At 42.3% G+C, this 72,089-nt stretch overlaps 1 protein-coding gene across 1 annotated transcript; it reads left to right on the top strand.

Annotated features, from left to right (window-relative positions):
• Positions 1-41,761: 41,761 nt before the first annotated feature.
• Positions 41,762-49,302, top strand: LOC129182670 (arrestin domain-containing protein 3-like). The gene is made up of 6 exons (XM_054779074.1): positions 41,762-42,020; positions 42,179-42,239; positions 44,305-44,476; positions 44,555-44,642; positions 44,968-45,224; positions 49,183-49,302. The coding sequence occupies exons 1-6, from the start codon at positions 41,762-41,764 to the stop codon at positions 49,300-49,302; spliced, it is 957 nt and encodes a 318-aa protein (XP_054635049.1).
• Positions 49,303-72,089: the final 22,787 nt, after the last annotated feature.

Raw genomic sequence — 72,089 nt, 5'->3', positions numbered from 1 at the left:
CCTCCATTGCTGTCATATCCCAGAGCTGCAACCTACCTGGACAGGCCTGAAGTACAAGGCGCTCAGTACTCAGAGGCATGACCAAGGTAAGGTAAAGGAATACCTAAGGTAAGGACGAAACCCCTTACTACTGAAAAAGACTGGGCCAAGAAGTATTTGAAGATTTTCAAAGGTTTTATGGAGTGATGAGATGAGGGTGACTGCTGATGGAACAGATGGACGTGCATGTGGCTGGGTCAGTATCGGGTACATAGCTCCACTTGGAATCAGACCTCGACAAGGGGGGTGCTTGCAGTGCCGGGCAGTCCATTTGGTACCTGGGCCTTCAGTGGATCGACCAGAATTTTTTTGGCCAAACACCGTGAGAGCCTGTATCAGAAAGAAAAGCAATAACGACAATGATCTGCCAAACCAGGTGTTGACAGGTAACTAAGATTGCCAAGATACCAACACCAATCATAATGATATAAGTCCCCTTATCTTCGGATACAGTCACCAATATGCCAGACTTACATGACTGCTCGGAACTTTGAGTTAGTGACTAATTTCCATCTGTGATTGGCGGCACACCGGCGCTTGTGAAGTTGGCGCTCAGCCAAATGTGAGTGTATAAATAGAACGGCTCGGTGATTAAAGGTTCAGACAGCTCCAAACGTCATCTGAAGCAGTTCACAATCAATATTTATATAATAACATGACAAAACGATAAAACCTTTTCAGTAAAGTACATCTACTCACCAGAGATGTCAGCTTCCTTCACCTGAGTCAGCCATTGATAAACTCCGTTATGTGGGAGAAACTCGGAGTAACGGTGCTGCAGCCAGATGAAGTGGCTTGGGCATCTGGTGAGGATGCCTCCTGGATGCGTCCCCGGTGAAGTGTTCAGGGCACGTCCAACCGACAGGAGGCCTTGAGGAAGACCCAGAACACGTTGGAGAGACTATGTCTCTCAACTGGATTGGAACGCCTCAGGATCCTCCGGGAGGAGCTGGATGAAGTAGCCGGGGAGAGGGAAGTCTGGGCTTCCCTGGATGGATGGATTACACAATACACATAACAACCAAAGAGTGGCTATTGGCCATTTTTGCAGATGCACTATGTTTAATTCTATGTTTTATCATTTCTTGTAATCTAGACAATAACAGCTACTCTAAACCCTGCTATCATGTTGCTGCTATTTGCAGCCAAACAAATCCAAGTACATTAGAATCCCTCTTTAGACCTTTCTTTGCATCAGTCCTGGGAAAATAAATTGAAATAGATTTGTAACCTTGATGCGTGCAAATGTTGAATAAATCAGATTGGATCTGCCAAAGAAACACTCAAATGGAAAACATTGCACCAATGGGAAATGGAAAAAATAAACCTCGCATCAAACTCATATCGCATTATGGAACTCCCGAAATAGCAGGGTATAATATACAGTATGCACACACACACACACACACACACACAGACACACTATTGGTGTTGTCCACTGCTAACGACCTCCGCTCTGAGATATGCTGGTTAAGAATTAATTCAAATATAAAAAGAAAGTCACGTAAGAGCTGACCTTTTTACTAAGGTGCTCAAATAATTTGAATCTGTGATAGATAAATGCAGGATTTTTAGAGGTCTTTTTCCTGGTAGTGGTTGGTATTACTGACTCTTGTGAAACACAAATAAAACAGCATAAATATTTCTCATTAGGATTTTTAAAATATGAAGTATTTATGAAAAATGCAAACACGATATATGTCATCGAAACACTTATTGTTAGGGTGGACTCCGCCAGGTCTGCCCTTTTTCACCCTTTCTGTTCATTACTTTTGTGGACAGAATTTCTAGGCACAGCCAGGGTGTCGAGGGGTTCCAAATTGGTGGATCTCTGCTTTTTGCAGATGAGGTCGTCCTGCTGGCTTCATCGAGCCATGACCTTCAACTCTCACTGGATCGGTTCGCAGCTGAGTGTGAAGCGGCCGGGGTGAGAATCAGCACCTGCAAGTCAGACTCCGTGGTTCGGTGATGAGATCTTCCCCCAAGTTTCGGACTTTACGTACCTCGGAATCATGTTCACGAGTGAGAGAGAGATGGAACGCACGATTGGCAGGCAGATTGGTGCAGCGCCTGCAGTGATGCAGACTCTGCATCGGTCCGTTGTGGTGAAGAGGGAGCTGAGCGAAAAGGCAAAGCCCTCAATTTACCAGTGGATCTGCTTCTTACCCTCACCTATGGTCATGAGCTTTGGGTAGTGACCGAAAGGACAAGATTGCGGGTACAAGCGGCTGAAATGAATGTTCTCCGTAGGGTGGCTGGGCTCTCCCTTCGAGATAAGGTGAGAATCACTGTCATCCGGGAGAAACTCGGTGTAGAACTGCTGCTCCTCCACATTGAGAGGAGCCAGGTAGCCGACCGGAAGGAGGCCTTGGGGAAGACCCAGGACACGTGAGAGAGACTATGTCTCTCAACTGGTCTGAGAATGCCTCAGGAAAAGCTGGACAAAATAGCCAAGGAGAGGGAAGTCTGGGCTTCCCTGCTTCCCCGCGGATAAGTGGAAGAAGATGGATGGATGGATGGATGGATGGAAACACCTATTCTCAAGAAGAGTGTGTGTGAGAGAGAGAGAGGAAGAGAGTTCAGTGGATAACAATTCTAAAGGGAGACTGTGTGATTTCCTTTGCAGTAAAGGTGAGACTGCCTAATAGCATCAAAATCATCTGCATCACTCAATATTGATCTCGGTGGTTGAGTGTGAGATATGATCTGTTGTCCCTCTAGCGTTGAGGAGTCTCTCCTCTTTTAGCAAGATAAGCTTGGACCAGCGTGTCTTGCAGAGAACATACTGCATATTTCATCCAAATCTTGGTCCAAGACATTAGTATTTAAAATGCTTCATTGGAACTCCATCATGAATAGAAACCAAAGGTGAAAGTGAAATCTAAAATGTCAACCTTGGCCAAAAATTATGCTGGTATAAATATTGCAATTATGAATAATACCAGACCTCACACCATTATGCTGAGGCGCCAGGGGGTGCCATCTTTGGAGAGTGAATCATTTCTAATCCATCCATCCATCCATCCATCCATCCATCCATCCATCCATCCATCCATCCATCCATCCATCCATCCATCCAGGCGGAGACGTACCAGCATCTCTGCAACACGCCTCAATTTCCATCTTTTTTTTTAATCCTTTCTGCAGCAGGATTGGAACTGTTCACACGTAGAAAGAAACAAGACATGGAGGTGAAACTGCCAGCATTAATCACAACTGATTGTGTGCTAAGTATTAAGTATTCACTTAATAAAACCTTCTGTCATTCTGCTGTCGTCTGCCAGTAAAAAACTATAAAATACCTTGTGACGATCAAACGGCCATTATTCCCAAAAGTATTATTTTCACTTCGTAGCGTGTGTCTTGGCTGCACTGCTTCCAGTAGCGTATGTGTATGCCAGATTTTTCTGTCCAATCAGATTTCAGCTGCTAGGTGTTGCCATGCCAGTCTAATCTGCCTTGGGCCTTCAAAATCAGTCGTGCTGGCCCATGTCACTTTGGTCTGTTTCTGTAACTAATCAGATTTCAGATTTGCCTCACTAATAACGTCATCATTTTCTGATTGAGAGCGCAACAAAGCAGAATAGTCTGTAGCAATTTGCACACAATAACGCCCACAATGGTTGATGGGGAAAAAGCAGACAAACTCGACATCGTAAGGAGAGGTTGGCCAACCCCGAAGTTAGCTAGCTTGTCTCAGTTGGGGAAAGGGCTTGTTCGGGACTTCCAGACTAGTGCTTACGAGCACTCTGACAAGAACAGCTCCAGATGATGTTGTAGTGTAGAGGTTTGGAATTGTCTGTTGCTTGTTCCAGTTGGCAGAGCGCCGACTATACTGGCAGCTACCGCTGGTGATCGGCGGAATGAAACTCAGGCGTGTCAGTGACGATGTATTTGATGAAGGGTTGACTGGATTGATGTTGACCAACATCGGATCAGTTTTGGAAGCCAGAGCTGCCTTCGTTTTGACAAAGCAATTCATTGCGCATCAGATATAAAACAATCGGCCACAACAGGTATGACTGACACTGACAGATCTATGCAGAGACTGCAAGATACAAGACGAGTGAGCAACCGTCCCTGTTTAGCTAGCCTTGAAATCAGCAACGGAAACAAATATTATTCTAAGATTCGTAGAATTATATCTGGTAGAAAAAATGTGAATTTAATTAATGCCATCTTGGCATGCTTTTCCACGGTCGAAAGTCTACTGGGTGTTTTGACTTTTTGATTATTTCCAGCTATGTCAGTGCTTGTGTTTCCCCCAGTCTGGGTTGAGGAAAGTTGATGGTAGGCGCACCCTCCAGTAGTACACATGCAGTCCCAAACTTTTCTGTATCTGAGGCACAGCATCAAAACTCGAAATGTGCCAAACACTATACCGAAGATTCTGACGTGGCAAATGGCGTCTTTTGGAAATGTGACCAGGCTTATTGCGTCTATCTAGTGTTCGAGCAAAAACCTGGCACGCAACGAGCAGTTATAATATCAAAAACTACATAATCACAGAAAATCAACAAAAAATGCACCACAACAATATGTCAACAAAGTATTCCATGCATAATTCCAAAAGGGCGTGATCTCCAAGTGACGTCACGTCGTCCTTCTTCTCCAGCTCTCCACTGGGTTGTGTGTCAATGGTGAAACATGTAAAAAAGGGTCAATCAGTCAAGATTCAGGCACTCATCTAACACAGAAAAATATGCCTTTCAATGTGACTTCCCACTGCGAAAAATACATTAACATCAGCTTTGGTGTCGTGAACACTAACGGGACACAATTTGGGATTAAAACAGTAACGTATGAATATTTTTAGTTTATCCTCTGTAAAATATTCAGTTTCCCCACATTTCATATTAACATTAAATGATCTCACAGTATATTTTCCCATCTTGCCCGACTGAAGACAGGCAACCAAACACCAACAGAAGAGGCCTGACAAAGCATCTCTGGGGAAAAGGTTTGGGGATGTCCATGGGCATCAGATTTCTGGAAGTCTTTGACTGATACATTTTCATTCATTGCCAAAAGTCCAAATACTTTTGAGCCCCTGAAAACTGACACATTCCATGAAGTGGCTCTATTTCCTGAATGGTAAATGCTGTCATTTGTGAAACCTCCTAAACTTCTCACATTGGCTTTCCAGATAGTACGTGTCTCATTATAAGGAAATACAGTAGTGGAATGTTGAGTCAACTGTTTTCCAGTTAAAGGTGCAGACCTGTACAAAAACTGACCATAGATGTTTTATTGGAGGGTTTTTCTGTTGTTGTTGTTTTACCTTTCTGAAGTCAAGGTGATATACTGTAACATATGTTACTCGGGTGGGTCGAATTGAAATCTCCCAGACAAGCAGGGAGAACAGTGAAAGAACAGAGTAGAGTTATACCAAAATAATGGAAAGACAAAGCTCTCGGCTCCACGGAGGATTGGATGGAATAAAAGCAAAGGCCTTAACCTGCCTTTTGCAGGGTAGGCTCAGGAGTGTTGGAGGCAGATCAAAAATTCCAAAGAAACGCCGCACTTATCATGATAAGCTGTAGAGTCACAGGATGTAATTTTCCTCTTGATTGCTCACAGAGAGGATAGGACGTAGCAGCCCTAATATTTTAACTCTGCTCAGAGTGAACTGGATTAGCTGAACAATTAAATGTAAATTAAAACATTAAGGAATGGAGAAAAATAATTATCTCCTATGACCCAATGTGGATATTCTGGGTTGTTTGCGCAGCAAAATGTTGTTATAGCTTTAGATGGAATAATAAGAAAAATGCGATGAAGGGTTTGGTGGCTGCAGGATTGCGTCTCTGCTTTTTGCAGATGATGTGGTCCTGCTGGCTTCATCGTGCCGTGATCTTTCGCTCTCGCCGAATCGGTTCGCAGGCGAGTGTGAAGCGGCCAGGACGGAAATCAGCAACTCCAAGCCCGAGTCTGTGGTTTTCGCCCGGCAAAGGGTGGAGTGCCATCTTCGGGTCGTGGACGAGATCCAAGTGTGGAGGCTGGATCGAGAGGTTGATATTACATTACTTTAACACTGCATGAAGTCATGAAGTCAGCCATGGAACGTCCGACGTGAAAGTGAAAAAAAGTTCTCCTCCCATTCCTTGTCGAAGTGGTAAATTTTTGTCTTCTTAAGTTTCGAAGAAATACATTTGAGGCTAACTGGTTAGCATGCTACCTTGCTAGCTAGTGGCCGTCTCGAGTCCCTGTAATACAGGGGTCTCAAACCTGTGGCCCGTGGGCCATTTGCGGCCCGCTGAGTCACATTTTGCAGCCTATGCTCGAACTACGAAAATATTCCATTTATGAACATTGAATCCTGTACTGCGGAAATTCAGTTATCGCAGTCGAACCAACAAACCGCTATAAACGAGGGACGACTGTATATCAAGACTTTGAATCCGGTCCATTGGTCATTTCTACATTTTTGACAACCTTAACATGGAAGCTGTAGCTGGCAATAGGATTTGCAATGCTATTTTTAGTCTTCACTATAGAAATTATTGCAATGGTTTCTGATGGTAATCATAGGGACTACCTGTATGTCCAAGAAGAGCAGGCTTTCATACAAAGCAGAAGCACAGATCACCTGTGCGATGAAGAGGTTCAGCGAAGGCAAGCTTTGTACAAAGAAGTTCAGCAGAAAGAGGATATTTTATATTTTATGGCTGTTTTTTGTTTGTTTTTGTGTCGGCTGTGTTGCTGTGTTTCTGCTTGACAGCCCGGCTCCCCTGCAAAATTTTTTAACCCGATGTGGCAGCAGAGTCAAAAGTTTTCCTCTGCTTCATCTTAGACCCCAGCTGCGTAGTTACAATTTTGAAAATGGTTTGGTTAAGTCCACACAACACACCTCCAGTTACACAGCGAGAGGGGGCCACTGGAGGAAAAATAGGCAATCTGTGAACAGAAAGCTCAAGTGCCGAAGTCATTCAGGGGGTGGCCCCAAAGCAGATAGGACTCAGAAACAGACAAAGATGAAATATTAAGAAGAACAAAAGCAGAGAAAGTATGAAATGACGATAGAGCGAAGCAACAGAGAAAAAAAAATTCTACGCGAGAGAAAAAAGTTTTGCTTCTTCAGTCTTAAGTGTAGCGTTTCCCTATCTGTGTCCCTGGTGGGTGTGTCACAGTAGGGTCATTGCTGTGGTTGTTGCCGGGTGTGCCTGGTGAGTGACCAGCCTGCATAACAATAGGTCGTTAGCCGGGATGTGTGGCCGCAATTCCAGTGGAGAAGAAATGCCAGGACATTGTTGCAAGGGGATTTAATCATGTTGACCATGCAATGACATGCACAGCTGCACGACTAACAGTATTACGTGTCTGTTGTGTCCTGAAAAACAAGTCATTTTTGTGACAATCACAAAAACAAAAACTGAAGCAGAAATTTAAGTCACTCTCATTTTGGCAGCTTGGTGAGTGTTGGGTAAAAAATAGTTCTTCATACAGTCATCCCTCATTTATCGCGGTTAATTGGTTCCAGACGTGACCGTGAATTTTTGTGAAGTAGGATTCCTTATTTAAAAATAGAATATTTTTGTAGATAAAGCATAAGAAACCTGTTTATGACCTTCTCAATACAGGTTTTAACATTATTATAACATGAAATAACATCCCTATAGACACCTTTACACTCCTATTACCCAATATACAGTAGTAGACATAATAAGAGAAAATAAGACATAATATAGACTTACACGTATCAGCATTGGGAAAGTTCTTTCTTGTTGTTCCTTTTTTTAATTCCGGTTTCTGTGCAGTATTTATCCGAGCAGGTTTCTTCAGTTCATGCTCAAAGACTAGATAGGACAACTCCAGTCCTGTTGATCGCAACTGGACTGTTCAGGTTGTCTTAAGACATTTCACCTCCAATGCCCTGAGAACCTGTCAACAATGTCTTTGTCAATGTCTTCTAGTAATTGCATTACTGGTACAGCGGAACCTCGGTTAGTTTCTGCCCCAGTTAGAGGATTTTTTGGTTAACGTCAAAATGCCTCCATTTTTGTACATTTTCCAGTTAGCATATTTATAGTTTATAGCGGTTAATTGGTTCCAGACCCGACCACGTCAAATGAATTTCTGTGATATAGAATTCAATGTTAATACATGCAATATTTTTATTATTATTGCATTCATTCCGCGGTTTAAAGCCAGGCATCAAAAACCTGTTTATGACTTTTTAAAAACAGTTTTGAACATTATTAGAGCCCTGGAGACATGAAATAACCCCCCAATGGTCACCTTTACACTCCTATTGTTCATTGTTCAGACAGGATTTATTTTTTTTTACTGTGGCTGCCATTGCTGAGTCTGAAGAAATAACTTTATTTGCGTTTTGAATCCCTTGGAAAAGGTGATTAAAAACATAATCTGTATATTTTATTTCTTGTGATCTACCCTTGCAAAGGAAGCCTGCAAATGATGGTTGCAGCACAAGCCAGTTCAATCCGCAAAGCAGGGTAACGTCTGTGTGTGATTATGTGGTGTGGTCCCGCTAATAATTCTATAAATGTGTATTTCTTCTGACCGGTGGCAAGCTGCCATCTACCAAGCCCACCCCATGACAGCACTGTGCTGTTCCAAACGTTCCCAAAGCAAGTTGAAGGCCCGACAGATACAAAGCTTTCCGTTTTAAACCTTGCCTTCTGTATCCAGCTCGGACTGTCCCTGCTGGTACACAATTTTGTTCTCTAACAATCAGAAACCAAAAGCAGAGATGACATCGTTTTTCTTTCTAAACAAGCCCCATGCTTGCATGCCATTGAACTTTCTGTGACAGGGCCATGTGGGAACATCAGTTTATTCTTTTTCCCTTTTTTGCACCGTATTCCTATTGGAAAAAAAGCAAATTAATGGCCATCCTTTGACCTACCAAGACAGAATAAATCAATAAATACTGTAAAGTCCTTGACAGCAAAGCCAAGATTTCGAGCAATGACTATGCTTATTATTGCACAAATTCTGCAAATGAAAAGATGTTAAAATTGCTCATAACAGGTTGGTGGGAAGACCATGTGAAGATTTGCTGAAATGGAATGATGGTATAATGTCTTTTCCCCCCACTGTTTGACACGTCGCATATTATCGGCCAAGCAGAGGAGGAAAAGTTCTTGCATGCGCTTCTGGCTCGATGTGATGAAAGAGACCGTTTCGCAGAGTTGGTGGGAGACGAGGCTTCATGTTCAGGTAATGTAGGCTCATAATTTTAAATGGATGGGTGGTAAAAGGGCAAAGATACCCTAAGGAACAAACAAGAAGGCAGGAATGCAGAGTACAATCTCTATGTTATGACACAAAATGTCATGCGGACGGTGCAAGGCTCACCATGACATCATGACTAATCGAATAATCGACCTTTTACTGTATGTAAAGCAGCAGTAACAAATATACGTTGCTTTATTGTTGCAATACAAATCCAGTCAATGTTAACTGCAGAGACATTGTTAGGAGCGAAATGATCATTGTTGCTTTTTCTGCAGAGTTAATACATTTATAGCAGGCGTGTCCACACTTTGTCCAGCTGGGGACACATAGTGAAAATGAAAGGATGCGACTGTGCCACTTTGGTATTTTGTAAAGCAACACATGTAGCCATGCCAAGAAGTTATATAAGTGTAAAAGTAAAACAAACCCTGCGTATCAACTTTGTGATGCAGGTGAAAAAGTCTATTTATTCGTACCAACTTCAGTTTTTGGTTCCCCCCTCATTTTTTACTGTTGTTTTTTTTTCTAATTTTCAAAATATTTTAATATCCTTCTTGTAAATTTTCTTCTCGTAATTATGATGTTATTCTCGTAATGTTATCACTTTATAAAAAATGTGTACAATTAAAAAAAAAATACTGCTGTTTTTCCATTTTTGCTGTTTTTATTTTTTTTTCCAAATTTTTCAACATACTTTTCGAAAATCTTCTTGTAATATTATGACTTTATTTCCATAATATAACCTTTTCCCCTGCCGAATTAAAAAAAAAAAAAAAAACACTTTTCTTTGTTTGGTTTTTCATAGTACAACTCCAAAAAAAACTTGTTTTTCTTATTATGTCAGAATATTTCACCTTAATGCAACTAAAATGACGTTATTTTCCTCCAAATATGTTACTCTTGTAAAATTACGACTTTTTCTCATTAGTATAGAACTTTTTCCTCCTAATATTTTGACTTTATTCTCGTAAAAGTACTGCTTTTGTTCCATTCTGCTGGATTGAAAAAAAAAATCCAGCTATTTCATTTCATTTTTTTAATCATAATTATCACTTTATTTCATAATATTTTGACTTTAATCTCTTTTTTCCCCCAATCTAACTTTTGTCTTAATATTTTGACTTTATTCTTGTAAAATGATTTTAAAATTTTTGCTGTATTTTTGAACCAATTTTTTTTTCCTTTTTTTTTTATTACTTATATTTTTAAAATGTGCTGTGGACCAATAAAAAAACAGCCACAGGCCAGAAATGACCCCATGGCTGAGATCGAGTGGAGAAAAAGATTCTCCTCTCATTCCATGTGGAAGTGGTATGTTTTTGGCTTCTTTGTCCTTTAGAATTTGTAAATTGTGAAAATGCAAATTGGAGAGGCAAACTAGTGAGCTTGCTAGCGTTATGTCTCTGCAGTGATCCCGTAGTCTGGGCAATGTGATGTAAATAAAGACTAAAAGAAGTGTAAAGGTGACTGTATGGGTGTTATTTCATGTCTACAGGGATCTAATCATCTTCAAACCCCGTATTTAAAAAGTCATAATCAGCTTTTCTATGCTCTAACTACGAAAATATTCCTTTTATTAATATTGAATCCTATTTCACTTATCGCGGTCGGGTCTGGAACCCATTAACTGCGATAAAGGAGGGACGACTGTAGTGTAAATGAAAATGTGTGGAATGCTTTCTTTCCAGCACTCGCATTCTCAACTCAGCCTTTGCCTTCCTCTCTCTCGCTGCGACTCACCTGTCTGCTCCACCATCATTCTTGTCAAAGTAAGTGCATGGATCAGGGGGACAGCGGCTGTCGCGCGTAATTGAAAAGAGAGTTACACCTCTGCGGTGTGCGTTTGAAAGCACCATGAAACAAATCTCTGATTTTAACACCGGGCGCTCTGCGCTCCAGTCACGGCCGTCCTCTCTGAGCCTTAACTGATTTTCATTCCGCGGTTTAAAGCCAGGCTTGCTTCTTTCTCTTTTCATGTATTATTTCTATGTTTTTAACGCCCATCTGTCACATCCTTGTTTTGCCCTATTCCCAAACTTTAGCTTAATTTTAACATTCCTTCACTATGATCCCTCTAGTTCTTAAATTTCTTTCCTTGGAAATCCTCACGCATCCTTTTCCACCATCACTGAACCTGCCTTACTTTACACATCCTAGCTGCTGTGGTGTGATAACCCCCACTTTCTACCACCCTGTCATGGACTCCCAGTCTCAGTGTCATCTGGTATGACAGATAGCACCTTTAGCCTTGGGCTGGGGGCTTTCTGACAGATGGACTAAACTCACCAATCCCTGCTGTCAAAACACACAGGTTAGCATACACACATTCACACAAAGGTGATATGTCACAGTGTAGTAAATATCATTTCTGCGGTTCGTCCTATTCCCCCTCCTATCCTCTGTCAGCAGCCACAGTGCCCATTTGGTTTATTTAATTGCCGTAATGAGTGTCCAGATCAAGGTCAAAGACAATTTATCCTTCCCACTCATAGGGTTTTCCTTATGACAATTCTCAGGGCATTGGATCCATTGCTGCTGGACCGTTCAGGTTGTCTTAGAAAATGTTTCGCCTCTCATCTGAGCAGGCTGCATCAGTTATTTCTCGAAGACTAGATAGGACAGCTGTAGATTACCACTCTAGACTAAATGTAGAGTGAGTCATAAGTGACGTAAGGATGGAACATGAGATCGACAGGAGGATTGGTGCAGCGTCTTCAGTAGGAGTGTCACGAGATCTCGTGAGATTAAACCGTGGCAAGATTTCTCGTTTGGAGAGAAGCTCTCGCAAGAACAGGGCAGCCAGAAGCCAATCAGACTGTGAAGTATAGCATCACTGCTATGAATGATAATACAATATAATATGGAAGTGGCAGTGCACAAGGCATGATTAGAACCGCACATTAAGTGCTTTACACACACTATAAACCTTGCAATCCAACCTACCTCCGTGTTCGGCGAGTGATGTGTGGCTGTTTTTTTCCATCGGTGTTGAAGCAGAAGCCCTAGTCATGCCACATTTGATCAAAGTTACTTAAGATGTGTCAGATCAAAACAAGTAGATGTTTGGACATGTCTGCTCATTTTTACATTGTACTTTTCTTTTCTCTTGGACGCAATCACGTACAACGTCTCGTCTCGTGAGTTGGATGCCTCGGGACACCCCTGGTCAGTGATGCGGACTCTGCAACTCTCCTTTGTGGTGAAGAGGGAGCTTAGCCAAAAGGCAAAGCTCTAAATTTACCGGTAGATATACGTTCCTACCCTCACCTATGGTCATGAGCTTTGGGTAGTGACCGAAAGGACAAGATCACGGGTACAAGCGGACAAAATGGCTTTTCTCTGTAGGGTAACTGGGCTCTCCTTAAAGCCTTGGTCACAACCGGACGTACAATACTTCGCCGCACGATTTTTAGCGTTACCCAAATCGTTATGTTTTTTTTTTTGTTCGTGGAGAACATACTGTAGCTGTGGTGACCATGAAAGAGTAAGATCTTGACACCCACGGAGGACGTACGAAACATCTGAACGTGCGTTGGCCACACTAATTACATATGTGGGGTGCACGTGTGGCGCACGACACAAAAAAATTTGACATTTTGCCTAAACCTGACACCAGCAACACGTACGAAAGACACACGTTGATCGTACGGACAACGCAAGAAGACGTTCAAAGTGCATAAGTGCCCATAGAGGTTGTTTGACATGACAAAGAACCTCTGCGGCCGATCTACGGCTCGAAAATCAGCATGTCACACGCCCTCCGTGCGTTTCTTGCATTTTTTTGCACGTACACCGCCTGTAGAAGTCCGTACGACCAGTTTTGACCTTGGCTTTAGAGAGAAGCGCTGTCATCTGGAAGAAACCCGTAGTAGAGTTGCTGCTTCCCTGCATTGAGAGGAGCCAGATGAGGTGGCTGGAGCATCTGGTCAGGATGCCTCCCAGACGCCTCCCTGGGGAGGTGTTCAGGGCACATCCGACTGGCAGGGGGCCACGGGGAAGACCCAGGACACGTTGGCGAGACTACGCCCCTCAACTAGCCTGGGAACGTCTCAGGATCCACTTTGAGGAGCTGGACAGAACAGCTGAGTTAGAGAGAAGCCTGGGCTTCTCGTTTTAGGCTGCTGCCCTGGCGACCCGACCTGGGATAAGCTGAAGATGGATGGATAGATGGATGGATGGATGGATGGATGGATGGATGGATGGATGGATGGATGGATGGATGGACGAGGCTTACATTTGTATTTTCTCACTAGGCTCGCCTCTTTCGCTGCATTTTTTATGGCAGTCAAATGCCAAATCTGGCTCCTGCCTTGTCTGACAGGAAAAAGACTAAATGAGGGACGGGCCACAACACAAACAGGATTACACGTCCAAAATGAGGGATTTGCTCACAATTGAACTTTAAAGCCTAGATATTGACTTGCGCGGAGGCGGTTAGAACACGCTCACCTTATTTCTACATTTTTTGAGCGATACCGTCCTGTCTTCATTTGTCAATAAAAATAAGACAATGTTAATAACATATGGATTTTAATAGCATATCGCTGGCGAAGGAGATAAAAATACACGTTATATTTTCTGACTTTTCCAAAACAAAGTTGGTGCGGTTCAGCAGTGCAGAGAATAGAATCAGCTGTTACTAAGTCTTACTTAGTTATAGCTGTTGAAGAAATATGTTAGTAAGACATTCTCATGCTACCACTTAATGCACTTGATAGAATGAATCTATCATTTTTTTCCCACCATTTTTATGCATGCTAACTACTACAGTCGTCCCTCGTGTGATGTGGTTCCAGACCCGGCCGCGATAAATGACTTGTCCATGGGTGTGAATGGTTGTTTGTCCATATGTGCCCTGTGATCCACTGGCGACCAGTACCTCACCTCAGATTGGACAGGCTCCATCTCATCCATGACCCAAGTGAGGAAAAGCAGTATAGAAAAGGCTCAGGGTCATCTGAAGATGTTCCACTGTAATCACTCTTTTTGCGTCCTTACTCCATTGTTTGCCCTTAAGCACTCTCATTTTCTTTTTCCATCTCCTCTAAACTCCATCAGCATAAACTAAACGCATCCTTCCGCACACCTCAACTTCTCTTACATCTCCATCCTCAACACATAATCATTGTCGGTGTTCCTCCTAGGCAATATCCCAAAGACAAGTGGCTGTTACTCAGTGGGTAAAACTTGGGGATTAATCATAGCTTCTTATCATTCCTGCTGAGTGAGAGGAAGTGGGAGGGGAGAGGAAGATAGTGGGATGGGATGTGGATGGGTTAAAGAGGCAAAACATCTTTCAGCTTTTAATTCCGAGCTGTGCAGGATGCAGACATGTATATGCCTCTGAGCATGTTATGGTCCTGTGCGTGCGTGGACACACACGGTTGCGTCGGATCGGCCCAATCGCTGTTTAATATCAGCAGCCTGCTACGAATTTCACCTTGCCCCTCTTCTTCTCCTGCCCCTCTTCATTTCACATGGATTATTTGGCCTGTGTTCCGACAGCTGCAGGCCTCAATGAAATTAGACCGGGTGTGTGTAGTGGCGTGCACACCAGGGAGAACTATAATATTAAATCCAACACCACACACATATCCAAAGTCACCACACCCACAAATAGCGAAATAAAATACGCAAAAAATCGGTTCCGTCAATGTATATTAATATAAAGAAGGTGCAGGTGAAGGCTTTTTCAAATTGTTTTGCCCCAATTTCAAACCTGCCAACCTTGAAGACATCATATATATATATATATATATATATATATATATATCCACATAAATATGCCGTGTTTTTGTTTGTGTGATTTTATTTCTCCAGTTTCTGTGACGTACGTCTTTGTCTGCGATAATGTGCATAATCAAGGGTCAAAATGCGTGCTGAGTAGAAAAAATGTGTACGTGTTGGCAGGTCTGCAATTGTCCTCAAATTTAAATCAAAGGTTAAATTAAACTTAACAATCAGTGAAGGAAAATCGCTTCGCAGCCTTACAATGCACTTTGAGGCATTCGTAACTGCTGAGCTTAATATTAGAGTTGCCAAGAAGCCTTGGATTTATCTCAGAGGAGATGAATAGGAATGTTATGAAATGATGACATAGGGCTGGGGGGGTGACACACAGAAGGAAACACTGAACGTTCAAAGGGAACGTCCTGAAATGCTAGATGAGCGACAGGTGGAAGATGAGAAGCGGTAGAGGAGGATAAATTGAGCGGACGGTGATGCGAGCGGACAAACATGCAAGAGGACATTTCAGGTAGAGAGAGACGGTTGGGGAGGAAAGTGGAACGGAGAGGCATGGCTAAGATGGATAGAGGCTGCAGCGCTTAATGACACTCCGAGTCAGAGGTTGGCTTAAAGGTTAGAAAGGAAGACGGGAGTGAAAGCATAAAAGAGGGAGGTTGAAGACATGACACAAGGTGAGGAGAGGGTGGGCTCTGGGGGCAAAGTAAGGGAGAGAGGGAGTCGGAGAATGATGGATGGATGGAGTGTGATGAAATGAAGGAGTGGTCTTAGTGGAGATGGATGAAGCCACAGCCTACAGACCCTGTGCATCTCCACGGGCCCCTTTGGAGCCCATGGAGATGTGTGTGTGTGTGTGTGTGAGATCAATCCCCATTCATGTCGATGTCATGCAGTGTCTATGTTCACGAGACACGAGATTGGGTCTACGAGAATAAGACAAGATGAGGTTTTAACATTACTTTCATGAAAAGTACAATGACAAAAATATATGACAATATATTGTAATTGTCTACTTTTATTTCCTCACTCTTCTACACTCTGCTGCACTGTGTGTGTATGCTAGCGGCCCCGCCTCCACCCACCAAGACAAAAAGACTGTATGACTGACAAGAGGACTCACTCCGATCACGCCGTTGTTCTATGGAACAAAGGTGCCAAGGTGCTGAAACCAATGCACAGAGTGGAACCTCGTCCTGCCTGAAAACGGACACGCATGCACATGGCAATATATCGAGACCGGCAAAATGATCCACTTTAATTTCATTTATTGTGTGATTACTTATGAATTTTCTGAATGAGAAATCTTGTCATGTTTTAATCTTGTAAGACATCCCTATAAATAAGACATAATATAAACTCACACCGTAGCATTGGGACAGTTCCTTGTTTGTTCCTTTTTTGACTTTTGGTTTCTGTACAGTACTTCCTGCTCTGGTTATTGTCTCATCAATCATCATCATCACACTTTAAATTGTGTCATCAATGACGACTTCTCCTACAGCGGTGCGGTCCAAAGAACAGGGAAAAAAAGCTAAACAAGAAAAATGCCTTTTACAGGACAAAGTGCAAAATCTCAAAAATAAACTAATACCGGTAATGTGATTCACACAAATCACATTCCACTGTTCCGGGACGTGCTACACTACGGGGTCAGTGCAAAAGCGAGCAAGTGAAGACAAAGAGGGAGGACGGAAAGCAAGAGGACAAAGAAGAAGCAGAGAGAGAAGTCTGCCTCTGGTCTGGCTTACTGCAAGGAGATAGCTGATAGAGATTGATGGAGGTGTCTGGAGTTGGTGGGGGTGTGTGAGTGAGCGCTCCCGAATGGCGGTGCGTGAGCTGGATGCTTGGCTGATGGAAGGTGCGACTCGGGGCAGGGAACGATGACAGAAGGTGAGAGAGGGAGCAGTTAGGGGCACGAGGAAGAGCTGCAAAGTTCAGTGTTATGGGGTGTGGTCCGCAGCCAGCCAGGCGATGGTTGAGGGAGCTTGTCACAGATTGATAGCAGAGATGAGCTGCGAAGGTAAGACAAGTAAGAAAGGAGGCGGATCACCAAAAAAATGCAACACAGACATTTAAATATTCAGGCTGCACTTCACGCATCTGGCTTTACATTTGTATGCAGCCCTCACCGCTAATGCATGCATGCATGCATGCATGCATGCATGCTGGGATATGTACTGTATTTACTGCAGCAAGCATGTTCACCAAACCCACTTCGACCAAATTTACAATTCAAATCATTTTGATTGTGGTGAAAATTCCAATAAAGGAGACTGTGAGCTCTCACACACACACGCACACGCACACGCACACGCACACACTTAATATTACGCCCCACCACAGAGATAAGCCATAATGAGCTCCGCCGGCACCTTCTACACACCTCTCACAGTCCTGCAGCTCTTTTGCTCTTCATTGCCACATTCCGTCCATCATCTTATCACCTGGCCTGCCACCTCTATTACTCTTAACTCTTTCTTTTCTCACTTCTGCCTTACTTTCTCTTCACTCATTTTCACCTTCGCTGCAACTTTGAGCTTGTTTGTGACTTGTGCTCGTTTCCCTGCCATCGGCATTCAGCTCACTGCATCAGCTAAAGCAGTGGTGTCCAAACTGCAGCCCGGTGGCCATTTACAACCCGCGGCTGTTTTTTTATTGGCTCCTGGCACATTCTAAAAATAGAATTTAGCAAGAAAACTAAAAAAAAAAACAACTAACAACAGTAAAGATGGACAAGTCTGCAGTAATCTTACATGAATAAAGCCAAAAATATTAAGAGAAAATGTTCGAGAAAAAGTCGTACTTTTACAAAAATATTGTCGGGTATGAGGAAAAATAACATTCAGTAGCATAAAGTTGGAATCTAAAGAGACTATCTTTTGAAAGTCGTAATATTATGAAAAACAAGTTGTAATTTTTGGAAAATTAGTTTGCAGAAAAAGTTATAATATTACAAGAATAAAGTCTAAAGATTACAGGAATAAAGTGCTCAGTGGATCGACGGCTTCCTTCCTGACTCAGACCACCAGCATTGGTGGCCCCCTGGGGTGTGTCCTCTCCCCTCTGCTTTTGTTGTTATATACAAATGACGTACCTCAGGCGACCCAGCTGTGAAACTGCTGAAATTTGCAGGTGACGCCACTGCCATTGGCCGCATCAGTGACGGTGACAAATCTGCTTATAGATGCGAGGTGGATCAGCTGGTCTCCTGGTGTGGTGAAAACAACCTGGAACTGAATCCGCTTAAGACTGCGGCGATGACAGTGGACTTCAGGTGATCACCCCGCCCTCTTCCCCTCCTCACAATCCTCAACAGCACTGTGTCTACAGTGTACTCCAGACACGATTCAGAAAACGGCACAGCCCTAACCCTAACCCTAACCCTAACCCTCTCGAACCCTTTCAAACCCTAACCCTAGCCCTCTAGCCCTAACCCTAGCCCTGACTTGGCTCTGCTACCAAACTGGACAACAGCGGACGCCCCCTCTCCAAACTGTGTGTATGTACAGCATGTATGCATTGCACTAGATGCTGTCGTGGACGTAACACTGAATTTGTAACCTGTAACATTGTAAATACCACAATTCTAATCATCCTATAACATTCTATGTAAATATGTATAGTAGTATTTGTTCTCCTTCTTCTCCTTATATGTAAACACCTTTATTTTGTTGTACTTTGTAACAGAGAGTGATGTTAACCGGGGTCAAAGTCCTCGTGCGTTAATACACATGGCCAAAAAAGCTGATTCTGATTCTCATTCTAACAATTACAAGAAGAAATGTAATTATATTTATATATATATATATATATATATATATATATATATAGTGAGAGTAACATTTATCGCTCATTTTCTAATGAGAAACAATTTTACAAAAATAAACATGTCATGTCATTTTAGTAGCAAAAAGTTTAAATATTTAAGAAAAAATAGGCTCGTTTCTAAAAGTTGGAATATTGTGAAAACAAGTAGTGTTTTTTGGAAAATGAGGTTGCAGAAAAAGTGTTAATATTATGAGAATAAAGTCAAAGTATGGGAATAAAATAATGATTACAAGAAGAAAGCTGAAACCCAGCAGAATTGGAAAAAAAGCAGCAGTAATTTTACAAGAATAAAGTCAAAAAATATTCAGAGGAAAAACATGTTTCTCTCATTTTCTAATAAGAAAAAAAGTCACAATTCAACAAAAACTCATTGTCACGTCATGTCATAATTCTGAGTTAGAAAAAAAGTTAAGAAAAAAATGTTATTTTCTAAAAGTTGGAATGTTATGAGAAACAAACAAAGCAACATAACGTTGTATTTTTGGGGAAAAATGTTACAATATTATGGGAATAAAGTCAAAATATTCAGAGAAGAAAATCTACAAATATTATTTAAGAAAAAGTTGAAATATTCGGAAAACTAAAAACAAAAAACAGCACAAATGGGGGGAAAAAGAGCAAAGAAGTTCACACAACAACAACATTTGTTGAATTTATTGAGTGTATTTGCACACTAACTTACTTTCAATGCAGCATATAAATCATCCTACTGCAAGCAGCACAGCAGCAATGATGACATCATTAAACATATTACTATGAATTGCATCTTGGAGTAACAGTCAAAGTTTTGTTGTCTTTATTGAAATGCAGCCCCAGCATAGCTCTGCTTTTCATGATGCCAAGCAGATCCCTGTCGACCTCAAGTATGATATTAAAATAAACTTCCCGTCAATCATAAGTACATATTGTGACCTTGTCTTGGTCATGTCTATCTACCTTGCCTTTGGCATCATCCAACTTCCATAATTAGACGCTGTCTTTTCTTGGTTGACTGATCCCAGTAGGTGGTATTAGAACTGTTTTTTTTTGTTTTGTTTTTTTTTTCCATGTGGCGGAGTGAGTTTTATGCTGTCTTAATGAGTCTTCATGATATGTCTTCAAATAAAAGAAAAGAAAAGAAAGTAAAATCATTGTTGTTCTTTCTTTAGCCTTTTTTTCTGGTTCTTTGGACCGCATTGCTATCGGAGAAGTAGTCAGTAATGACACAATATAAAAGGTTTTCAAACTTGAATAAAAAATGAGAGAGAATATTGGTATATATTTGGTTACGGGGGATCGATGAAGAAGGTCAAGGAAAGAGCCCAAAATGAAAGTACACAGTCTATGTAACATTCGAGTGCATTTCTTCCTAGAAGAGACCGGTCGCACTCACTTGTCTATACTTTCAACCTTTAGTGAAGCAATTGTCCGGAAGATGTCACAAAGCTCAGCGCTGGGGCTTCAGTCCATCCACCGTAATTGTCTGAGGAAGAAGCCCCAAACTAGGAAGTAACTGCTCTATATCCTCCCCTCAGGTTCCACCCTTGCAGGGGTGGGACCGCTCGCCTAGGTGTATACGTGGTGTGGCTATGTGTCTGCTTTGAACTGGGTCCAACGCGTGTCAGTCTAGAGCAGTGCTTCTCAAATAGCATGGTGGGCCCCTAATTTGGTCTTGGTCTTTGGTTTTTAATCACCAACTTCATTATCGGTTTGTAAATTTCAAAATTGGCTGCTGTACTCTACGGTATTTCTTTCCATTTTCAGTTCCGTACAGCCTAAGTGTCCCAGTCATTTTTGTCACATAGTGGAGCTCGTCAGGTAATACGTAGTCAATGTCTAGTAATACGTCTCTGTGATACGGATCTACCGTTGTATTGCCAATGCATGCGAGCAGGGGTGTTGTTGTGAACATGCTGCAGAACAAAATATGTCCTCTAACACAAAGTAACACTCCTGTTTGTTTTCTGCTCTGTACCTTTAAGTTTTTTCGATCATTATTTTCCGTGTGCTCCTTCTACAAACTCCCCAACAATATCCCAAATCCCCACACTCTTTATTCTGTCATCAATCCAGTTTATACTGGGGATTTCTTTTTGCTTCAGCCTTTTCTCCATTCACCCATCCTCATTTCATTTCAATTACACCCCACCTTCTCTCTTTCATCAGGCCCTTCATTTCCCTATGCCCGTCTCCCTCTCCTCTCTGAGTATTTGTGTGTGTGGCAGCTGGACGCTTGTGGTTATTTTTCAGGCAGCAGCCCAGAAGATTGGACTGTCATAATCTATGGTCCTGAGTTATAAGTGTTTCTAAGCCAAACCTGGGGACAGGACCATTTTTCCCTTTTTCCTCTTCTCCATCACCACACCCGCTCTCGTTTTTCTTTCTTTCCCATCATCACTCACTCTTCTTCCCATTCTTTAACGTGATGTCTTGCCAGCCATTTTCCACAGTGTTCATAATTCAGACCTTTTGGATCCATGCCATCACTCATGCGGTAAATTAGAAGTTTACCATTGGCACGTTTTAGTGTTTCAATGCTCAATGCTCACATTGTTTTGTCCATATTTATGTTAATCCAACGAGGATGGCGTTGGAGGGAGTGTTAATCATTTTATTAAAGCTCTCATTGGAAGTTGTACACCAGCGTGATGCCATATAACATACTGGAGCTGTGCGGCCACTTTTTCAACTCACGTGAATGGGGGACAAATGTTGAAGGAACGCTGGGGAAGTACATCACCATTAAGCGTAAAGACAAGATTATCATCTGTTAACATTTTTCGGCTTTCTGGAAAGGATTCATTGGATTTCCAGCGGTGCCTTGGCTAACGTCATTAATCCCTTCCAGGTCTGACTCAAAACAAAACGGGCTCTAGCCAAAGCAAATTTTCCCATATTGTCAATCCGTGTAACTAAAGTTTATTGACAGAAAGTGTCTCACAAGGAGAAAAACACAAACAGTAAAGCACAACAGAAACAGCCACGGGAAAAATACTAAATAACACAAAAAGCTGCTCGACCCGGGGATAGCAGGGAAGGGGAAAAGACGGTGGTAACGAAAGTCGCTGCTGAAGAACTAAGCAGGTGAAAAATACTCAAGAAGCAAAGGCACTGCTGAAAACCAGACAGGCACGTGAGCTATAGCAAAAATTCAACCAAAAAGCTACACCGCTGCTGGAGAAGCCAAGCAGGGAACAAAGTACTTACAAACGACAAGAGAGGACCAGATTGCAACAACCGAGAGGTAATACGAAGCGGGAGTACACAGGAGACAGGCGAGAAGCAGGGAACAATCTGGCAACGTGTACATCAAACAGCACAGTTAAAGTAGTCCCAGGTAAATTGGGCTGCAGGTGTTGGCAGCTGGCTCCTCCCAGGCCGATCTGCAGTGCGCTGCAACAAGACACAGGCAGGCGGCAGCAACGCAGCACCACACATCACGGCAATAATTATAGTTTTACATGCAGAAAATGATGCAAAAATCATTACAAATGACAACTGAATGGACAATTGAACATTTAACATAATTTTTATCTAGGTTTGTCAGGGAAAAAAATCACAAAACCATAAATGAACAAAAATTACACAAAATAAACACATGAATCCATCATCCATTGCATATGCTGTCCACATCCGTAAAGATTCCTTGTCCAATTTCAACAGATTTTTCTAATCAGTGATTATTTTGTGTCTGCGCTCGTTTTGTAGTTTTCCATTGGGCATCAACACCTGATAATCCTCATCAAGGTTATTGTATGCATAAAAAGGCACTCCAAAACTCCACCAAGGGCCTTTCTTATCGCCACTGTAGCAAATTAAAAGGTCTATTACCTCTCTGTCAATACATAGATGACCTCAGGGGTTGTCTTTGCCAGGAGATATTGATGAAGGTATTCTTTAGACTCCAAGCAGGAGAGAAGAATATCAAACTTTTGAACGATTCAGAGGTTTGGGAAGCTTCTCAACGAGGAGGAAGATGGCCATGATGATAGAGCCATGCTTGGGGACACATTTTCCCCAGGAAAGCTGTGCCAAACAGGACAGAGATAACAGGAGAATCTGGCGTCTGGGATAGTATTTGCCGACACTGCGGACACGCACAGACTTCACAAAAACACAAACAAAGGTCATTCGGTTTGTCTTGTTGCCTCTTTCGGTCCATCATCTATCAAGCCCAAACAGACAGGGACGTGACGAGCATCATAACTCCACAGTGAAGTCCGACAATTAAAGCCTCAGCCCTGATTAAACCCTACGTTCCTTGTCACGGATGTCCGACCAGAACTGGGCTCACGGGACCAGTTGGCGGGGTAAGTCATTGTTCATGCACTACACTGCTGATGGGGATGTCAAAAAATCTCTTTAACAAATCTTTCTAAATATTTGTTATTACTGTCATTGCGCAGGTGTGCCCTAGACTGGCCACAGCAAAAGGCCACTCCAAAATGTACTGTTTTATCACGCAGCACATGTTTTGAGTGAGCGTTCAATGGGCATGCTGACTCCAGGAATGTCTACCAGAGCTGTTGCCCATGAGAAATACTCATTTTGTGTACATAGAACACATTTTAGATCAATCTGCTCATGAAAGATGGAAGGATGGGTGCAAAAACAAAATCTTGCAATGCATGACCATGCACGCAGACAATTAGGAAGAAATACAAGTATGCACAGTTCTTTTGGAACACAAGAACAGCATTTTTTTTAAAGGTCTTATGTGACTTTATAGTAAACCAGAGATGAAATGAGGTAATCTCAAACACTAATCCCCCCATCGTTGGAACTAAAGTCTATTGTGCTTGACAAAATCCTGCTCGACATAATGTATCCGGATACATAAGCAGAAGCACGGCTGTAAAATGAAGAGAGTGTTGCAAAGAATGAAAGGATAAGAGAAGAAAAAAAACAGATTTATGAAAGGTTAGAGAGGTTTATTACATTTGGGAGTCACATTTGTTGGGAGAGCGAATATGAATTGCTTTATCAGCGGCAAACAAGATTCTAGAATATTGTTATGAAATAAGGCATTGTTTTGCTTTGTTATTCGGATCTGTCCTCTCTCCCTTCCGTTCTGTGGTCTACACCGCGACTTGTAATGCTGTAGAACGTTGCCCGGTAACACTTGTACCTGGGAAACATATCTGTTTAAATCAGTGCTTCTCAAACAGTGGGGGGGCGTGGTGAGGTGTCAGGAAATTGTTGGACATTATTTGAAGGCTTTGCAGATGTTGTCTCAGCTCATTTTATTCGTCTATTTTGGTAATCAGGCCATTGTATGCAGAATGCCAATGCCAGCAACTCATACAGTGATTTGTACAGATAAACAGATAAATATGATCAAGTTCTTAAAAGTATTTCAATTCTGGGGATGTGCGAGAAAGAATTCCGTCCCCTGAGGGGGGCATGGCAGAAAGTAATTGAGAACCACAGATTTCAATGACTGCAGTCAGAGCTTGGTCCGCATTGCCAGCAATAAGTCAGATCGTTTCCAGTGAGCTGAAAGGCAACGTTTATCCCGTACCCCTCCCTGCGGAGGTGTTCAGGGCACGTCCGACCGGTAGGAGGCCTCGGGGAAGACCCAGGGGTTCAGACTTTAAGGCTTTATATAATGACAAATGAGCACAAAATAGCACGAAGGCGATGGCCACACTGTTTGGGTGGAGAGCTGCTTGGTAAATCAAGTAGTGTACAATTTAAACATCGTCAGTCACAAATCGTCACACCTGTTGCCAATCACTCATCATGCAACTCCCTCCCCTGCCTGACTCTGCACAGGTGTTCCTCATCACCCCTGATTACCTGCTCCCTACTTATACCCTTTTGCTTTTCCTGTTCATTGTACCATCACGTCCCATCCTAGCATTTCTCGTTTTTTTCACTACCCGACCTTTGACCTTTGACCTTGGACCTTATTGTTGAATCCCTTATTTCCCATGTATTCGTATCCGGCCAAAAGTTTATTTTTATAATTACCTATTTGCCGAGGGCCCTTGGAATTCTCTAACAGCACCCCTGGCCAATAGCAGTCATCATAAATAACCCCCACACACCTGGGCAACAACACACCTGTCAGTCCCATCTTCCAATACTTGCTCACATGAAAAATGGGTTGGTTTAAAAAAAAATAATAATAAAAAGGTGCTATCTTTTAAGTTGTGCATCGGATCCAAATGTAAATACCTGGAAATAAAAGCTGAAAAGTTGCTCTCGGGTCTCATATTCGTCTTTTCCCAAATGTTCTCAGTCTACATGAAAAATAAAGGAATTAAACTTACTTTCCCAATACGTTTCTCATCATCACGGAGAATACACGGGTTGTACAAGTAAAGAGGCACACGGCACATTCTCGCAAATGCAAGCGACATCTGTCTGTGTCCGTATCGGTCTGGCTCACGGAAAGTCTTGCTTGAGTCATCAAGTGATGTTGTTTTATCTGCCAGTCATCTTCAGAAATGTTGAGTCGGCTTGAACAAAAATGTACAATAAAACCCATATTACTGTCAATGGTAGCATAATATTGAAACTGGCAGGAAATGAAATGGGACAAGAATCAACATTCTCGTCTTTACTCTGTGTGTGTGTGTGTGTGTGTGTGTGTGTGTGTGTGTGTGCGTGTTCCGGCATGCATATGTGTAAATGTGCAGACACGGTGTTATTTCTGCAAGTGGAGTCACAGAAATAGAAAATGCTGACCTCTGTGCTCATCTCTGAGCTTTGTCTCCCACCAATAAGAGGGCCACACCGACGAGAAGTTCCCACACATTTCAACGTGATGCTACATCCACCTGCATAATATGCTGACAGACAGAAAACTGATGGAACTTTCTGATTAAAGATCAAATCCTATCCCCCAAAAATGTGAACAGCAGCATGTCAAGAGGCAGGAAATAATATCCACGCTGTACAAAAGTAATCCTACTCAAGCATATTTTTCTGTTCTCTGACAAAAGGCTTGCAAAAAGATGTCATACATGTTGAAGGCGAAGTACTTCTGCAAAGGAAGCTGGGTAAAACATGGAAGAGCGCACCCTTTCTTACTCAGGCAAAACATGTTTGATCATTGAAGCCTGTCAGCAATTGAGTTTCTACGACTTTTCTAAGACTGCAAAGCAAGTTGACTTTTAGGGACCTTCCTAAATGAACACATGTAAAAGTACATATGAAATTAAAATTAATTAAATTAATTGAAATTAAAATTAAAAAAAGACTCTTTACTTTTATCTTTCATCAGTATTGTAAACTGGAAAGGGCGTTGCAAGAGAAAGAGAGACAAGCTTATTGAGAGCAGGTCCTAAGAAGTCTCAAATCCAATCAGTTGAATCTAAGGCCTTAAAATGTCTAAAATTGTCTTTATATCTCATTATGGTTTTATAAGTCTTTTCATGTTCATTTTCCTTTTTAAACAGTTGTATAAAAAGAACAAAAGGGCTTCCTCATTTTAACAAATGTTGACTACGTATCACTACGCCGCACCCCCGTAACTAGTTCTCTTTTTCGTTTTGTACTGTATTAAGAATATATGAAAGTGCCGATTAGGGATGCAACGGTACACCGTGTGCGTCCTGCACGGGACAATCCAACTTATGGACAGGCGGTTTTGTGATACATTTTGCACTGCGTGTGTGTGTGTGTGTGTGTGTGTGTGTGCACGCATGCCTGTCCAGGCTGGCAAAAATGTAATGTCCCATTTCCCCACACTACATATTTCAAGTGAGGTATAGAAACGGAGAAGCAAGCCTATCAGCGACAGAGTACAGGACAGCGTATACATCGGAGAGTATAAGCGACGACGCAAAGGCGACTTGGACCCGGCGGGTCGCCTGTGCTCTCGCCTCCTGGCGAGGTACGGCGCACCTGGTTTTGAACACTTAATTTCCGAGTGCATAAGATGAAAGATAAGGCCGTGGACACCTCCCATATAGTCAGAATAGTACAATCTTGATCTCATGACATTTTTATGTGATTCAATGGTGAGATTTCTAGTTGAATCAGACTCCTCCGAATCCAATCATCAAATAGTCAACTATTCTAAGACGACCCTAGAAATTACCCTAATCTGCTTTGTCACCTATAACCAAAACTATAGCCCAAATACCGAGGTACAGACCATACCGTGGGTTACATGGACCGTTGTACCTCCACTGCTTGTGTAGCCATAAAACGTCCTAACAGGGAACACCCTTAAACGAGGACCACCTGTATTGGAATTTGGATATAATGATGACTCATTCAGGTCCTATCGCCTCCATAATGGTAGCGCATACAGTATAGTGAAAGTAGTGATATGATTCATAGGTTTGTTGCCTCTGACCACGAGAAAGAAGGTGCAGGACTGAAGGAATTAGAGAAGTTTGGTAAAGATTGGGGTTGTACTTGACTACGCCACAAAAAAACTAACAGCGTGTAATTGACGAATGGTGACCAGACTCATCCTCAAGTAGGAATAGTCGTGTGTTTGTGCTCAAGCTAAACAAACATTGTCGTCCCCAGTGTGCAGGGAATTTGTTGTGCTTTGTGAAGGCTGCCATAACGGTGCAATCTGTTTTCTTTGTCCATTTAGACTACAAGTAGCTGCCACAGATAATGAATTAATTATCCCACGACAACAGCAAATGCATGATTTCCTTTTCTGCCAATTTTCAAGCAGCACCTGATGCATCCTATCAATTTCCACACTTCACCCGCTGTTCCAGCATGCAAATCTCGACTCCAGATATCCGGAATCCGCTTTGTTAATTGTGCTTTGTAAGAAGCACAGTTTATGTGTTGCACACTGATGAAATCCTCAGCTACCAGCAACTGTGACGAGAACAAGCACAATGTTCTTTGTTTGTCCTGAGGCTTTTTGTTATTATTTGCGTTTTGTTTTATTTTATGGAGGGTTTTCACCATGTAGAAGCCGTTTACTTTTGAAACTGTTCCAGTGCTTGAACAGTACCTGAATGAGTACTTTAAAAAAAAAGGGAAAACATAAAAATTTTGTCCCAAAACAATGCTTTATTATTTTTATGACATGCAAGTTGAACAGAATGCAGTTGTCCCTCGTCTCTACACGCTTTGAATTTCACACCTTCACAATATCACCGTTTAACCAAAATATATTTTTACATCATTGCTGTTTCGTGGTTGACTACGGCCTATTATTAGTAAATAAATATTTAAGCAAATTTTACAAATTTTTTAAGCATAAAAATGGCTAAATGAACTCAAATACAAATATAAGGCATTCAGAAGACATGTTTTGATGAGGGCTGTCAATCAATTCCAATATTTAATTGCGATTAATGGCATAGTTAACTCATAATTAATCGCAAAAATCGCAAAAATTGTAAATAGTTTATGGTGTTATATTTGTAAATAAATTGTTATTTTGATTTAAAACAGCCTTTTTTGTGTTGTTTTTGTTGTGGTGCAAAATGGATTTAAATGTATAAAAACAAACACAATGTACAGCAAGTAGACATGGGTAAGAACTGTCCGACACTCAAATATCATTCTCTTCAAGCAAATCATCTCACAAAATATCATTGTGTCAAATGAAAACAGGGTGTTAGAAAAATGAATATTGACCATTTACAAAAATAAAGTGCTCAAGAACAGTCAGTAGTTTACAGAAGTAGGACTCCACCCATCTACTGTAGCGCAGTCAGGCTATAGCTTATACTTCACCTCCCAACACTCTTTTAAATACACTTTATCACAATGTTCTTAGTCGAGCCACTTCACCGACGTGGAAGTATGACAGCACGGGTCTCGCAACATAAAACTTTTATTCTGTTGTCTCCGACAAACGCAGCAGTTGAAGCCAATTAAATTGCTAATGAATAATAATAATAATAACGCTAATAAAGTCCCTCATGAGCCTTTACTGCCATCCCACTGCGTGTGTGTGCTCGCTCACGTCCGCCTTTGTCCCCAGATACTAAGGTGACACAAGCCTTCCAAATAGCTGCCTGTACTTAGCAGCTCGTAACCCAAATTTTGGTTTCCAGTTGAAAGCAAAGAATCAGTCTAGACAAGGCTAGTATCTAAAAAACACTCGTTAGTTGGGACACTTATGCCAAGGTAACACTGTATAAATGACAATAAAAAATACCGCAGTGCTCCAGCAGTTTCTCCAGCTGAGTCCAGCGAACTTACCATTTGTCCATTTCTGCTCAATATTTGTTCCCGCTTGTGGCTCAACATCAACTGCAACGCCGCTGCGCTTTCTCAAACTACGCTGTGACGTGCACACGTCAAAAGGGAATTTCCGTTAAGTCGTCATTATCGCGTTAACTTTGGGGTGTTATTCCATGTCTAGAGGGCTCTAATAATGTTAAAAAAAACACATTTAGAAGGTTGTAAGCTGTTTTCAAGCCACTAACTTGGGCAATTTTTTATTAATAAATAAGGACTACTACTTCACGGAAATTTACTTATCACAGTGGGGTTCAATATTATATTAACGTTGTTGTTGTTTTTGTTATTATTATTATAGTAACCTATTCAGACATACACAGTAGGGGACAAAGCAATTATAGCCATACAAAAAGGGCATACTTTTTTGAATGTATTCCATATTGTGGGATGGAAATTAAAAATACGCAAAGATTACTTAAAATTTGTAATGAGAAAAGAATAAAAATTCAGTATATTGGGTATATTGTATCACATGAACAAGAAAAACAAAGTCTCTGTGATGGAAATATGCCTTTTCCTCTGACAGCTTGTTCCCATGACAACCGTTGTTCTGGGTGACATGGGTGGAGAAACAGTCACGCTGGAGTTTCACGGCTGCATATACACACACAAACATGCACACACCCCTCAGCATCACTCTTTGCTTTTGTGCACCCAAAATATTTCAGAACTCCCTTGTCGCCCACTGTAGCCCTTCTCTTGTTTATGCTTCTCTTTCAACTCGGGGCTGCGTTGTCATTTCTAAAATTCCCCCAAGTCAAATGACAACTAACATGTCGGCTTTTGTGCTGTTTCCAAAAGCTTTTGTCTCCTTGGTGGCCTCCTTCTACCGCCTACTTTGCTCTTTCATGTCTGTCTTTGTGACTTGTGTCTTTTTTTTCCGTCTCTGTTCTGACGCCTTTCTTGCACAGCAGCCATTGAAAAGGGTTTAAATCGACAAGTGGTACTCCATCAGGCAACAAATCATCCTATTTATCTTTTTTGTGACTTTGCCCCGAGTCCTTTCACTGCTGCTTCTCGCTCAACGTGATGCTTTTTCTGAGGTCCATTTGGGAGACCCCTGCAGACACACCTTTTGTAAATGCCTTGCAGGTAGAATAATGCCACATTTTTGTGAGCCAGTGATCTGCTCTTTTTTTTCCAAAAGGATTATGATAGCTTTTAAATCTTCGGCCATTAGCGCTTTAAGTGCGTGAACTGCCATTAGGGGATTCACAAAAGACCTGAGAAGTTTCTCTTTTGAAACAACTCTCAACAGGTGGAAAAGATGGCCACTGGCACTTACTGACAGTGCTTACTGCAAGCGTGAAGGTCACTTAAATAAACAGCTTTGTGAAGATATCGAAGGACCCAGCTATCACTGCTGCGGTTGGGTACCGAAAACCGTACTTTTCCAAGCACTGACCAAATTCCGTCAGTACTACCGAGCACCGACTCAAGTAAAATCAAAAGGTGTCATGTTTGTTTCGGTACCTAAAGCGAAGAAGACGGAGCCAGAAGGGAGGAAGCTATGTTTACACGAACAAGAAGAAGTTCGCCCCGGTTAGCACGTTTTTCAGTTAACGTCGAAAATTTATGCCACGGTTTTGCCTCGGTTTGCGTGCATTCCCCGCTTAACGTACGATATGGCGTGCTCTTAATACACCGAGTGCGTCCAGCTGTGTTCTTAAGCACGCATGACGGGAAGAGGAAGCCCTTGCGTAAAGGCAGCTCTTACATTATGTACAAAAAAAAACAACGCATTGTAGGGACATTTTGACGCGTGCACACACACACGTGCACGCACACGCACGCATGTGCACACACATTCACATACATAGTTCAGTTCCAAATATCAAAATCGTAAATAAGAATTTGTGACTAAATTGTTATTTTGATGTTGTTTGTGTTGGTATACTTATTTGTGAGTGAGTGAGTACAAGTGCTTTATAGAAATAATGCTTTATTAAACAATTAGCTGAGTTGATGAACAACTGTTTGAATATGTCAAAGGTCAAGCAGAAATAGTGCGAGCTCACATACTGTGTACAATCAGCGAAGGCCAGCCGGGACAAACAGCCACATATGGGAGCAAAAACAATCATCAAAACAGGCCTTGAGACGGACTGAAAAGTATGTGTTGTTTGTGCAAGAAAAGTGTCAACAAGTCAGCGAATACTCCGACTATCACCTGCTGGTGTCACACAACTTCATCAAAGAATCCGGGAGAATCTTGAGGGACACCGGCACCAATGGTCTGAGCAAAACAATCATAAAAAGGCAAAGGGGACTAGCGATTGGCGTGCCTCTCTCTCCTTCTGGTCAGGAAGCCGCAGGAGGACATTTAGGAGAGATAGCTAGCCCGAATATCCGAAGAATGTGAAATTATTCTGTCTGATTTATTTTTCAATACATTTTGTAAATCTAATACCAGTGTGTGAGTCTTTGTTCCTTCTCATAACTGGATATTAACAAACACGTAACTGCACTTCAATTCATAAAATATTCTATGTTTATTATTATTGTTTTTTATATTATATCCATTGGTGCCTTAGTTAATGTCATTAATCCATTCCAGAAGGTCAGACTCAAACCAAAACGGACTCTAACCAAAGCAAATTTTCTGGCTGGGCTCTCCTTTAGAAATCAAGTGAGAATCACTGTCATCCGTGAGAAAGTCTGAGTAGAACCGACGCTCCTCGGCATTGAGAGGAGCCAGATGAGGTGGCTCGGGCATCTGGTCAGGTGTTGTTCAGGGCACGTCCGACCAGTAGGAGGCCTTGGGGAAGACCCAGCACACGTTGGAGAGACTATGTCTCTCAAGTGGCCTGAGAATGCCTCGGAATCTGCCTGGGGAGCTGGACGAAGTGGCCGGGGAGAGGAAAGTCTGGGCTTCCCTGCTTTTAGGCTGCTGCCCCCGCAATCCGACCTCAGATAAGATGGATGGCTGGACGGTTGAGAACTGTGGGAGGAGATAGTGGATAAAAAATGAGGCGGTAAAGTGTGAATGCTTCTCAGCACTCACACAATTAGTTGAATGCCCCATATTGTACTGAGCAGAGAGATACTTTCCAATGCTGCAGTAAGTTCCAATTCAGGTTGTAGAGTTAACTTCCTCGCCCACACATCCTTTCACTTCTTTAAGTACGTGGCCCTCGGTGGAAAAAAGTTTGGACACTCCTGATGGAGGCGATCTTTGACTCGTGTTTTTGCAGCAGGTCCTGAAAAGCAGCAAAGCTCCTGTCATAACGATGATCCAATTAACCGGCGTAAACATATTGCTTTTGTTTTGATTTTAGGTGAGGTAAAAACAAATGTAAGGCAAAGCAGACCCCTGCCTTTATCTAGAAAATATAAATCTAAAATCTGCCCTCTGCTTTCTGAAAATGTGGCCCCCCAGAACAATGTAGTTGAACTGCCCTACTAGACAGGAATGTAAGCAGTCCATTCAGACAGTGATGACGCACGATTGGGACCAACTGTGGGCTCAGTATTTTCCTCAGGAGTACTTCAACAAGACGGCGCCATGGAGTACTCCAGAGATTTATTTTATTGAAGTGAAAATAAACCAGTAAAACCAGTTTGTACCAGAGCTGAGTTCAAATCCTTTCCAGACTAAGAAGCCATGGGTACACCTTAACACCATTAACTACAAGCATTGTGTTCCTCGCAGAGCAGGATGGCAGCGCTCGCCTGGTGAGCGAGAATAATAGGTGGGAGAAGACAGGAAGAGTGTCTACTCACCTCTCTGAGCCCCAGCGGCAAAAGCTTCCGCCTCCTGCCATGTCATGTATTAACACAAGTCGAGGGAGACGAGAGGCACAGAGGAAGTCGGGGAGCACAGATGAGCCTGTGTCTCCACGGGAGACAATTAATCAACAGATTGTGGAAATAAGATGCCTGCAAGAATGAAGCTCTGTGCAGTGTCCAATTTTTTTTGCTTATCTGTCAAACTTTTGCAGTTATTATCTATTTTTCCACCCTTCATTGACCTGGTTGGAATTTCAATCTACAGCAAAGGGACGTTAACGTTCCCTAAATATGCCTCACACACTTATTGAACACATTTAAATGATAAAATGTATCGGCTCAGCGCTAATGAAGGGTAACGCAAGATGAGCCGCGAACAGATTGGAGTCGCACAACTATGGTGTGTTCAAGGACGGAATCTCAACACTTGATGTAAAAACATCAGTGACGCATAAAGACTGTGGGCTTTCTAACATGTGTACATCTACATCCGTACATTTGACCTGTAATATCACATTCATAAATTATGACCAGCTTATGGTGAAGGAGTGTGACGTCATACTGAATGTTTTCTGTAGAAATAACGGCCTATTTTCGGAGAAAAAAAATACATAGTCATCGTGTATCGCATAATTGGACGGTGGTAAGTGATTTCTGCAAAGGATTCCTTATTCATAAATTGAATATTTTCATAATTAGATGATATGAAACCTGTGTACCTTGCCTCCAGTGCTGCCCACACTGGTGCATGAATATGAATGAATGCTCGGTGGTGGTCGGAGAGGCCGTAGGCGCAAATTGGCAGCCAAGTTTCAGGCTACCGCAGGGCAGCTGTGGGTACAGATGTAGATGACCAGCCCCAGTGTGTGACTGAGGAGTTAAAGAATAATGGGTTCACTTCATTGTTACAACCTTCTAAATACAGGTTTTAACATTATTAGAGCCCTCTAGACATGAAATGACACCTGTATAGTCACCTTTGTACTCCTATTACAAAATAATAAGAAAAAATAATGCATTTAAGACATAAATAAGACTCGTGCTCGTGTGCGTTGCTGTAAATGTGTTCCGGTGCTAGGGGAGCTGATTGTGGGGCGGACAGGAAGTGATGTCGGGGGTTCAACGTTATGTTTTAGCTCAGCGTTGGTTAGTAGCCTCTGTTTTTATTAGGGATTTTTATTATTGTGCCTGTTCATTCAAACCTAGAAGTCTGCCTTTCTGCTGATAAAGTCTGGTGTTTGTCGCAACAAACATTACAGTAACATTACTGACACCTAGTGACCAGTGTGGAATACTACATATCATCACATGGTCTTTGAATGCGTATTCTGAATGCCTTATATTTGTGTTTTAGTTCAGTTAGCTGTTTTTATGCCTGAAAAGCCTCAATTTAGGTCAAAAATATGTAACATTTGTTGAAATACGCATATTTCTTGAGTTTATTTTGAGCCATGAAAATCATAACATAAAGTTAAAGGAAAACGGCATTTTGGGGGGGAATTTTGCCCATCATCCACAATCCTTATGTGAGACATGAACACATACGTCTTTCTCTTTTCTGTGTTACATATAATGTGACATGCATATTAGCCAAGCTAGAGCGTCGTTGTTGTTGTTATTATTATTACCTCCGTTTTGCTGGCGTTTATCTGTTTGTTCGTTTGTTTGTGTTCAAAATAACTTGAAAAGTCCTGAATGTATTTGGATGAAATTTTCAGGAATCGTCGGAAATGGGATATGGAAGAACTGATTCAATTTTGGGGGTGATCCGGATCACTGTCTGGATCCAGGAAGAACTGATTCAATTTTGGGGGTGATCCGGATCACTGTCTGGATCCAGGAATTTTTTAAAGGATTATTTTTAACATTGCAAAACAGGACCATTTTTGCCATTTGTGCATATAACTCCACAAAAAATAGCCAGAGCACTTGGAAAATAAATACAGGACAGTTTTCCAACAGGTTCTACAAAATATCAAAGACTGATCCACAAATTCAGATTATTATTTTAGTGTCGATCACAAAATGATGGGAACTATAGTGCTTGGCGGAGGTCTGCACTCTGCGAGTGCTTCTCTAGTTAACACTGTTACGCCGATCGAACTATGTTATTGGCATATTGAAACCTTGCCACACCACACCAGCTAGCGACTAGACGGCTAGCAACTAGCTTCACCTCCGGCCACTACCAAAAAGGTAACGCTACATATCGAAGCTGCCGCCACTGCTGCTGTGTTTTTATTTTTGAGTTTGGAAAAGTCAACGCTAGGTGTAGCGTTCCTTTCTACGTTGCGATGTGAAATCAATGCGCCCAGGAATGAAGTTCCGCTAATGCTTAAAAGGACCAAAATACGGCAAAATACTGTCAGTATGACATGTTATCATGAATGTAGCTGCTACTACACGCTCACAGCATGGAGAGAAAGCCATAAAACCTCCTTGGTTTTTGGAGGTGTTTTAATAGCGGTCTTTGTAGGCGGCATAGGTGTGTACCATTACGTGCACTGATGAACTGTGTCTTTTTATCTGTTTTCATATCTTTAGAACGCACAGAAAAGAGCAAGATGTGTCTTGCGTAAGGATTGTGGATGATGGGCAAAATTCCAAAAATTAGTGTTTTTTCTTTCAAGGTTAAACAATAAAAACATAAACGTAGACACAAAAGTGTGTTGAATATGATATTTAAATGATGTAAAAGTGTCAAGAGAACAGCGTTTGGATGGGTGGTGGGAGAGAAAAGTCGTGGTGGGGGCGGGATCCTTGAAGGGACAAGAAAACTTTAGATTAGACAGCCAAGAGATGCTCCCTTCATGATTCCCTTCATTTCCGTCTCTCACCTTTACAGTTTGTACAATGTGGCTGCTGTAATGAAACACACACACACACACACACGCATGTTGAGAGGAAATACACTCTGGTCCCACAGTGAGAGTGAATGGATGGCCACAGTTTGTTTGTCCTTCTGTGCCTGAACAGGAGCCCCCATAGATGGCACTGTAACACCGCAGAAGAAAACACACTCCATCAACTGATACCGTATGTACACACATGAATATTGTATACCACGCCTGATCATTCATGTATGTGACCTGCACAGAGACACTCCCGTGCTCAACTGACTTGTTGTTGTGTTGACTGACGCTGTGTGTTTGCCTTTGATTGGACGCGTGTACGACATTTCTCGGGGTAGAACTGCTGCGAGGAAGTCGTCTAGCTCCTTGACAGTTTCCCAATGTCACTGTCAACACATTGTGTGAATGCCTTGTTTAGTTTCTGTCGTTGTTGCTTAGAAGGAGGATTTACACACACACACACACACACGCACACATACCCGTTAAAAAGACCCAGCATGTGATTTTGATCATTCCCAACTCCAATTTATCGAATCACACATCTGTCGGTGGTTGTTGCATTGTTAACAAAATATCAGTCACGCTCGCGGATGCTGACGCACACACTTTCTCCCTCGCCTTCTGTTGCGCAGGCGGATACACACTACATGTGTTCCGACACATGCTGCACAACAAGGTCTGTCCTTCTCAAGCCGGTAGCGTAGAGTTCAGAGGCGGCGAGTTGTTCAGCTGTGTTGACTTGAAGAGAGGGGAAGGTTGCTGAAATAGATGACACGCTCAGGGCTGCACACACACTCAGGAGCAGATGCAACCGCAGCACTTCTATAATAGTTCCTGGCCCAGTAATGGTAGGAATATATCTGCAGGGTAAGCGTGCGTGTTTTGGTGTGTGTCTCTTCAATCTTTAAGAACTTGGGGGTATGGTGATGGTGATGACAGGAGTTAGAATGTATCACCTTCCATGGTCCCACCCTGAGTGGAACACTGGCTTGTTAGGCTCACACAAGTTTTGCCAAAACATTTTTCCTGTTTTTTACCAATCGTCCTGTGCTATGCGCAGTTTTTGTGGTTGCATTTTTTCACAATAAGTAGTAGTCATAAATAAAAACATAATTTGATAGTTTGTGTGTGAGAGCGATAGCGAATGCCTAAAAGAACAACAAAAAATAACAGCCCTTAGATGCTTGCTTGGTTTGTGTGTCTGATGAGACACGATTAACCAATCAAGTCGTGCTGCTCTGCCTTGTGTAAATGTGCTTTTTTTCTTCCAGAGGGAAACGCATTTGTGCATTGTTTATTCTTTTCAGCAAGTGCAGCTCTAACGGTGAGCCGACGCTGCACACTGAGGTTCAGTGACGTAGAAAACTTGCTAGGGGTGCTCCGATCGATCGGCCACCGATCAGTATCGGCCGATTTCCGCCAAAAAGCACGTGCCGATACTTGCTTTATAACGTCGATGACATCCGCCCCGATTGCAGCATGCAGCCTATAGCGACAGTCTCCCGCCCACTTTCCCTTCACAAAGCCAAAAAGAAGCATGACCGCCATGTGGGACTTACCTGTCGTTGTGAGAGTGACAGAAGTTTTGCACCCCGCAAAACGTGTCGCAAAAAATGTCTCGTCAGGGTGGCGCGTTAAAAAGCTTTAATTTGGTGCGACACTTCGGGGGCGGGCACTTGGCAGGGTGCGGTGAGTTATCAAGGCTTGAGATGTGATCATGGGTCGGGTGGGTGCTAACGTAGCGCCCGGAGGTCTGGATAGCTCGAAAAGTGGTTGGCTTCGTCATTCAATACCAGCCATTTGTCAAAAGACAACCCCTTCAGTACAGGCCATTTTCGATTATTTTGTCTGATCTTTCAAGGCACACAGAATATTGTGTTTTATGGCTACATAAACATGGAGCCTACCAAAAGAAAGATTAGACTCCCGTCTTTCATCAGAAAAAATGAGCTTGTTTCTACCTTTTTCCGTGTTTTGGTAATCAGCAGTAGAACATTGATAAGTTTCAGGAAAATATCAGCTCCTGACTAGAAATGGAGAGAACCAGCTTTTTGCGAAAAGATACATTTCAAGCATTACTTTCACTTTGACGCAAATATTTTTTTTGCTTTTGTGACAGCTCAAATATCTAAACAACTATACCAACATAAACAACGCAAGGAAGGGGTTGTTTTATCCCAAAATAATTTATTTACAAATATAACACCATGAACTAGCTACAGTTTTCAAATTTGGAATTGCCTACGTCTTTGGTATTGAATGAGTTGATGGGGGGGAGGGGGGGTCGACGACCCGACTCAGGAGACGAGATGGTGCATGAGATTGGGTCAAAGAAGGAGATGATACAAGATTTTAACATTAATTTTAAGAGAAGTACAATGAAAAAAATATGACTGAAAGTTTTACTACCCCTAGTTATTAAGCCAAGAACATCAGTTCATATTCTGCATGTCAGTGTGTACACATGCAGTACATGCACACACACACACACACACACACACACACACACATTCAAACGGTAAAAGGAATTGGTTAACGTTCAATAATTTTGTTTTGAATCTCAAAGCTGTGTTAGTATTTCAATTCATTGGCCTGACCTTCAATACGTACACTGGAGTAGATGGAGTTTGAAACCAAAAGGCTTTTCGCATTCATCGTCTGAAGAGGAACATGAAACCTGAGTTCAAGGTATGTGTCACGATTTACAGGATGAGTACTTCTGGGAAAAACCTGCTGAATGCATTGTCGACTTCATGCTTTGCATTTCTTTTCAACATTGTCGCAAGCGAGCCTACCTCACAGTGAACATGTCCAAATCGTGCGAATCCTCTTCCTCCTGGAATCCTCATCCACTCCTCCGTGATGACATCACTGGTGGATATTAGCTTCTTAAGCCCTGGGCCATGTTCCTCCAAAAAGACATACCCACAATAAATGCATTTACATGGTCGACATCAGGGGTGGGAAAACTGCGACATTGACATCACGGAGCTGATGAATGTTAGACACCTTGCACTCCTCCACCCTCCGTTTGAAGACGCCCCACAGATCCTCACAAGGGTTTAGCTCCGTCACTTTTATCTTCAGCTTCTTTAGCAAGGCAGTGGTGATCTTGGAGGTGTGTTTGAGGTGCTTATCATGTTGGAATACTGCCCTGCAGCTCGGTGTCATGTGTCACAATACATGTTTGACATTCATGTCCTTAGTCTGATTGTCCCCATTGAGACAGCCAAGCAGACTAAATTAATGCAAAGTGCGGCGCATGGTCCCACCTGACACCGCCCCTACTCCAGAACATCTTTATGCACAGCAACAATTATTTTTTTCACATCCTCAGAGAGTTCTTTGCCATGACGTGCCATTTTGAACTTCCAGTGACCAGTATGAGTGAATGTGAGTGTGATAAGAGCAAATTTTACACAACAGCAAACAATTCGCAGCGAAGACTTTGTAACACTCATGAGTCACATAACTCCAGAGAGGAAAAATGGCTGGGCCCAATTAGTACAGTTTAACACGAGGGTGCACTCACTTTTGTTGCCAGCGGTGTGAACATTAACGGTGGTTATAAAAGTTATAAAAGCTCCTTTGTTCAGGAGAGAACAGAGCCAACATGTGGGGGTTGCTTTTCATTACTGCCCGCTAAAAATGATGTAATGGCAGATCACCTCAGAAGGAATATAACTTGACCCTTTTTTCCTGAATAAGACACCCAGAATGTACACGAATAAAGGATGTGGGATTTACAATATGAACTGCATGCGAACTAAAACACTGAATATTAAGAGTATGTGAACGTCTCGTCCCTCCTTGTTTACTTTCCAGAGAACCTCCTCCATACGTTTCGCAATCAAGCAATAACGCAGCAAACACATGGAAAAACCAAGACATAAAACACCCATAAAACATAAAATATTACTTTTCTGCAGAACTTTGTGGTAGAATGCGCGTTTCTATGACCCTTTCCGTCAAAGGGCTCGAACTGTTCTTTACATAAACCCCCACTCTGCTTTGTATGAAAGACTCATCATCCTGGAGCTGCTGTGACGTAGTCACTATGATTACCTTCATGACTCAACTCACTGGAAAGTGCAGTCTCTCGCTTCCCAAAGCACTGGAATAATTTTAATAGTTCAAGATTTACGGTTATTTCAAAAATAGCATTGCAAATCCTGTTGCTGGCCCCTCCAAACCTTTTCCCTCAATCATTTCTTTCTAGCATCCATCCAAATCTGCTTTTTTTTTCTTTTTTTTAAATCCATATTCATGTAATTCCTATATAGTGGTCTTGGGCTGCTGATAGGGATTGAAGGGACTGTTACTTTGTGTTAGAGATCTTAAAAGCCTGTCTGATTTACAGTAATAACTTGGGATATGTCCAGAAATACCATTATTGAGGTTCCCTCTCAGTCACCGATACGCACACACACACAGGTTTAACAAAGTTTGGATGTTAAAGAACATGTCGACCGAACACTGCACAATGCACTTTATCTGACAGCATTGACTTCATGGGAAAACATTTTTCTTTCTTTGAAAAATGGCCATCAAACAATATTTAATTGAATTCAATCCCATTGATTATTTTAAAAGTATTGAAATTTAGAACGAATCATCAAAGGTCTTGAAAGAAACTAAAATCGAATTTCAACACTTTCACTTTCTGTTATGGATTGTTCTCATTTTCTTGATTTTTTATTTATTTTTTTTACCTGGACTGATTCACCCTTAAATAATGGAATTTTAAATATAATGTAATTTTACTGAAAACCATTACAAAGTACAGAAATCCATCTGGCTCAGCCAGCCTCGTGTTCCACCTGGGCTTGAAACAGTCTACAGATTAAAAGTCAAGCTCGCCAGCCATGACTCGATGTCCCGCACGACTCTTACAATGTCAGAGGGTGAGTTTTATCGATGTCATTTTGCGCAGCCACACTGGCTGATGTCCGTTAAGTATATTAAGTGGTGTGAAAAAGTGTTTGCCTCCATCCTGATTTCTTATTTTTTTGCATGTTTGTCACACTTAAATGTTTCATGTTTAATTTAAATGTTAGCCAATGACAACACAACTGAACAGAAAATGCAACTTTTAAATGAAACTTTTTAGTATTAAGGGGGAAAAATCTAAACCTACCTGGCCCTGAAAATTGATTTCCCCCTAAACCTAATAACTGGATGACCATTACCATTGACTTTCGAGGAAAAGGCTTCTTGAGACGTCATCTGTACTTCTGTGAAGAAGGTGTCGGACGTTTCGCTCCTCATCCAAAGAGCTTCGTCAGCGAACTAATAAGTGCTGGTAGCTTAGGCCTTAAATACAGTAAGAGTGGGCGGAATTGGTGTGCCAACACCCTCCTACTATTGGTTCCTTACACTAAGCCTGGGCAGAGTAGTGGTATAATTCTATCCTGCTATGAATTGGAATGGTGGTTTGAGGTTTAATTTGGACCCTGTGTTCAGCAGGTTACTGAGACCAAAACCCACAGCTCTTAGTTTTGCAAATGAGGTGAAGCCAGGGCCGAGCCAGAACAATAGATGCTAACGAGCCAGTATCAGAGTCGTTCATACCCAATTCAGGGAGCGACACTTCCCTTTTATCGGAGGTGTTAATAGCAGGATAGAATTATACCACTACTCCGCCCAGGCTTAGTGTAAGGAACCAATAGTAGGAGGGTGTTGGCACACCAGTTCCGCCCACTCTTACTGTATTTAAGGCCTAAGCTACCAGCACTTATTAGTTCGCTGACGAAGCTCTTCGGATGAGGAGCGAAACGTCCGACACCTTCTTCACAGAAGTACAGATGACGTCTCAAGAAGCCTTTTCCTCGATGGACAACTCCTGTACGACTGAGAGCCTACACAGACGCATTACCATTGACTATTTACGGTATTTAGCAAATGTGAATTCATTTAAATCTTTTATACCAGCCCACAAATCCCATGAAACCACTGTCTTTCACCCAAAGACATGACACTGACAAAGAAAACTCTGAATTCAGGAGTTTCAAAATGAAAGTTTCTAGTGTATTTAGGCTCTCAGTGAGGCTCTTAGCTTGGGTTACCTCAGTGAATGTGACACCTCCAGCCCTGATCACATGACTATGAGACACAAATACAGGTTGTACAGAAGTCCATTACCTGACTGGATTCATTGCCTGCGTCCGCGCTACACAACCGAGAAGTGCGACTGATGTGACCTTGCCATGACGATCAAGTGTTTCTCTGTGGAGTACAATAAGATGAATGAAAGAGCAGCTTTCTCTCCTGGAGACACCCTCTCTGGCAGAGTGATTGTGGAGGCCAGGAAAGAGACCAAAGTGCAGTGTTTGATGGTCAAAGCCAAAGGGAAAGCCGAGGTCAAATGGTATGACCAAGACGGGCAAACCTCGACGCTCCACCAAGAGAAGAAGAAATACTTCCATTTGGAGATCATTATTCTTCAGGATAAAAATAAATGTGATGGTCTGTATTGCTTTGTCTTTGTGTGAAAAATCTGGTAAAAGTTCAAATCACCTGAAACAATACCCTGTCCAAAATATGACCTAAATTGAATATTTTGTTCATAATCTCTAATAAGCCTTTGTCACTTTGCTGTGTCATTTTTTTTTTATTCCTACAAGGTTCAGAAATCATTGGTCAAGGGAGAAATGTGTATCCTTTTACCTTCGTAATTCCAAATATGTGAGTATGCTTCTTTTAAGTCCACTATGTAGACACACGACTTCATCGTTTAACTATCCAGCATAAGCAAACATTAGTGTCAAAACACGTGTAGACCAGGGGCGTCCAAACTTTTACCAGCAAACGCCACATACGGTAAAACCAAAGGATACGGGGCCCACTTTGATATTTAACATTTTGTAAACCAACCCATGTAGATTTGCTAACAAGTTGTATCTTTAAAGAAGAAACAGCTTGCGTCTAAGCTTTGTGTTATCGCCGACAAAGTGTGTTATTTATTGCTATGAACTTTTTCTCCACTGCTCATTTTGCATTTTTGTTGTTATTTTTCAATTTTACAAATATTTCAACTTTCTTCTTGTATATTTTTTTGTACCATTGTGACCAATTTCCAGCAACTTTGCTCATTTTTTGGTTTCTAACATTATGACTTTAAAATTGTTTAATGTTTCAACCTTTATATATGAAATCTTTCTTAATATTATGACTTCATTGTAATACTTCGCAAAATGACTTCTTTTTTTTCTAATTTTGTTGTTTTTGGTAGTTTTCTTGTTTAATTGTATTTTTAAAATGTGCCGAGGGCCGCAAATGGCCCCTGGGCCACACTTTGGGCACCCCTGATGTAGACGGGACATACAGTGGAACCTCGGGTTTCATCATTAATCCGTTCCAAAAGGTTGGATCAAAACTGAAGTGTAAGAAAACCATATTGATTTTCCCATGAGAAACAATGTAAATGCAAATCTGTTCACAACGCCCACAAATATTAACACAAAACACATTTAAAGGAGAATAATTATAGTTTTACATGCGGAAAGCAAAGAAAAATAAATTTGAGGAATTAAATAGAAAACATAACTTTTTTTGGAAATTTGCTCATCATCCACAAGTGAAACATGAATACACGTTTTATAAAATGATAGAAAAACAGCTAAAAAGAGGCAGGCAGTTAATGCACGTGATGGGACACACCTACTCGGCCTACAAAGCCCGCTACTAAAACACCTCCAAAAACCTCCAACAAGGTTTTATGGTTTTATATACTTGCTGTGACCATGTGACGTGCTGTGAGCGAGTGTGTGGTGAAGACAGTAGCGAGCAGGTTTGGTGGTGTGTGGTGAGGTGTCACTACACAAGAAACGTAGTTCTTTGGCGTAACAATGTTAATAATAACAACAACAATGTCACTGTAGCTTAGTTAATATGCAGGTCACATTATGTAACTGTGTTGTGTGTTGTGTTGTTGGCGTTTTTTTCAGAAGGCTTTTTAGGTGCATCCCATTACGTACATTCTTAGCTGCCTCTTTTTAGCGGTGTTTATATCTTCAAAACACACACAAAAGTAAAAGACGTGTGTTCATGTCTCACATAAGGTTTGTGTATGATCGGAAAAATTCCCCCAAAAAGTGCAGTTTTCCTTGAACAATAGATTTCAGTAGAAATTGTGTGTGAATGCTTCCTTCATATTTTCCTATGACTTCTTTCTTGAATTCAATTGTGTTTATTACCGTCGTTATCCAAGTTCCGACGATTGCTATTTTGCAGCTGTATTTAATTTGAAAAAAGCACAGATTGTCTGAAGGCCCATGCGTCTAACACTCACAAATAGGCCGTGCGGATGAATGCCTCATCAGCGCAAGGTGAACGTTCCTTATTAGGAGGAAGAAAGGAGGCAGATGTGAGTTGTTGGTTGTTCTGCGTGGGTTCTAGGAACAAATAAACCACACACATGATGACGACGGTTAAAGGATTCCCTGACCTGAATCTGTCTACAGTGACCCAACTCTAAAAGCAACACTATCCATTCTAGTTCTTGTTCTTGATGCTTTATTTGGACAATCGCTTCCATGGACGATAACTGAAACAGTAAACAAAAGTTGACATATTTTTGATAATGTTTATTGAAAACCAAATCCTCGCAAACCAAAGTAGCTACAAAAAAAAGAGGCCAACTCCATATTTTCTTCTATTTGGTGAAGGTGTCTTAATATGATCTGAATGTCCATTCATTTTCATACTAAATAAAGCTCCTAGACCTCATGTAATAATCATTTCCCGACAGAGATATGCCTTCATCATATGAGGGACAATGGGGCAGGATTGCATACTCTTTAAACGCAAAACTGACCTTGTCAATCTGGAGCATCCACAAAAGGAAGATTGAATTCCCATTTCTGACCAAGTCTGACTTCCCCTTTGCTTCCAAATCAGAAATGATAATCCTTGGACTTCAGGTATGGACTCTATTGTTTAGATCAGCAGAATGTTCCCATCAGAAATGTTCTTTCTGACATTGTGTCTGTGTTGCATAGGAGCAGCAGTCTGCAACGAAAATGTCATTTTATGGATCTGGAAAAGTGACTTTGAATGTTACCTCAGAAAGAACAGGACTGAGGCAAGGTAAACACATTTCATAATCCCACAATTTCCTTGTGTCAAATGGCGCCGTAACAATAAAAGCATAATACTATTCCTAAATAGTTTTTAACGTACACATGGGGGTCCCCGATGGCCCTGTGGTTTACTCACTTTGTCTTCCACGAAGGCTGCATGTGAATGCTTTTTTGTCAATATGTGCCTTGTGATTGACAGTCCAGGGTGTATTCCGCCTTTTGCCCAATGTTTGCTCGAATAGACTCCAGCTCCACACACGTCCCTAAACAGGACAAGCAGCGGAGAATGGATGGCATACATGATGATAAGTGGCATCCGTCTCTCCTTATAGGTGAAACAATGCAAGTGTCTGTTGAAGTACTCAACAGCGCAACTCACGCGGTAACACCCAAATTCTACTTTTGTGAGAAACAGACCTTTGTCGCTCAGTCAAAGACTATTGTGCACATCAATGAGATCCTCTTCGGGACGGGAGAGTCAGTCCAAGCTCAGACCAAACGAACCATAAGGAATGTTCTGAGTATCCCTTCCCAGCTCCTCCCCACCTTCTTCAACTGCTCCTTGATGAAGCTCGAGCACACAATCAAGGTAATCGTATACAAACCACATTAACAAGCTAACGATTGTACCATTTGCTGTTTGGTTATGGTGGAAGCAACATCAAATAATATGAGTTTTTTTTTAGTGTCAGTACTTTTGTACGGATTACTTGTAGTCTAAAGTCAATTATTTGTACCAAATTTTGTTGAAAAAAAAAAAGATTGGCTGATTGCGGACGGACGACGTGTGTTCTGTCTCGCACATCCATTGTTCAGATCTAAACCGGCACCTGTGTGTCATGAAGCCCAGTCACAATCACATTACACATGCATGGCGACTGCTCCAAATCATCCATTCTGCACACCGCTTGCCATACAAAGTGATCCTTTTCATCATTGCGCTTCTTTAAAGCATCCACTCTTCTTTCCAGCCCATCCGTTTGTTTACAAAGTGATGCATTTTCATTCTTCAAATGTGTTTCATTGAGGATTTTGCTTCTTCATGCAGTTTACCCCTTTTGCTGTTTAGCTCCTTCCTTATGTCAGTCAACATCATCTGCCATAGTGTGCCTGGTTCCTGGCTGTCTTCCATGTCCTCCTTCTCTGTAGTCGTGGCGCCAGAAGCCGAAGCCTTTTTTCTGCCCGTTACGAACATTGGTAATCAACACCTTCTGAAGATCGGACATTAGCAACAATTAGCTTGTCTTGTTAGCGATTGTCAGCGCTCGACGTACAGTGTAGCTAATTTTAGTTAGTTCCTCATGCTAGTGGTGTCAGCAAATTTTAAAACTTGGAAATCGGTGTAGAGCTCCTTTCTGTCTATCCACACAGGAAGTGACATCACAAAAAAAATATATATCATACTTAAAATCATTTGTTTAATAATTTGGGGGACAGTAATAAGACCCTACTATCACATGTTTTGATCAAAGTCTTATGTAGGAATCGAGTTTTTATCAGACAAATCTTAAGTATCTTTGATCAAATCGAGAATTGCTACAGCTTCTTCTTGGACATTAACAGCGGCAGCGGTTGAGCGCACAGGAAAAAAAAAACAGTCACACAATGCGAGCGAGTGACGCTGGGACGTTGAGTGCAGGTAGGATTGCAGAGTTTATGTAAAGCACTTAATGTGAGGTTCCAATCCTGCCCGGCAGTGCAGTCTAGACTTCTGGCTGCCCTCTTCCCATGGAGCAGATTTTCTCTAAACGAGAAATATCGTCACGTTTTAACCTTGCCAGACCTTGTGACACGAGAGTCCCATTTATTAATTTTTTTTATTAACTGGACAAATTTCGTGTTCTTACCTTACCTGCATATGAAATACATGCAGCCTTGCCTTCGCCAGGGAAAGTTATGGTACTTTGGTGTAAAAGTCCGATCACTTCCTGGTAAGCTTGGGTATATAATCCTCCATCTTGGCAGTCAAATGAATTTATTCATTCAGCAGAGCATAAAAATATCTTGAATGCATTTGACTTTCTGCAATACTGGCCTCTGTGGCAGTGCCATTCGAAGCGTGAAGTGGCGAGGGAAGACTGTATTCAGCTTTCTATGCAAATGTATTTCTCAACTCGAATATTTGCTAACCATTTATTCCTCTAAGGCTGCCGACAGCCAATGAAAATCTAGGTCACCGGAAATTTGAGCCGCTATTCAATTAATCAGTTAGAGGGTTCGTGTAAACTGATCAGGCAGCCTCAGGCCGCTGTGAGAGTGAGACAGGTGGTGTCATTCAGGGTTCACCACAGAAACCACATTAGTGTGTTGCTAATCCACGTCAATATTGTTACATGGACCAATGTTTGAAAACATACACAGCCGTCCTGGTTCGAACCTTACGCCCTCATTCGATCGCGTTTTTTCAAACATATATTAATTAATTTAATTAATTAATGCTCTTTTACGGTTGAATACAGGCCTATTATTAGTCACATATGCATATTTAAGCAAATTGGAAGTATTCTTGGTCTAAATTAAGCATTTTCAAGTATAAAAATAGCTAAATGATCAAAAATACAAAAAGAAGTGATGTGTAGTGTAATATCTGTGATTTGTGTGTGTCTTTAAGGAGTGGGGCCTGGGAAGTGGCGTGCGTATTGTTAGCTAGCTAGAACTGAGTGTGAGTAGTGTGGAGAGTGCAGTGACTGGCGTGAGTTGTGTCCGACAGCAGCTCCTGTGTGAATGTTTACTGCATATGTGCTCTCTGCTTGATAATAACACGACTGAAGTCCATCGTGAGTCTGTCCTTAACCACAAATTGCTGCTTAACAGTAGTATTCTACACTGGTCACAAGGTGTCAGTAATGTTACATTGATGAGACAATTGCTATTTCATGTCTACGGGGCTCTAATGTTAAAAACTGTATTTAGAAAATCCTGAACAGGTTTTCTATGCTCTAACTAGAAAAATATTAGATTTATCACTGAATCTTGTATTAAATTCATTTAAAATTCACGGTCGGGTCTGGAACCAATTAACCGATATAAACAAGGGAGGACTGTATTACAAAATGCTGTCTATAACCAAAGACACCAATTCAGACAGACTTCTCAGAGTTTTAGTTTAGGATGCCAAAAGCAATATCAAAATATAAGACATTTTTTGAAAAATAATGACAACCACAACTTTTTTATTTAAAAAAAAAAAAAAAGACTCAGGACGGCTAGGGCAGGACATGTTCTGAGAAAACAGGATATTTGGTCACCCAAATGTACAGATCATATGCAGGGTTTATTTTTGCTAGTGCTCTTTTCATGCAATAGCAGTCCTACTGTGCATCAAATAGAATCTGTATTGATTTTAATAAGCATGCATCACTTGTTCTCTCGCCTTTATGTAAGTGTTCATGGAACTCAGTTTAAAAGCTTAACTGAAACTTTTTCTCATTACAGTTCCTTTTTTTGCTATATTGTTTTATTTTGTTGGATGGAAGGATGCGGAGGACCACTTTGATACATTTTGCACATTACAGATGCTAAAACCAATCCTAGGCATGCCACGAGAATCGATAAAACGATTTCAACAATCAAAAAAAGGTCGATAATTATGACACCCTCGGTAAATTGATATGTGCATGTATGCGTGTGTTTCTCTGCACCACACGGGCTGGATGACGATGGTTCACTCTGCATGTGTCTGCGCACATTGGTTCTATAGTGGAATGAACAGAGAGTGAACCCTCATCTCCTCTCATTCAGCCTCTTTGCGGAGGCGGGCCTACTAAGAGTGGACACAGAGTGCTAGCACCAAATTAGCCTCGTGAGAAAGCATATGCTCACATGAATGAAGGCACAGAAGCGATGGTTTCTAAGGCGAACGCAACAGCCCCAGTGTGGGGGTATTTTGGTTTTAAACAGAATGAACAAGGTGAGCGAATGAACACCGACGAACCAATATGTCGCATTTGTTCGAAAGTAGTGACAAGCAAGGAGCGGAACATGACCGACTTGTATACACACCTGAAACAACCATCCTTTTCAGTTTTCCCAACCCTGGAAAAGCTACTACTGGAGTTGCAGCGGAGCCTTCGTCCCGACAGCCAAGGCTTACTGAGGCGAAATAAATATAAACAAAATAGCGCAAAACGATGCATGCTCACAGGCAGTGCCGCTTGCTGTATCGCAAAAGAAATGCAACCACTCGGTTTAAAAGCCCAGATTTTGGAAAATTTCCGAAAAGCCATATAATTAATGGAAAAATGGACCTGTATGATACAGGCAACTGTGTCAAGCTAATGTGGCTCACACAGGTTCACTATACTTGAGTACCATCTAGTGGTTCAAATGTAAAATTACAACTCTCATGACACTAATTAATAAAAAAAAAAAAAGTCTAAAAAAATGACGATAATCGATATTATCGACGATAATTTGTAGTACAATTATCAACCAACAGAATTTTTTAGAATGAAAAATGGCCCCCGCGCTACACTTTTGACACCCCTGCATTAAGTGATTCAAGTTTGAACTACAAACTGAGCTTAAAGTCAGATCTTCGGTTGCAGGTCACTCTTGGTGATCACATGGCTAGAGATCCAGACATCAAACTTCCTCTGGTCATTCTGCTGGGTTCGTCCAAATTACATCACAAGAAAGCCAAAGAGAGCCCCGAGACGTGGAAGTAAAAGTGTCAGGTGGGAGCCCGAATTGGGCAGGGGACTTCACGAATCCAGCTGAGGGTGAAAAATAAGGTGTATTCCGTATCCTCTTTTTTAATTGTGTGATGTAGCCATGAACCATACAGTAGCTGCAAACATCAAGATTATGACTTTTGTGTTGGAGGAAAATGTATGAAATGACCAAAAGTGTCTTAAGTGCAATAAAATGGTTTTCAGCTGTTCATCGAGTTAGTCTTGGAGTTGACAATTATATTCTGGTTCTAGCTGTTCTAGCAAGCAACATGGGCCATTTCCCAGAGCAGCATTCTCTAACATAACAAAAAAGTACTTAAAAAAAAAATTGTAATTGCATTGAATTTTATGTATGGGAGTTGATGACGCCGTTTCACTCTGTACTCACTTCATTCTGCAACACCTTGACTGTAAGTCCACCTATGCCCGTGTCCTATTCATTGATTTTAGCTCAGCCTTTAATACCATCCTGCCTATCAGACTGTATAATACTCTGTCCATGGGTGTTAAACCCCCCCACTCTAACTGGCTGCTCAACTTCCTGTCTAACAGAACACAGTGTTAAAATCCAAAACAATATTTCATCAACCAAGGTCCTGAACACCGGCGCACCACAAGGTTGTGTGTTATCACCCCTGTTATTCTCCCTCTACACCAACAACTGCACATCCAATTATCCATCTGTCAAACTCCTAAAATTCGTTTTTCAGGCACCGCCCTCCATCAGTCCCTGTCATGGAACCTTAACACCAGTCTCATCATTTCAAAAGCTCACCAAAGATGACACTTTCTCCGACAGCTGAGGAAATTTGGGGTCAGTCAAACAGGCATGATCCATTTCTACCGCGCCACAATAGAAAGCGTGCTCACCTTCTCCATCCTGGTCTGGTATGGCAAATACCACCAGCCAAGATAGGCAACAGCTGGAGAGGGTGGTACGCAGGGCCTCTAAAATCATCGGCCACAATCTTCCCACATTAGCCTCACTGTCAGAAATAACGCATTCCCCGCACTCCCCCTCCTCTCCAGAGGGAGGCACTGAACATTGATGTGGTTTCAATAGACGCATGGCATGTTTGGAACCAAGGACAAAAGAATGAGGTTGCTTGTTTGGACGGCCCCTTTATAGGAGGCATCCCAGGAAGTGGGTGGGTCCCACAGACTGGTGCTGGGGATCTAAATGTTCAGTGCCTCCCTCTGGAGAGGAGGGGAAGTGCGGGGAATGAGTTATTTCTGACACTCACACTACAACACCAGAATTGCCAGGAAAGCCAAGAACATCACCTCCGACCCCACTCACCCAGCACACCATCTATTCACACTCCCACCATCAGGTAGAAGGTACCGGAGCATCACATGCAAAACCACACGTTATAGGGACAGCACCTACCCACAAGCCATCCGCCACTTGAATATGCGCTAACACTTACTGGACTCCACCACCGACCTGCTACCTCTTCTGCTTATTTTGCACGCTGTCACTCCAGCAGCCCCGTACAAACATGCACTTTTACCACTGCACTTTTTCAATGTTTGCACGCTGTTATCCCTGTCTTCTATGCGCTGTCTTTGACCCCTCCTTTGTTTTGTCTCTCGAGTTGTATTGTCGTGATTGTATTGTCAAACTGTGAACACACCAAATACATTCCTAGCAACTGGATACCCATACTGTTGATATGGCTAATAAACTTGAAACTTGACTTGAAACTTGAAACTTGCATTTGAATTTTGGAAATATGGGTGATTATTATACTCAAATAATTATATACAGTTAGAAATCCCATAATTTTTGCTTGTTTTGTTTCATTCTGTTTGGCTGAGCAATGACCCGTGCCACTTTGTCCCACATTCCTTGAACGCACCGTAGTTGCCACGCTACACAGATAGACTACTATACTGCATTTTTCTCGTTTTCTTTTACCTCATATGTGGTCCCTAATGCTGATACTGCGTGGGCATGCATAAAGGTAAGGTTTGATGACGTCATTGAGTGCTAATGTGTACGTTTCGGTGCACAACCTCAAGTTAATGCACATTTCCTGTTTCTGCACACATCGGTGACGTTATAATCTTCTCTCTGTAAAACAAACTCCAGGCTCGCACTGGTGGATGGTGGGTCAGGCGGGATAGTGGCGGCCCCCGACTGCTCAGACGTAGTGGATCAAACGGATTCACCACTGCTGGGCCTCAGCCCAGACGGTAAAAAAGTAAATTACAACAATAATTGCTTAAAAATAAGCTGCTGTTATTGGACCTGGCAATGACTTGACATTATGTCACCTGAGTGGGTTCAAAAGTTAACCAATAGCAATTTTATTACCCTATTTATATATAAAACAACATTTTACATATAAAATGGGCGCTATCTGTTGATCTCTTCAGATACTGCACATAAAAAGGGGGTTCAAAAAAACCCTCAGACAGCCATTAAGTGACTTACTTGCATCATTCCATGGATATAATAACTTGAAGTGCAGCTGGAGTCTTGGCTGTGCAGCAGCAGAGCCTGTCTGGTAAGTAGCCTGGCTCCATGCACAGTGTGGAGGTGTTTAGCCGCACACACACACACACACACACACACACCCCCACACACACACCCACACACACACACACACACACACAACACTATTGCCTTGTATGGCTACCTTCTTTGTTTGCAAATTTCAAGTTTAAATGTGTTTCTTCTTAAACCTGCTTGGCTCATGACACCACAAAAAAAAGTTTGAAAAAACAATAACAAAATGAAAAAACTCACTTAATAAAACATGTTTGTCAGACTGCTGTCATCGATAAATAAACAACTATGAAATATGAGTAAAATGAAGTGGTGATTTTGACACTCCCCCCAGCGAGTTTTCTGAACCGACGCCACCCTGGTAGCGACGTCACTGTCAGACCACATTCCGGGAACCGGATTCAAACACATGCAACCGAGGACTCACAGCGAAGCCAAGAAAGTGACATATTCACAACCATATTGTGACAACTATGATATAACACAAACAAAAAAGGTATGTTTTTTGACCATCAGTATGTGACACAGTAAAAAAAAACCAAAATGAAAGACCAGTCATCCCTGGAATGAACTCCCTCTAGTCCCAAATTACCGCTGGAGACAACTTTTTTGCTGTACAATGAATTTATTTACAGGAAAAGGAAAAAAAGAAAACAGCAGGTGTCTAACATGAAGGGTCCACTAGTTCAGAGTCCAACACATCCAGGTGTGGCAGGTTGGGAGGTGCTCTTGCTTGGCCTTTTACAGGAGGTGGTTCCCCTGCTGCAGCCAATCCGGGGAGTTAGGTTTCCTCCAGCACAGGAAAAGAAAAAGAATAACATTTGGGCAATCTGCCAGCACTACACTAAAGAAAAATACAACATTTACAACCCAGGGTCGTAACACCCCCCTACCCAAGGAATCTGCGCAAGGATTTTCTGTTTTGGGGTACTGGAAAATCCAGCACTTCTTGAATGTTTGCAGCCACAGGACGCACCTGTCCCTGCCCTACCCGTTTGCCTAAACCGTACCTTTACCAAATTCACATTCATCTTGGTTTGCTGTGAGAGAAGCGCTACGGAGACGTTCAGAAATTTCCGCCAAGGTGGCCACATGATCTGACCAAGTAGCTGAACAGGCTCCCACATCGTCCAGGTATACTTCGCAGTTGTTAACGCCTGCAAGCACTTTGACATGGAACGTTGAAATGTGGCGGGTGTGTTGCGCAACCCAAACGGCATGCTGTAAAAATGCATCAGGTGTAACTAAAGCAGATATTTCTGATGCCTGCGGAGTTAAGAGAACCTGCCAGGAGCCCTTTAACGGCTCTAATTTTGCAGAGCCGACACGATCAATGCAGTCATCCCTTTTAGGCAGTGGAAAAGAGTCAGTTATTGTGATAATCATTACAACAACCAGTAGTATTATCGGGTTTTGGCACTAGAACACAAGGGGAGCTCCAAGCATGAGTGCTTGGTACAGCTAAGCTGTTTTTCACCAGGTAACTCACCTCCTGCTGCATCAATGCTCTTTTTGCGGGACTCACCCGGTACGCATGCTGCTTGATAGGTTCGTGGTCCTCGACGTTGATATCATGGCATAGGATGGATGTCTGACGAGGATGGTCCGAGAAGAGCAACAAGTTATTTTCAATTCAGTTGATTATATCAGTATGCATGGAGGTGCACAAGTGAGCCAAAAAGGACTCCAGGTTATTTAGCACTTCTGAGTTCTGTAACCGAGCACGGGGCACGGTACCACTCTTCTCTAAGAAACCGTCATCAGACAGACGATACTCTTGGGGAGCAGCAAACACAGGGGCCATTGGGCCAGCAGGAGATGGTTGAGGAGCACAATCAAGAGAAAAGTAGTGTTTCATCATATTAATATAACACACACCAGATGTTGTTTTACTCGTGTCCGCACGATGGTCTAGTGGTTAGCATGTTGGCCAACACAGTAACAGTCTAGAGATCGGGAAGACTTGGTTTCGATTCTCCCTTGGGCATTTCTGTGTGGAGTTTGCATGTTCTCCCCGTGCCTGGTGGGTTTTCTCTGAGTATTCCGGTTTCCTCCCACATTCCACAAACATGCATGTTAGGTTAATTGGTGACTCTTGTATGAATGTGAGCGTGAATGGTTGTTTGTCTATATGTGCTCTGCGATTGGCTGGCGACCAGTCCAGGGTGTACCCCGCCTGTCGCCTGACGTCAGCTGGGATAGGCTCCTTAAGCGGTATAGAAAATGGATGGATGGGTGTCTGGACTACATAATCGGTGTCACTGATTTTCCTGTCAACATACGGGCCACTAAATCGAGCATGGAGACTGGATCCTGGTACTGGAAGTAAAAGCAGAACTTTATCACCAGGGTGATATTCTCTAGACAGCGATTTTATTATCATAACGATGTTTCATTTTCTCTTACACGCGGGCCAGGATTTGACGGGCTACTTCACAAGCATGATGTAGACGGTCACGGAAGGTACTTACATAGTCAATTATGTTATATTCTGGTTTTGGCAAGGTTTGGGACCGCAAACACGTTCACACTGACTAAAACCTAACGATTCCTGCGGGGTTTCTCTCACTGCAAACAAGAGGGGAAGACCCTCGTCCCACTCTGTTTGATTCTAAACAGAATTTTCGCAACATAGACTTAAGTGTCTGGTGAAGCCTCACTAATGCACCTTTAGACTCAGGATGGTAGGGACTTGATTTGCAATGTTTATCATTAAGTTCTGTCACCACTTGACATTAAATTACTACCTTGATCAGTTTGCACGGTTGTCGGTAGACCAAAAGTTGAAAAGAATTGTCAATGTCCAGATTTTGTTTTTGGCAATGGGCCTACACAGTCTAAAACCTGTTCAAAAGGTTCTCCAAGCACAGGAATTGTGTGCAAGGGTGCTTGCGGAATAGGTAGATTTGAATCCGGGCCAGAAGAAATGATGCAGCACTGGCTGGTAGGTTTTCAGAGCACCAAAGTGTCCAGCCAGGCCAGAGTCGTGTGCAAGGGTGAGAACTTGTGAGCGGCACGGAACCACAAGTTGATGAACAGCATGCAACCCACTTGAGTTAGAACTCCACCTTCTCATGAGCACACCATCTTCTAAAAAAAGATGACAGCAGAACTGTCAGTGGAGGTTACAACAGACGATTGGCACAAAGACAAAGAGGGATGGTTTTGCTGAGCAGCTATCAACATCTCTTTTGTCACATTCAAGTTCAAATCAGGTTCCACAGAATATATCTCAGAAGCACTCACATTTGTCTTGTTGCCCCTCAGATGTTACACAATTGTCCTCATCTAAAGTGGTCATAAATGACATCACCAGCTTTTCTGGCCTGTGCGCGTGCAACTGCACACACAGGAAGTACATTCGGGCCAGGCATGTCAGAAGATTCAGAGGAAGACATGTCAGATGCGGGCACATCAACTACTTCAAAGGGAGGAAATACTTTTCCTCCTGCCAAATCATTTATCAAATTGCAAACTCGACATATGTTTGGTGACTAGTCTTAACACTCTACATCTTTGACTGTAAGCCTGAGGCACCAACTCATGATCTTGCAACACGGTTTTCTTTCACGATTGGTAATCTAGACTTTTCTCAAGAGGCAAACTAGCACATACCGCTTGAGCTTTTCGCTCAAGTTTACGCTGCAATAACAGCGACCAGCACTCCTTAGGCCAATTTAATGCAACAGCAATGCGCTCAAAAGCGTTGCAGAGTCTACTTCAGACTCCAGAAACGGAGGGACTGATGCTCTGTGTTTACTTACATTAAACCCAGCAGAAACAGAGCTTTTATCAGCTGACACCGGGGCGGCAAATGCATTGCTTCTAACTCCACCTCCTTTGTTCTCAACCTCACCTCCACTAAACGGAGGATTACGTCGGGGTTCGCGTTCAAAATACCTGATAGATCGGAGGTTTATTTTGGTTCTGAACCGGCAGCAGGCTTTTCAGCCACTTCCGCCTCCTCCACAGGTCGTCCGACTTTGATTGACAGCCGCAGAAGCACGCCCCTCTCCACCTGCTTTCCACATAGATCCTGTTTTAATCATGCTTTGCGGGCAACACAGGGTATTTCAACATCGTAGTAATTAGCCACATTCACCAAATCAGACTTTTTGAGTTTCTCATATTTTGTCCCAGGAAGGATTGGCCACTAAATTATTCAGTTAACTTTCCATTTTCTCTTATATCTTCATCTCCCCACACACCAAAATAAAACTAGTAACCAAACATACGTCCACAAAATATTTAACCAAATATTCATTTTTCTTTTTCACACACACATGAGAGCAGAAACTTTAACGAGCGACAAACAGTCCATAATTAAGCCAATCACAATCGGCCGTGCACAGCTGACACCAAGCTGAAGAGGACAATGCTCACAGTTTGAGTTAACTTTCTCAATAATTCCTACACCACAAAATGATCCCAAGGATCCGAAATGGACGAATGAGTGTCTTAATGAAAGTTTACTCACCAAAATACTGTAAAATGGAGAAATCAACATTTAACATCACTTTTACCCACTTTTGCAAAGAGGGAGGGGAGGAGAGGAGATGATGCTTGGAAGGCAATCCCTTTTTTTTGTTACACCTTCATGGTCTGTGGTCTTTGTTAACACCGTTACTCCTTCAGCAACATTAGCTCCCTTGATTACGTTGTTGGGATGGTTACGGGATGGTACTTACTGTTGATGAGGGCTTCCAGTACAGCCTGCCAAGAGCGGCAACAAGGATGCCATCTTTGAAGTTTACGATGATTTCTTTCTTGAATTCAATAGTGGACTTTACCCTCTTTGGAATGTTGCTGTCACTCGCAACCTCCTTTGGACTTATTATTGGGCTTATTCAGAGTTTGTCGCACTCACTGAAAAAATGTACGGACAGGAGTCATCAACGCGAGGGTGCATCGTTTTGGCCACTTGTATGTGCCTTACAGGCTGCCGTAGTGAAGGGTGAACTAAGTATGGCAAGATTTCGTCTTGGGGCGTGCGCCAAGATGACTGCGTAAACAAACCAAGCACAGATACAACATTTTGTTACGCGCCCCATGTTGCACGGGTAAAATTTTAGCAAAAATGTTGGATTTGCTAACGTTTACATATGACTAATACTATATACTGTATATTATAACTACGTATACATGCTAATATATGACTACTACAAGGTATATCCTTTCAATGTGCATGATTACGTTTCACCCTCTCTTCTTGTTAGCAGTGTGGGCTTTGTGTTCTGATGACATGTTAGCGTTGCTGCGCGGGTGTGCGTACATCTGTGTTCGCCAAAGACAGGTGCAATGTGCACTTCCCCTGACATATGTGCAGATTGGAGCCATCTTCCCAGAGTGACTCCAATCACCCCGCTCGTTCAGAAAGCAATCAGGGACCCTGTGGTTTCGTTTCTGTATTTCAATCACACTCTGCATCGCTGATGTAATTTGTCATTAGCAGAATGAAGAAACTTTTAATTGAGTCTCAACTGTTTGGGAGCCGATTACCACTCCTTACTCATCTCATTTGGGCATTTTGTGTTTGTATCCTTTTCCATGTGAAGGATTAATTTTGTTTTTTATCATTTAATTATTTGAGTGTGTGTGTGTGCGTGAGTGTTGCTGCCTTGCCTGTTTTGACCTCTCCAATTAGTTTTGCCATTAAAGTTCTCAATGTGAAATACACAGATTCACAAAAAGCTACTAGCTACAGTGGATAACCGCACATTTGCAACACTGCAAAATTACTGATGTTTGGTGAAAAAATCTACTGAGACTGCTGCCCCCGCGACCCGGATCCGTATAAGTGGAAGAAAATGGATGGATGTTGACATTTTTTTAACATTTTTATCTGTTTTCTCCAAATACAGGCAGTTTTTTTTTCACAGAAAACACACCCCATTCACCCTAAGTCGTCTTTCATTCACCTCTTCTTCTCCCAGATTTCCTGGTAACAGCGCACAAAATCCATGACCCTTCTAGCATTCAATCATCTTTTCTTTAATGATGGTCGCCACTGTTACGACCCTGTTTTGTATTTTTCTTTTGTGTAGTGGTGGCAGATTCAATGCACAGCAAAAAAGTTGGCTCCAGTGGTAATTTGTGACGAGTGAGAGTTGGGAACTCTTCCATTTTATGTTAAACCCTGGTGTTCCCCAGCCGGGGCGTAGCACCATGGTCTAGCGGTTAGAACCTCAAGCGCATCCAATATTGGTGGCAAAGGAGAAGTGCTCACTATCACAGATTTAGACAGATTTGTGAACAATATTTGATAGAAATGGTGATATCGTGTATGTGGAAAAAGTTTTAGATCTTTGAGTTCATCCCATAAAAAATCGGAGCAAAAACAAGTGTTGCTTTTATATTTTTGTTGAATATAAGTCAATGACCCCATGAGGGCAGGGACACAGACAATAAAGTCAGCTTACTTATTCTCAAATAAGGGCTGAAGAATTAGATTATTGGCGGAAGAGTTTTTATAATTAAGTCATTCCACATCTCCAAGAATGAGGGCCCAGACACAGTTAGAGACAGGACGCGTTGCCATGGGAACATGGACCAGGACAGGGTGTACTACCACGAGAAGCAAGCCAGGAAGGGGAGTTCAAAGAGGAGCCCCCACTGATCAAGGACTTGGCAAGGACTGTAGGAGAAGGACTGAGTTTGAAGACATCAGACCCTCTTGAGCTGAACAATTGCTTTGTTTGCCAAGACTTTCTCCATTCAAGAGGATGCTTTCTGTCTGTTGCTGAAGTCAATCACATTGCTGAAATAAATCTAAGGTGGCAACTCTGAAATTTCCAACTGCTTGGTGAGTGTTCATTTAGAAAATACAGAAAAACGCTGGGGAAAATGTCTTTTTTTTGCCTACAACATTTAAAACTTTGATCTGTAGAGGCGGATAGAAAGCAATACCGAAGCTGCCTTTTTGTCTTTTGACGGAAAAGGGAAAGGTATTTCGTGAGCGAGTCAAGGAAAACAAAATACAAAATTATTTTTGTGATGGCATTAATATTTTATTGCCTTTTATTGAATGAACTGCATCCAGGGGGAGGCAGCATTTAATCCAGTCCCAAAACATCAGGGGCCATCATAATTGCAAAACAGTATTTTAAGTGTATTTTAATCATCCGGGGCTTTTTACGTGTGCGTAACATGTGCACAGGTAAGTAGATTTGAAAAGATTAGAGAATGTGGCCATTGTTGTGGAGTATTGAGAAACCGCTCAAACACACATTTGCAGTTTGAAGATTTTAGGTTACTTTTACCTTCATTGCTGACGTTATTCTTGACGTGACGGAAAACAGGGAGGTGCTGGTGGTTGATCTCGCTGCCACGTCGTACCTTTGGCAACAATCAGGTCTTTAATGGAGGTAAAAGTAACCTTAAATGTTCACTGGTTGCTTTCATTCATCATTTTCATGCATTTCGAACAAAGTGCGAAATCCCAACGCTTGATGAAAGCAAATGACCAGTGGAGCATGAAGACAAAAACATGTAAAAACTGGGGTCTTTTTTTTAAACAGTGTAGGCTGTTACCTGTATTATCACGTCTTTATAAATTATCACCTGCTTATGATGACTGTGATGTTTTTTTTTCTGTTGAAACTAAGAGTAAACCCATTTCTAAAGAAAAAACGTTTTTAAAATATATTTTGGACCAAAAATCTGTGAATTTGCACGGCCGTGACTGCTGGATTGCAGAGATCCACTGAACTTTGGATATTAACATCAGAGAGGTTATGAGAGGTTTGCCTTAAGGTCAGTGGAGTTCAGTTCAGTTGGTTGAGCGTTCCAGAGTGGGGGGGAGAAGGATCTGTGGAGGAGCCTCTGTCTCCCCAGGTTTGGTGCTGAGTGGTGGAAAGATGTTGGTGAAGAGCTTTGAAGGTCAGGAGAAAGTCTTTGAACTGGACACCCTGAGAAACAGGGAGTCAGAGGAGGTTATTGGCAATGGGTGATGCGGTCACAGGAGTGGTAGTCTGTTGGGAGACGGGCACTTCTGCATATCCTGATTGCTTAAAACACTTAACTCCAAAATGCACGCTTTGTCATTGTCGTGATGGTTTCCATCAGTGTTTTTGGAAGTGACAGGCAGGACACTGGGGGCAGTTGAGAACATGGTAGTGATAAGCTAACTGGCCACTGACATCCTACACTCAAACCTGCTAGCTGACATCGAAATTGCTTCCAAGGTTAGCGGTTGGCCGTCTTCCAAAGCGTGTCTGCCAGGCATCTGCCATCCCCACCCGAGTGGTCCATTCTTCCTGCCCTTTATTCAGGCCACCCACTGAAGGTATATCCTGCTCAGTGTCCCGCGTAGTACTTTTGAAAACAACTGCTGCAAGATAATTAGAGTGATAGCGGCACTCCTACACTGAAGCCCGGAATCGTATGCCAAAAAATAAAGTGCTGTTTTAAGAGCAGAGGTCATTTTCCAATGAGCTGAACTCACTGTGTTGATGAGTAGACAAGACCATTCTGATGAAGGACACTATCAGTAATCATTGTGGAACTCCTGAGGTCAAACACAAGCCAGCCTGGGAAGGATTTATCTTCACAGAGCTCATTCCTCATGGGATTTACCATGACACTCAGTTCACGAGATGAGACGATACATGAGATTGGGCATACGAGACGGGATTTTAACATTGCTTTTAAGAAAAGTAGCATGAAAATAATAATTTAATGTCTACTACGTTACCTTGCATCACTCCTCACGAGGCTACACTCTTGTGCACCCTATGTGTATGCTAGCGGGCACCCACTGGGACAAAGGGACTGTATGACTGACAAAACTCTGTTCATGCCATTGTCCCATGGAACAAACGTACCAAGGTGCTGAAACCAGTGCACAGAGTGAACTCTTCCTGCCTGTTTGGAGGCGAGAGGTGAGGAAAACAGACACAAATGCACATGGCAATAGATTGAGGCTGGCAAAATGATCCAATTCATTTTCAGTTATTGTGTGATGAATTAATTGACTAATTCTCTATTTAGTCCTAGTGCCTACCCGACAGTTTTTTTTTCTGAAAGAGAAATCTTGTCACGTTTTAATCTCTTGCGACATCAATAATATTTATAATATTGGCTAAATGATGCATCATCTCAGGCTGGCATGGCACAAAACATTACATTATTTCTGACGTGGACAACAACGAGGCAACAAGGAAGTTAGTTGTAATCGTTGTGTAAAAGGTACGTGCTAAAATAAAAATACTCCCCTTCTTATTGTGTGCTTATATAGCCTACGTTATGAGGTGAAACAATGTGTGACCAGTATTTCTAAAGTTGTAATATTTCTGTTTGTAGCATATTCAGCCATAACACTAACTGCTAAACATTGTTTTATAGAAAGGGCTCTCAAGTGCCATGCTGGGATATAAATGTTGTTTCTGCCTTTTATTTTGACGCAGGGCGTGATGCAAGCACCAGTGCACCTGCTGCAAGAAAGACATCAGCTGCTACTACAAGAATGAAAGACTCAAAGTGGTGTGAAAGACAGTGAAGCAATGTCAGAACTCTGCAAAAACAATGTGCCAGTGTGGCACGCTGCTCTCCCAGCCGGTGACACAATCAGACTGCCTATTGATCATTTCAGACAGTTTTTTGGCACGTAACATTTGGATGTTATTGTGACGCAAATCATTCTATACTGCACACAACAAAATCCAAACCGTGACCCGAATGAGATTGGAAGAAATCAGAGCAGTTCATTTGAACGGTTGTGTACGTGAGCGTTATGCTGTAGAATTTACTGGTCCAGTGCACGTTGTGTACAGCAGGTGGCTGATGTGACGTCCCGAGGAAAGGCAAAGGGTAACAATGTTACCTGTTCTCTTTATAATCACTTGTTACAATGTAGCAAATGTTATTTGACTTCTGGTATCAAAGCACACATTTTATTTAGCAAATAGCCCCCCCCCCCCCCCCCCCCCCCCCCCCCCCCCCCCCCACACACACACACACACACACACACACACACACAATCTAAAACCCCCTTCCCTGAACCTCAACCCACAAAGACCCACAACAAAATGTTTATTCAGCTCCAGAAGGTGCTCAAAAATATTTCACAAGCTCCCCTTAAATTGCATGTGGAATTAAAACTCTCGGTCAAGAAAACAAGTGCAGTTAGCCTAAAGCCACCAAGTAACGTTAACTGATTGGATCACATGCACGTACATAAAGTGTTGATGTAGCTCCATACCTTTATCTTCAGCCCGTTCCTCGTCTTCGTTCTAAATCGTGCACCCGATGGCTTTGGCTTTTTCTTTTCTGTGTTTTGCTCCCACAAATTAACGACACTTAATCGTCGTCTCCTGCGTCCTCAATAAGCAGTCAAGGCTAAACCAACTCATACTCACAATTCTCTCCTTTTTAGTTCACATTTTAGTAGTGAAATAACACTTGTTTGAGACTCTTGATCTGTGATAATATAAAGAATGAAATATCTTTTATTTGTGAGCAATTACTGTTGTCATTTACCTTTTTACCGTGTAATTAACCTGAGGGCTGAGACCCTGCAGTGAACCCTCCCTCCACCCCGATCACTACTCAGTAGGGTTGGTGGGCTGGTCAATTACCAAAAGTAGGAACCGAAATTTTAAGAAAAAGAACGATTCCAGGAGAATCGGAATGTTAGTCCCGGTTCCCAACGACGCTCAATGCACAACCCGACTACTCAGTATGGTATGGTTTGATCCATGTCACCTGGGGGATGTTTTTTTTATTTTATTTTATTTTTTAACCCCTGTTCTGTCCAGCCTTTAAAGCAGATAGAATTGTAGATCTAAATGCCCTCAAGTGCTCAACAGATTTACTCTGCCAGGGAGAAGTGTGATATACACTTCCCCTGTTAGACAGAATTTATTTGACTTAGATGCTTGTTATTAAGCAAATTTGGAGCGACCGGAGCAGGAGGGGACAGAGAAGAAGAGAAAGTGCGGGGAGTGCGGGGATAAGAGGGACACACAAAAAAAAGATAGAGACAAGGACAACAAGAACAGAACAACAGAAACATATAGAACTACATCAGCAAATAAATGTCTGGGACGACTATAAAGACCCTGACGGAAAGGACAAAATAATATCAACAACCACAATGACAACGCTGCATTGAAACATAATATAATAACATAATAAGATAACAGTAGTCATTCAAATGATGAAATGATGAACTATGATAGTGATCACAATGACAATAACTGTAACGCATATCATTGTAAAAAAACTATAATCACACTGCTGAAATCACCTCACCTGGTGGATGTTTGATGACGTTTCAGCAGAACGGAGGCGCGAGGATCCATCCTGTAGAGGGCGCCCATCTGCAACACGTATCCTGACTTGCTCTGATGCGCTGAGTATAAATAATTGTGGAATCTCCATGCTAGAATGCTAGAATCACCACTGGACAGATTGATAGAAGGGCGCGCATTGGACAGAATCAGACCTGGACAATACAAAAGAAGACCATCACATACAAAACAGGCCAGTCTGAGTGCGTAATGAAACATAAACTTCAATGTAATATCAAGTAAGAGATTTTTCCAGTTAAATGGTGAGTACTGGCAGCTGCATTAAGCTGAATGATGGCATGTAAGCAGCAGAGCTCATCAGCGATATTATTGAGTCGACATACAGAACGGAAGCGGAGCAGTTGAAAGTGTGGTGTGGAGTTCACAGTGTCATCTTTAGCGTGGGGAAACCAAGAGATAGTGATTGACTTTAATTGCAGGACCATTCTTTCATTTATTCATTTTCCATTTTCCAACGTTCTATTTTGTCACACGGTCAGGGGTGATCTGGGCGGCTATCCTAGCTAACGTTTGTGTGAGACCCTGGAATGGTTGCCAGTCAATCACAGGACACACACTGTATATACAAACAATCATGCACACATACAGGACATTACATCGGTGGGTAACAATACTCGCTCCCAAATGGCACCAGTCGTGATGTAAACGGTAGTAACCAGATCAAAAATTAAACAGATATTACAGTAAAACCTGCACCGTTCGGTTCGCCCTGCACAAGACAATCCTGTGGACTGCGGTTTTCACTCCATTTTGCACAATGTGTAAGTGTGTGTGCCTGTCCAAGCTGAAGGACAAAGCCTGTCCCATTTTCCACACTGTGCCTACCTCAAGTGAGGGACAGTCTGCCTTAAAGCGGACGAAAAAGCCAGGCATTCAGTAAGAGAGTGTACGAGTATACAGTATACTCGTATACGGAGACGACAACAGTGCAGCCCCGCCCGTCTGTCGCGTAAAGGTGCCTCCTGGCCCCGACGTCGAGGTGTGGTGCATCTGTTTTTGAACACTTTACCTCTGTAAACGGACCAAAATGAGTGCTTAGGATGAAAGCGGCTTGCTGCCACTGTTCAGTAGTGATGAGAACGGGTCTGCACGCTGCAACGATTAACGCTGCACTTCAGGTAAGGAACTGTTCAAACTCTTACTGTTACAAAAAAGAAGCACTCTAAACCAGGGGTGTCTAAACCAGGGGCTCATTTTCAGCCATCGGCTTGTTCTTTGTTCTTTCTAATGAGATATATTATTGGAAATTACACTGATTTGCTTTGCCACCTATGACACAAATCTTATATAGCTTATAGTACCATACGCGGACCCACATTGGATTGCAAAGTGGCCCCCACATTTTTCAAATTTAATACATATATTTTTTTTACTTGAGTTTTTTTTTTGTTTTTTATTGGAGAATTAACTGCAATTTCATTTTCATGCTTCATTTTAAATCAGACGATTTCCGTGAAAAAGCATGTGATCGGCATATGGCAATAAATGCCCTTCAACGCCGATCACCTGTGGCTCGTACTATTGCAGCATGCAGCCTGTAGCCATCGCCCAGACGCGCCAAACCCAAAACAATCATGTCTGCCGTGTGGAACTCACCTGTCGTGTGTGAGTGAGATATACATTTTACACCCTGCAAAACATGCCACGAAAAATATCTCACCGGGATCGCACGTTAAAAAGCTGTAATTTAACACTGCATTTAACACTTGACGGAGTATGGTAAATTGGTATGGTAAAACGGCTAATGTAGCCAAAACGCTGGACATCACTCGACCGTATGTGTGTGACAGAAGTCAGAAGTCTAAAGGAAATAACCTGAAAAATAAGCGGACACAAACCACAGCCTGTGTACAGAGATACGGACAGTACCCTGGGTTACCTGTGCTGTTGCACCTCTTGTGATTCCACACAGAAAATGATACAAACTCTACTCAACTTTCTAATTGTGTCTCTGTTTCCACGAGTCCACTTGCTTTCAACTTTACAATATTTGTTGTAGCAAGGTTCTATTGTATTCTATTCTATTTTATTTGACTATATTGTTTTTAGACATGTGCTGGTACACACACGTTCACAGAAACACAGAATCTCTCAGTGTGCAATTGCCTGCCATCAACTGGAAATAAAGGTGGGAGAGATGGAGAGCCTGGCTGTGAATCACAAGCCTGAGGTCAGTGCCCGACCAGGAGGCAGAGACAAAGAGAAGATGTTGTGTAGTAAAAAAACACACATGATGCGGTTCTAGCATGATTGCATAAAGATATCAAAGTGGGCATCTGTCTTCCAAATATGAAACATGAAACAAATCTGCAATAAGAGATGCAAACGTTTCCTCTACTCTAAGACATTTAGGTTATCGGATAGTTGATGCTAACATTTTCTTGATTCTCACTGACTCACTTGTTCCCATCTTCCTGCAGTTTGCAATTTTCCTCATCCCGCTTTCCACACCGTGCTCTTCCGCTTCTCACCTCTATCACAGCTGTTCCTTTGTCGCCACCAGGGTTTTGATATCTCTCTACCCGCTTTCTCCTTCTCTTTTTAACTCTTCTTCTCACTTATTATGCCCTTGGTTTGATGCCCTGCAACTCGGGCAATATTTGAGGTACAGAGAAACAATAATAACAGGAAACAGTGTTCAATCTGGATTGTGTGTGTGTGTGTGTGTGTGTGTGTGTACTTGAAAGAATGCTTGAATGTCTTCTTCAAATTATAGTTGTCCTTGAGATAGACGTCACCCTTTGAGGTTTCAAACCGACTCCATAAGCTCCTCTAAAGAAGACACATGCTTTATAAGATAACCCGAGCCGGATGACTTCTAAATGCAAGTAACAAACACATCTAGTGATGGTGGATAAATGCAGTTGTGTAATTATTAAAAAAATAATAATAGTAACCAGTAGGGATGCTCCAATAGATCAGCAGATTTCTGTAAAAAATTGCATGATCGGCATATGCTGATAAATGTCAATGTCAACGCCGATCCCAAAATCCGGTCACCTGTGGCTAGCACTTTGCAGCCCGCAGCTATCCTTTCGTACAGTGCTGTGTCTTGCCCTAACTAACATCTTGGGCAGTGTCGTCCTCTCACTTTCCCTCAAAACAAAAGCAATCATGTCTGCTAATACACGCCAGGAAAAGCATCTTGCAGGGGTAAAAAGCTTTAATACGACATTCAAAGAACAACGCTCAACGGACTGTGGTGAGTTTCGGAGGTTCACGGCAGCTCACGTCAAACCCGCACAGTCAGACGGCTAAGCTAATAACCCGAAAAATAATTGAATTCATGGGACGAGAGCAGCCTTTCTTTTTGACGTTTCCGGAGTTGTCGAGTAAGTGAAATATGTTTTTGTCTAAATTAAGGTGATTTTATGGGTCCTTTTTTTCATATCTTATAGCCAGTAGCAGAGGTGCCGTCAGGAATTCTGGGTCCCATGAAAAAGATCACCTTGCCCCCCGATTAATTAGTTACTAATTAACTGATTAAAAATGACCTATTTTTTGGCCCTCCTTGGCAGTCAAGGGACCTTGGAATTGTCCTGACTTCTCCCCATTATACAGCACCCCTGGCCCATAGCGCTCATTATAAATCACTAGAAAAATGTGTAATTAATCCATGTGATCGGTATCGGCAGCATAAAACCCTGATCGGAGCATCCCGGGTATCTAGCTTTTCACTGATGTTACTAAATTGTTTCATTACTGGAGATGCAATTTATGGCTCTTCGAAGGGAGCCGGATCTTGAAGAGCCGTTCAAAAGACCGAACCCCTGTCATTTGGGACGCTACGATCGATCGGCCACCGATTAGTATCGATCCATTTCCGATTGCCGTGCGGCTGCAACCCCTACATGTGTGCTGTGTCACGCAGGGTTGCCAACACCCGTATTGAGCCGACAAGGCTCTTTGTGCCGTATTGCCGCGAGAATCGAAACTAGTCTGTAAAACCTCGAAGGCTTCAGTTTGACAGCTTGACAAAACAAATTATTTTTCGAGGTAATTTGTGAAACAACCAAGCTGTAAAAATGTTTGGTCGAAAACCAAAAACCTACCATCACGTATGTCGGATTTTGAAAAAACATTATTTATGAAGGTGGGGAAACAGGATGAAACATGTACAGTACACCCCATCCTGGTGCTTGCAGGAATTTATAAAGAACACAAAAAAGAAAACAGGCAAACTTGGGGGAGTTCCAGAGGTGGTTATACTTCCATTTAGAAGAAGCATCTTTGGATAGGCAGTGTTTTTATGTCCCAAAGATGGAATACAATACGTGATTTGCCCACTCTTCTTAAATCATGGCTGCTAGAGAAACCTGTCCCCACAATCCAATATAAGAATAAATGTTTTATTGTATTGATTATATCATAACTGAGCTACTGAAACTGTATTATTGTATATGTTTTATTTTGTTTTCCTTTAAATGTTACTTTTACTGCATTGTATGGTACGGCCTTGTATTCTCATTCGTGGGCCCAAGGATGGGAACGAGCACGGGGCTAAACCCGTCATATTTACTGCAATTTATTGTATGTTCATCAACATGCACCGTCCCTTCCACATAAACAAACCAACAAAACAAAGAACCATGTCTCTTGGAAGAGCTGTAATGGCCATCACCGGCTCACAGCCCCTTCGAGGCCTTCTTCCCTGCTAGCTCTGGACTGCTATATGTTGTTTTCCATTATCCAGTGTTCATTTATTTCTTTATTTTGTATTTTAGCTAAGCATTATTGAGATAACTGCAATTTCTAGTTGATTGAGGAGCTTACGTTGTGTTCACAGCATACCTGTCAACATGTGCATTGGGAAAATTCCTGCAAAACGAGGTCAAATAGGGGAAATGCACGGCGCCATTATCCTTGCAGATTGCTGTGGCTCAAGCGTGGATACCGTCACCTGCGGTACCAGAGGGAAATTTACGGAAAACTATTTAAACAAGAGTGCGATGGGAAAGAATGGCAAAATACGGGAGTTCCCTGGGGAAAATGGGAGGATCGACAGGTATGTGATCCCATTTACGTCCACTGAGAAGTAAGACAGGAAGGAGGAAGTGAGGCCTGCATTATTCAGGCACGCCAAGCTGCAGACTAAACCTCACATGGCTGCTTTATGTCGAAATGTATCTGACCTCAGAGCATGCAGGGCGGGTGTGCTCCCATTGGCCCTGCATGAGGTGTGTGAAGAGGTGGGGTCACGGGTTCACAGCCAAGCTTTCAGCCCGGCAGGGGGAATGAGATGGTGATTGATGTGGGAACAGAAAAGGGTCGAGCCCTGCCCTCTCCATCATCAGGTCAGACTGAAAATGCGATACAGGATAATGTACACATGCACAAGTAACACCTCGCCCCAAAACAAGTACACCAGGGTGGACCCCCACCCTCTCCCAAAAATGTCCATCAATCCGAGGCTGACGCTGATACACTGAGAAAGCCGACTCACCTCTCTGGTGTCTTTCCCCTTCGGTCTTCCCATCCTTCCATCTTACTTAACTTCCACACTGAGTTTTGTTGCATCCTCTGCTGTCTTTATTGCGCCTCAGTCGTCACGCTTTGTCAGCCGATGACAATGACGAGGTTATTGCATTTTCGTCTCAACGTTTCTCAGCAGCGGGTACTTTTTTGGGGGGTGGGTTGTCTGTTTTTTTCCTCACTGACTCAATTAGAAGTACTGTAAAGGACACGCTGACAAGCTTAACAATCACGGACCTGACATTTAAGGTTATTTCACTTCTTGCTTTACTTGCTGTGCATCCCACACCTGCACATGAGCACAGGCCAGCCAGGTGGAATTGCTGTTAGGGGTTAATAGAGAGTAGACACTGAGGTTTTAATAGCATCAAGAAGAGACCCAGCAGAGGTGACGGGGCTGAAAGAAGGAATGACACGATTTATGGAACAGCACACTGCAGGGGAGGTGCCTGTACTGTGGAGACCCGTTTTCATTTGTGGCCCCACATTTGTGGACTTGATTGAAAAAAAACTCATTTGGTGGAAGCTTCCTGCATATAAACACCATAAACGGAATGAATTGGAATCTTTCTGTTTTCCCAACAATATTGCCCTGTCAATTAGTGATGGGACTGACTCGAGTTCTTATGAGTCACTCACTCAAGTGAATCGGGTACTCGAGTCACCCTGCATGCGTGCAATACGTTTGCCCTCATGAGTCATCGAAAGTCGAGTCTTTGTCGAGCACCTGAGCACTCATGAGTCAGTGAAACTCAAGTCTTTGTCAAGCACTTGTGAGTCAATGAAACCTGAGTCTACATCAGCCTATGAGTCAGTAAGACTCAAGTCTTCGTCGGGGACACACAAGTCAGTGAAACTCGAGTCTTTGTCAACCAGTGAGTCAGTCAAACTCAAGTCTTCCTCAAGCACTCGTCAGCCAGTGAAACTTGCGTCTTCGTTAACCTGTGAGGCAGTGAAACTTGAGAGTTTTTCAACCTGTGAATCAGTGAGACTTTCATTGAGCACTTGTCAGTCAGTGAAACTCGAGTGTTTGTCAAATTGTGAGGCAGTGAAACTCGAGTCTTCGTCGAGCATTCGTGAGTCCATCAAAACAGTCTTCGTCAACCAGTGAGGCAGTGAAACTTGAGTCTTTGTTGAGCACTCGTCAGCCAGTGAAACTCGAGTCTTCGTTAACCTGTGAGGCAGAGAAACTGAGTGTTTGTCAACTTGTGAGGCAGTGAAACTTGAGTCTTCGTCGAGCACTCATGAGTCCATCAAAACAGAGTCTTCGTCAACCAGTGAGGCAGTGAAACTTGAGTCTTCATTGAGCACTCGTCAGCCAGTGAAACTCGAGTCTTTGTTAACCTGTGAGGCAGTGAAACTGAGTGTTTGTCAACTTGTGAGGCAGTGAAACTCGAGTCTTTGTCGCGCACTCGTGAGTCCATCAAGCTAGAGTCTTCGTCGACCAGTAAGGCAGTGAAACTTGAGTGTTTGCCAACCTGTGAATCAGTGAGACTCAAGTCTTCATTGAGCACTCGTCAGTCAGTGAAGTGAGGCAGTGAAACTCGAGTGTTCATCCACCTCTGAGTCAGTGACACCCGTGTCTTTGTCAAGAATCCGTGAGTCAGTGAAACTCAAGTCTTCGTTGAGCACTCGTCAGCAGTGAAACATGAGTCTTGGTCGAGCATCTTCATCTGTGAAATCTGCAGGCTGTGCGAGTGAATTGTTGGTTTTGTGGAGTCAGTGATGCAGCTTGGGCAGGAAGGGGAAAGGCTTTTTCCACGGGGCTAATGCATTTATACAAATGCAGCTAGCGAAACAGTTTCACAGTTAGACAGGTTACTCGGTGTCCTTTTTTAATTTAGCTCGCGGTAGCAGCGGTAAGTCGGTGTCGGTGTTAACAGAAATGAGTACCCATGAGTACCCGTTTCAGTAGAAAACTCAAGTTTGGAACAACTCGCTTAAGACGCGCACATCTCTAGTGATTCTGAAGTTTGCTCAAACTCAAACATCAATTGCTGCTTTGCGTGCACACAAGCTCATTTGCATTAATGAGCGTGAGCATGTGCCAGCCATGCAAGCACGTATGCAAACACTACAAAGGGGTTTCTGACATTCAGTCCCCACCTTCTCCTCCTCTCCCCTCTATGCAATAAAAATGTTAATTGACACAAAGTCTGCCAGAGATACGTGATTGCCTCCATGCTTGTGTACGAATACGACTGTGAACTGTAACTGTATGCGCGTTCCTCAATTTAAAAGCATTTCTCATCTCTCGCCCACACGTCGTCTACTCTGCGTCTTTGATTCAGATTGTCTCCACACGTGTGCGCCTGACTGCTGTAGCAGACTAGGTAAGCAAAGTGGTTATTCTTTTTTTAATTTCAGTAAATAACAAGGCTGGGATGCCATACTCACTTCGAGGCACACGCGCGTCTTCAAAAGAGAGGATGACATTAAAAATTCTGCACATAAACATTCATTTTGGGATAGATTTTTCCAAAAAACACGTACAGAGAGACAATAGTTGCATACGTATAAAGTGTTGAAGGACAAATAAACAAACCAAGAAGGTTAACGTACAACGGGAGATGAGTATTTCTCATTTTAAAATGAGTTATAGTTAGCGGCGAGTCAACTGTGGTGACGGTGTTACGCTTGACGTAGCCCGCACACAACGGCGAGCATCTAGCGAAAATGCTCGGGCAGAAACGCTGGAAATTTTGCTTGTACGTCACCTCGAAAGATAAATAACTTAATGTTGCTCAATGACCACACGGCTCGTGCAGGTAGGATTAACTAGCAAGGACGGTTGTAACACTAGTTTAGCATCAGTTCACAACTGCGTACCAATTACCAAATTCTACTCCAATTGTGCAGAATGTATGGATTTAGAGGACTGTAAAGTCTTTACCAGTTTTGCACTGCAGGTTTTGCTGTGATAAATTTGGCAATTTGTTGTGGATTTTATTTCATATTGTTGAATTTATTACTTATTATTTATGAGATGTGTATTTTATTTGATTCATAATATATACTGTATGTTTTATCATTAGATACTTATTTAATGATCATTATTGAAACAATTACTATTCTGTTTAACTTGCAAATCATAAAATTCCGTAACAATAAAAAGACCTTGTTTTTGGTAGGGTTGTCAAAGTTAACACACGTTTCCTTTGGCGTGCGATTAACGTGCGCATGCCTTGTTTGACCCTCGGCCCACACCGCAGTTTGAAGAAGCAGCTGTGACAATGGAGCCACAAGCGGAACAAATATTGAGCAGAAATGGATAAAGAAAAGAGTATTTTGATTGGTAAATTCAGCCTCAAAGCCCCGCCAGATGGCTCCCGCAACAAGACCAAAGTTATTTGTATCTACTGTATCTACTGTATCTACGGACTACGTCGACCTGCCTGACAGAAGCGAGCTGCGAGAAGGTCCTGAAGCACTGCCGGTATTTTTTTAATTGCCATTAATGCAGTGATATCTTGGCATACAAGTGT

The sequence above is a fragment of the Dunckerocampus dactyliophorus genome, chromosome 6 (assembly GCF_027744805.1).
Source record: "Dunckerocampus dactyliophorus isolate RoL2022-P2 chromosome 6, RoL_Ddac_1.1, whole genome shotgun sequence".
Lineage (NCBI taxonomy): Eukaryota > Metazoa > Chordata > Actinopteri > Syngnathiformes > Syngnathidae > Dunckerocampus > Dunckerocampus dactyliophorus.
The sequence above is the reverse complement of the archived record's forward strand: the minus strand, read 5'-3'. Positions and strand labels throughout refer to the sequence as shown.

What these genes read in the sequence shown, in the direction of transcription:
- LOC129182670 (XM_054779074.1), top strand. Translation starts at nt 41,762, where the DNA reads ATGACGATCAAGTGTTTCTCTGTGGAGTACAATAAGATGAATGAAAGA. An exon ending in GGATAAAAATAAATGTGATG is followed by an intron (nt 42,021 to 42,178) that starts GTCTGTATTGCT and finishes TATTCCTACAAG; the next exon opens with GTTCAGAAATCATTGGTCAA. An exon ending in TGATAATCCTTGGACTTCAG is followed by an intron (nt 44,477 to 44,554) that starts GTATGGACTCTA and finishes TGTGTTGCATAG; the next exon opens with GAGCAGCAGTCTGCAACGAA.